General features: G+C 40.4%; 6 protein-coding genes across 17 annotated transcripts; 2 read left to right on the forward strand and 4 right to left on the reverse strand.

Annotated features, from left to right (window-relative positions):
- The first annotated feature begins 10,995 nt into the window (after positions 1 to 10,995).
- Positions 10,996 to 12,416, forward strand: LOC113158770 (cytochrome c oxidase subunit 5B, mitochondrial). The gene is made up of 4 exons (XM_026354976.1): positions 10,996 to 11,150; positions 11,840 to 11,910; positions 11,990 to 12,089; positions 12,171 to 12,416. Exons 1-4 carry the CDS (start codon positions 11,048 to 11,050, stop codon positions 12,281 to 12,283), a joined length of 387 nt encoding a protein of 128 aa, XP_026210761.1. The 5' UTR covers positions 10,996 to 11,047; the 3' UTR covers positions 12,284 to 12,416.
- A 256-nt stretch (positions 12,417 to 12,672) lies between these two features.
- Positions 12,673 to 23,912, reverse strand: herc4 (HECT and RLD domain containing E3 ubiquitin protein ligase 4). The gene is made up of 24 exons (XM_026354974.1): positions 23,734 to 23,912; positions 22,502 to 22,777; positions 22,263 to 22,422; positions 22,097 to 22,173; positions 21,766 to 21,987; positions 21,593 to 21,684; positions 20,161 to 20,291; positions 19,885 to 20,039; positions 19,711 to 19,784; positions 19,482 to 19,606; positions 19,272 to 19,331; positions 18,653 to 18,764; positions 17,736 to 17,925; positions 17,465 to 17,637; positions 17,248 to 17,367; positions 17,057 to 17,155; positions 16,216 to 16,383; positions 15,551 to 15,694; positions 15,222 to 15,388; positions 15,001 to 15,067; positions 14,844 to 14,926; positions 13,941 to 14,124; positions 13,745 to 13,847; positions 12,673 to 13,617 (listed from the first exon to the last, which is right to left on the reverse strand). Exons 2-24 carry the CDS (start codon positions 22,725 to 22,727, stop codon positions 13,409 to 13,411), a joined length of 3,141 nt encoding a protein of 1,046 aa, XP_026210759.1. The 5' UTR covers positions 22,728 to 22,777; positions 23,734 to 23,912; the 3' UTR covers positions 12,673 to 13,408.
- A 2,861-nt stretch (positions 23,913 to 26,773) lies between these two features.
- On the reverse strand, positions 26,774 to 28,395 carry LOC113158378 (androgen-dependent TFPI-regulating protein). The gene is made up of 6 exons (XM_026354267.1): positions 28,243 to 28,395; positions 28,032 to 28,157; positions 27,853 to 27,954; positions 27,631 to 27,746; positions 27,002 to 27,153; positions 26,774 to 26,862 (listed from the first exon to the last, which is right to left on the reverse strand). The coding sequence occupies exons 1-6, from the start codon at positions 28,393 to 28,395 to the stop codon at positions 26,825 to 26,827; spliced, it is 687 nt and encodes a 228-aa protein (XP_026210052.1). The 3' UTR covers positions 26,774 to 26,824.
- Positions 28,396 to 29,580: 1,185 nt separating this feature from the next.
- fam83ha (family with sequence similarity 83 member Ha) lies at positions 29,581 to 38,079 on the reverse strand. Its single transcript, XM_026354997.1, has 5 exons — positions 37,874 to 38,079; positions 36,250 to 36,710; positions 35,980 to 36,144; positions 34,851 to 34,975; positions 29,581 to 34,662 (listed from the first exon to the last, which is right to left on the reverse strand). The coding sequence occupies exons 2-5, from the start codon at positions 36,700 to 36,702 to the stop codon at positions 30,321 to 30,323; spliced, it is 5,085 nt and encodes a 1,694-aa protein (XP_026210782.1). The 5' UTR covers positions 36,703 to 36,710; positions 37,874 to 38,079; the 3' UTR covers positions 29,581 to 30,320.
- Positions 38,080 to 43,691: 5,612 nt separating this feature from the next.
- Positions 43,692 to 48,959, forward strand: mlh1 (mutL homolog 1, colon cancer, nonpolyposis type 2 (E. coli)). The gene is made up of 19 exons (XM_026353727.1): positions 43,692 to 43,947; positions 44,189 to 44,279; positions 44,385 to 44,483; positions 44,584 to 44,657; positions 44,771 to 44,843; positions 44,930 to 45,021; positions 45,111 to 45,153; positions 45,379 to 45,467; positions 45,574 to 45,686; positions 45,790 to 45,883; positions 46,052 to 46,205; positions 46,354 to 46,691; positions 47,502 to 47,641; positions 47,773 to 47,881; positions 47,964 to 48,027; positions 48,098 to 48,262; positions 48,343 to 48,435; positions 48,528 to 48,638; positions 48,741 to 48,959. Exons 1-19 carry the CDS (start codon positions 43,841 to 43,843, stop codon positions 48,894 to 48,896), a joined length of 2,205 nt encoding a protein of 734 aa, XP_026209512.1. The 5' UTR covers positions 43,692 to 43,840; the 3' UTR covers positions 48,897 to 48,959.
- Positions 48,960 to 49,496: 537 nt separating this feature from the next.
- Positions 49,497 to 68,741, reverse strand: lrrfip2 (leucine rich repeat (in FLII) interacting protein 2). 12 transcript variants are annotated; one of them, XM_026354598.1, is made up of 27 exons: positions 68,569 to 68,741; positions 67,156 to 67,316; positions 61,293 to 61,379; positions 60,886 to 60,945; positions 60,202 to 60,261; positions 60,022 to 60,060; positions 59,733 to 59,804; positions 59,312 to 59,359; positions 59,142 to 59,210; positions 58,844 to 58,933; positions 58,289 to 58,345; positions 57,852 to 57,905; positions 57,664 to 57,720; positions 57,102 to 57,173; positions 56,754 to 56,867; positions 56,271 to 56,312; positions 55,756 to 55,887; positions 55,280 to 55,351; positions 54,336 to 54,506; positions 53,737 to 53,829; positions 53,252 to 53,344; positions 52,480 to 52,581; positions 51,578 to 51,710; positions 50,743 to 50,913; positions 50,580 to 50,659; positions 50,349 to 50,453; positions 49,497 to 50,267 (listed from the first exon to the last, which is right to left on the reverse strand). In XM_026354598.1, exons 2-27 carry the CDS (start codon positions 67,243 to 67,245, stop codon positions 50,157 to 50,159), a joined length of 2,274 nt encoding a protein of 757 aa, XP_026210383.1. In that variant the 5' UTR covers positions 67,246 to 67,316; positions 68,569 to 68,741; the 3' UTR covers positions 49,497 to 50,156. The 12 variants fall into 12 exon arrangements, with proteins under 12 accessions (XP_026210383.1, XP_026210384.1, XP_026210387.1 ...); XM_026354599.1 differs by lacking the exon at positions 60,886 to 60,945; XM_026354602.1 differs by lacking the exon at positions 59,733 to 59,804.
- Between the last annotated feature and the right edge of the window lie 1,264 nt (positions 68,742 to 70,005).

Below are 70,005 nucleotides of genomic sequence, written 5' to 3' on the forward strand. Positions count from 1 at the left end.
GCGGGACCCAGTCTTTTTCCCTCTCTCTACTGACAAACAAACAGCTGCACCACACACACACGCTCAAATGGACCGTTTCCACATCATCCCACACTCGGATTTCTGCTGCTCCACCTGCTTCTTTCTTGCTGCTTGTTGCTCCTACAGCGCCTCCACCTGGAGCACAGCAGCAACGACACCTCTCACTACAACACAACACACGTTTGTCCATGTTTGGCTCCTGATCGAGTGCAAAGTCAACACAAACCATATCCTACACCTGCTGCATTTAACTCCTCACGTAGACAAGAGGTGACCACAATTATTCAGTGTATAATAAGTAGGTTACAACACGATGAACATATCAGAATAAGTGAAGGACGGAAACACTGACTTACAGTGAGATGGTGGTTAATATCTAATGCTTAGTGCATCATTAAATGAACGAAATATCTTAAATAGAGCAGAACCTTTCTAACAAGTAGACACTCAGTATATCTACATACATTAAATGAATGAAGAATAATGTTCCTGAGGTTAAAGAACATATGTGTGAAGGTGAATAAAAAACACATCAGTTTGCCACAAAACACAATATTAACAAGTGACCTACTCTTTTCTAGACTGTATTGTTGGACTGACGTTCACACTGTTCACACTTCCAGTGGAATAGTTAACAAATATTTTTAATATTATGATCCAGGTTCACCTCCTGTTGTAAACTGTCGTAGCTGTGTTGTTGTTGTTGTTGAACATACTTATGTCAGATTTTAGTTACTGTTTGTTGATCCTACAGTACCTATAGTAACTATAAATAAATATTCACCCCCCCAGAAGATTTAAAGATGTATTTATCATTGTATTGTTGTTTTGTATTTTAATGATCTACTTTAATTTCTGATCATTTAGAGCAAGTCATCGTGTTGTTACTGTAACGTGCTGTCATTTATTTTCACCATAAGAGAGGATCAGTGTTTGGATAAGTTGAATATGGACGCTGCGTTTCCACAAGCACAGTAATAATTTATCTGCAAGTTCTGCAAAACTTTACATTTAAGCAACAAAAGGGAAAACTGTCAGTGATGATGAATGTGACAGGACAAGTTTTTATTTGTGGGGTCTTTTTTTTTTCTTTTGTGAAATATAAGGTAAAACTCTGCAACACAAAACATTTCAGTACCAAAGACAATATGTCAGTGGCAATAATGCAGCTCACTCCTCATCAGTGTCACCAATATCAAGTTTGTCTAATACAGACTGTACTTTGCTGTCAATCGGTTCATTCTGGTATCCACAGAAACCTGTTCAACATCTGCAGAAATACAACAAATCAGAGTTGGTTACTTTCAACACACTCAACAGCAGAGATGATACCTAGTCTTGTCCTGGGACACAACCAGAAATCCTCCTGTGAGGAATTCACAATCTGTACTGGGTGGCTGTGGCTTTGGTTATCTACAAGTGTTGGGACGACAGCCATACCTGGTGGAAATGGTGTATTTGCTGCCTCTAACTATCGTAACAAGCTGCTGGCATTTGTGGATGACATTCATACCAATGATCCACTGTTCTGTTCTGGCTACACTATCACAATCCTTTAAAAGCAAGAATCCACAGTTAGGGATTTTCAAGCTCATTGTCCCGACTTCTAGTTCAACATAGCCTCGGTATGGGATTTAAAGACATTTGCAGCAGTGATCCTGAGCCTGTAAGACGTAGTGAGCATAGCATCATCATCATGGTCCAACAAATGCTTCCTGAAAAACTCATCTGTGGCTGTGCCAACTTGACTTCCTGTGTCCAGTAAACAACAAGTCGGCACACTGTTGAGTCTGAGCTCAACAACCGGACATTGACCTACTGTAAGTTCAGGTTTGGTTGAGTCTAACATCTGTCCCTGCATTGCCCGACTCACTGAAACGCGGAGTTCCCGTTTCCTCGAAACACAAGAACCCTCTGCATCTTTACGTGGCTTCTCTGGGCACTGTTTTGCAATGTGAACTTCAGGTTGACATCTGAAACATATTGGTTTCCCATCAGCTGTAAACTCTGGTAGTGTCTTGGTTCTACTAGCTACTGTAGTGCTAGGGTTTTGATTACAAGGAGTCAAATCCTTCACTGCCTTGGTTATTTCAGCAATCATTTTGTCTTGTTCTACAAGATGAAACATCATCAAGTGAGACACTTTACTCAGCTGGGCCTGCAGCACTGACTTTTCCTTGCTCAGCTAGAACCTGCATGGCATCCTCAAGGTAGCCTTGTTTCTCACAAGCAGCGACAACTTGACATTGTGCATCAGTTGTGACATGATTACAAACTTTCACTCTACTCTTTCTATCTTTCCCAGTAAGCACTGGCTCTTCTGATGCCCACAAATTCGCCTCATCACACACATATATCAAAGACGACTCTGGATGAGCTCTGACATATTTGCGTAGCTCTCGCCTCAATGCAGGAGCTCTTACACCTTCCACCAACTGATCCCTTAATGCAACTTTCTCATTGGCAACAGTGTTTGGGTAGTGTTTCAAAACTGAGCTTAGCGCGTGTGTTTATGTGCCGTTCCCTTGGTACATAAACATATGATCTTGTAGATACAGTGTTCAGTGATGATACAGCAGCCTCTTCTTGTTGTTTTCTGTCTTTGTACATGAACTGTTTCGACTTCATCCTCAGAGCCAGTATCTGAGTTATTCCACACACTCTCCTGCTCTCCTGTAACACGACCTTCACCTTGGATTGACATTCTGTTTTCAGCAGTATTTCTGTTACAGTCTAACACAGTACAGTTCTTATCTAATTGCTGATAAATCAGTCTTTATAGTGTAAAAGGATAAACTTGGTGATGTCCACACCAGCCTGCAGTCCTCTTCAACGTGACAGGAACTCCAAACCCTGCCTTCTCCAGACTCAAACACTGATCCTTCCCTACCAGATGGGGATAGGGCAGGTGGAGCTCCTTGGTCCTCTGCATCGTCTGACGCGACAACACTGGGATCTGCAGCCCTATCACTCTTCACCCCTGCCGTATTGTTTGGAGGTACTTTACTGTGCACACCACGCAGATTTGGTCTGGAAAGAAAATACGTCAGTGGCACTGTAGGAAAACAAAATTCACAATATCAGTACAAAGAGTGGTGCTCACTCATACTCAGTAACTCAGGAATACAATATGATTCTTTCCTACCATGCACACAGAGGGACAAGTTCGCATCCACAATCCTAAACCAACAAATAACACAAAACACCAACATGTGATGTTACATCAGCTCACTCCTCACCTATACATTTATATATTTAGATACAATATATATAAATAAAGAAATATTCCCGTTACAAACTCACCATCTATTTGCAAACACAGCCCTCCAGCATGACCTTTTTTCTCCTCTATTTTCAACCTTTGACCCCGAGGACCCCACCACCATCAGAACCAGTCAGACTGTGCCCTCTGCTGTTCAAAGCGTAAATCTCCAGTTAAACTGTCACAGTCACTACATCCTATTTACAGGTTTATTGACAGGATACACTCACATTTATTCCACCTGGTTCACATAAATTTATATTAATGCGACTAATGGCATTAAAAAACTACATACTAATATTTTAATTCAGTATGTAGTAACCTGTTGATATGTCTATGTTCACATAAATCAAAGTGGTTCAGAATTACCAATATATAAATGTGTGTTTGATCAAACTTGATTGTTTTTGGGTAAAACTCTGTTACGAACAGTAAATGAAATATCCCGGGTTTGGAACAGTTCTTGAAGGTGTCATCAGCAGCTCTCCTGTAATCTCTGTGGATTAGACAGGTGTCAATCTTTAGTCTGGACTAATGAGTGATAAATGAACCTACTGAATCTGCTGTGGGCGGGTCTAAGAGAGAAGGAGAAGGACGAGGACAAACTAAGAACTCTAATCCACTTGAGTAAAAAGTAGAAAACTTGTTGGGCTCTAATTACGTGTTGCACCAAACTTGTGAGTGAGTGTGGTTTTGTGTATTTGAGTTAAAGAGCTGTAGCATTTGTAGCTAAGTGAAAGATGTTTAGTGGGAACTGGAAATGTTGTAAAATGAAGAGAAAACCCAGATGAACACATGAAGAATGAGAAGAAATGAAGTATGGATTTATTTCCTGTGGGGAAATGTGGTCAAACAGCAGAGACACGGTGACTTGATGACAAGATGTGGACAGAAAGAGTGAAAGTGAACTTGGAGCAGAGAAGAAGTGAGGACCAGTCAGATCCCAAAATGGAGGACAGAGATTCTGTGGTTGCCATGGTGAATCATGTCCATCAGATCAGCATTTAAAAATCAACACAACCTCAGACGGTCAAGAAAAGTTTTTCCAAGTTTCACTCGACGATTTCTTCCAGATTGTCTCTTGTACTGAGGACTTGTTCCGTCCTAACGACGACTAAAGACTCCCAGTCAGAGAAGAAAGAGCAACATCCGAGTTTCATGATGGAAAATGTGAGATTTGAACCCTTTGAAAGTCTCTGCTGTTTTCTCTGTGTTTGTGAGTTGACTGAGACATGAACAGTGTCCACCCCGGTGCTCACAGCATCCACAAAATCCACTGATCAGGAAATGAGATTTATTTATTGATATTATTATTAAATGAGTGGAAACACACAGACAGGACGCATGTAATAAGTAATAGATAGTGGAGCAGACATTTGAATGAAATGATGGAAAGTGAAGTGAACCAAGTCCATTTGTGTGTCATGAAAATAAATAAACATCAAACATGAAATAACAGCAACATGATCTTTAAAATCAGTGACTTGGTTTAAACTAGATCAGCAGTCTCTGATATTTAATGTAGACACATGCATTTCCATGAATTCAGCTTCAGTTTTTTCTTCCTGTTTTCATCTTCACTTTTATCGTCCATCATTTGAATTTGGTCAAATTGGATGTTTTAGTTGAACAAATTTGTCGTCTCCTGTGTCCATCTGATGGACATTTGTCTCTGGTCACATGTTAACGTGTGGTATTAAGTAGCTAGTTGATGAAAACCTGACGTCCTCTGGTGTGTTTCCATTTTCTAATAAAGCTCCACCAGGCTGCTGCTGCTGCTGCAGCTGTCCAGCGTCCCAGGAAGAGGAAGAGGACCTCAGAGGCTCCAACTGAACAGCCAGAGGAGGACGTGGTGTCCTCTCCTCAGACCTCCACCTCAGCTCTGCTGACTCCTGTCCCGAGGCCTCTGTCCACCATCCCAGATGCCGACCTGCCCGTTGTTTCCAGCGTGGCCCCCAGCCCCCGACCCTCCACTGCTCCACTGCAGGACGACGTCCCCCTGATGATCCACAACTGCTCAGTGGGAGAGTACCAGCAGATCTACCAGCGAGTGGTCGACGACCTGCTGAAGTATGTTCCCGACTCTTTGAATCACATCATTTCCACATTTTTCTGTGTCTCAACTTTTCCACATGTGAGATTTTGTATCAATAAGATTTGGTTTGTGTTTCTTCTGCTCCTCACAGGTACAAGACCGGTCGACCTCGTCCGTACAGTTTGGAGCTGGGACGTCGCATCAAGCAGAGGCTGTGGGAGACGCTGAATCGTCCCCAGATGGAGACGTCAGCCGGTGAGGACGGACGTTTGGACGTGGTGGCGTCGTACGAGGTTGGTGTCTATCCTCCACTTTATGACGTGGATGTTTCAGGAGAACCGAAGCCTCAGAATCCAGAAAGAAAAAGAGCAAAGAAGCAAAAGTAAAGTGACTCTCTGCTTCCTGAAACATCCACCTACACCACCTCCTCCACTGTCATCCTCTGCCATTTACATCCTACAGCACCACCTTCATCCTCCACCTCTACCCTTCCTCTTCTGCTTTTTACATCAAACAGCACCACCTTCAGCCTTCACCCTCCTTCTGCTGCCTTCAACATATTGCAGCACCACCTTCATCCTTTACAACAGCCCCCCTCTGCTGCCTTCAACATCTTGCAGCACCACCTTCTTATTCCACATTCATCCTCCCTTAGCTGCTTACCATCATGCAGCACCACCTTCATCCTTCACATCCAGCCTCCCTCCGCTGCTTTTAACATCCTACAGCACCACCTTCACCCTCCACTTCCAGCTTTCCTCAGCTGCTTACCATCATGCAGCACCACCTTCACCCTCCACTTCCAGCTTCCCTCAGCTGCTTACCATCTTGCAGCACCACCTTCACCCTCCACTTCCAGCCTCTCTCAGCTGCTTACCATCATGCAGCACCACCTTTATCCTCAACTTCTAGCCTCCCTTCGCTGCCTTTAACATCATGCAGCACCACCTTCACCCTCCACTTCCAGCTTCCCTCAGCTGCTTACCATCATGCAGCACCACCTTCACCCTCCACTTCCAGCTTCCCTCAGCTGCTTACCATCATGCAGCACCACCTTCATCCTCCACATCCAGCCTCCCTCCGCTGCCTTCACTATCATGCAGCACCACCTTCATCCTTCACATCCAGCCTCCCTCCGCTGCTTTTAACATCATGCAGCACCACCTTCACCCTCAACTTCCAGCCTCCCTCAGCTGCTTTAACATCATGCAGCACCACCTTCATCCTCCACTTCCAGCCCCTCTCTGCTGCCTTCAACATCTTGCAGCACCACCTTCATCCTTCCTCTTCATCCTGCTTCCGCTGCCTTCAACATTATGCAGCACCACCTTCATCATTCACCCTGCACATGCTGCCTTCAACATTATGCAGCACCACCTTCACCCTCAACTTCCAGCCCCCCTCTGCTGTCTTCAACATCATGCAGCACCACCTTCATCCTCCACTTACATCCACTATCTACAGCCTCTAACATCAACTCAAGTAATAAGTCCACTGTAGAAGAGTCTGAGCTTTTCTTATTGTGTCAGTGTTCAGATATTAATTTTGGAGGAGGAACCTTGTTGATTTGTGTTATTTTCACACAGCACATGTTGTTTGTGGTTTTCTTCAGGTTTTCTTTGGACTTCAACAACATCCACATCTTCCAGGAACTGATCACAGGACATAAGGACAAGTTCTTCTACAGAAGACGTTTTCCTCTTCTTCATCATTCATGTACTAAAACTGAGACAAACTCACACCTCCCCTCGTCTACAACAACCAAGAAGAGTCTTCATCACCTCAGCAACGTGAGTCTGTTTTTATATTTTACAGGTTATTTGTGGATTTATTGATTTATTTTTGTAACTATCTTTTCTTATTCATTTTAATTTCAAGCCGATCAAGAAGCTATATTAGATCACATTAAACTCACCATAGTTGTGTTTCTTCCTCTCTGTCTCTGTGTCTGGATCTTTCTGCAGTGATCCTCAGCTTCGGAGCTGTATTGTTCTGTGTGCAGCTGTGGACCAAACAACCTGTCCAGTGTTTACATCTTACGATGTTATGTGTTTGAATAAAACTGAACTGAAAATGTAATAACCACTGTAAACTGTTCATTTGTATTTTGTGTCATGAAAATAAAAGTGTCAACTTAAAGAATACAGCATCATTTTATTTGCACAGCAACACATGATATAGTGACTGTAGAGTGTGATGTCACTCAGTAATAACACCAGAATATGATGAGATGGAGAAAAATAAAATTAAATCAGAAATGAACTCTCATCATTTGAAAAGTTTACTAATCACTTGCTGCCTCAAATGAATTGATCATGTTTTTTAAAATTAATATTTCAATACTTAAATATAAGTATGTATTAATGGGACTAATGTGGTTCTTCTTCTCTTTCGGCTTTTCCCATCAGGGGTCGCCACAGCGAATCATCCTTCTCCACCTAACTCTATCATGAACATCTTCTACCCTAACACTAGCCAACTTATGTCCTCTGTTAAGACATCCATATATCTCCTCTTGGTCGTCCCTCTTGTCTCTGCCTGGCAGCTCCATCTCCAACATCCTTCTACCAATATACTCACTATCCCTCCTCTGAACATGTCCGAACCATCTCAGTCTGGCCTCTCTGACTTTGTCGCTAACACAGGCAACGTGAGCCGTCCCTCTGACTGTACTCGTTCCTTATTCTGTCTAACCTGGTCACTCCTAAGGAGAACCTCAACATCTTCATCTCTGCTACCTCCATCTCAGCCTCTTGTCTCTTTCTCACTGCTACCGTCTCTAACCCATAGAGCAGAGCTGGTCTCACCACTGTCTTGTAGACCTTTCTTTTGAGTCTTGCTGACACTCTTTTGTCACACAACACTCCTGACACTTTCCTCCACCCGCTCCAACCTGCCTGCACTCGCCTCTTCACCTCTTTTCCACACTCTCCATCACACTGAACTGTTGACCCCAAGTACTTAAACTCCTGCACCTTCTTCACCTCAGCCCCCTGTAACCTAATGCTTCTACCCTGATCCCTCTCGTTCAGACACATGTATTCTGTCTTACTACGACTGACCTTCATGCCTCTTCTTTCCAGAGCAAACCTCCACCTCTCTAGCTGTTCCTCTACCTGCTCTATACTCTCACTGCAAATTACAATGTCATCCACAAACATCATTGTCCAGGGAGATTCCTGTCTGACCTCATCTGTCAGCCTGTCCATCAGCATAGCAAACAAGAAGGGACTCAAAGCTGATCCTTGGTGTAGTCCCACCTCCACCTTGAACTCCTCTGTCTGACCTACAGCACATCTCACCACCGTCATACTTCTCTCATACATGTCCTGAACTACTCTGACGTACTTCTCTGCCACTCCCGACGACCTCATACAGTACCACAGCTCCTCCCTCGGCACCCTGTCATACGCCTTCTCTAAATCTACAAAGACACAATGCAGCTCCTTCTGTCCATCTCTGTACTTTTCCATCAACATTCTCAAAGCAAAAATGGCATCAGTGGTGCTCTTACGGGGCATGAAACCATATAACTACTAACTAACTAATGTGGTTGATAAACTAAAATATTAACATTTTAATTGAGTAGAAATTGAAACATGTATATTACAGTTACAGTGTAACCTCATGGTTCTGATGAGCTCAGTGTTAAAGATGCTTCAACAAACAACGTGACTTTTTCTATTTTCTCTTTGGTTTCACTCGTTTCTCTCGCTCCACTTACTTCACACTATGTGCTGTTGATAGTCAACAATACAAAGATGCAGGAAAACACAGTTTAGACAAAGAGAAAGTTCTGGTGAGATGTTGATCAAAGATTTGTTCACATATGTTCAGCGTGTTTCTGAAATCCTGATAAAGTTCTACTGATTTCAATGTTGATTCACTGGGAGTCATTTTAAAAGAGTCCGTGAAGAATCATGGTTGACTTTGTAAATCTGTTGGAGATGTTGATGTTCTGTGAGTGGATCAGTCCATTTTCCGTGTGTGTCACAGAACAAGTTTCTAAACACACAGACCTTGAATGATCTTGAGTTGTTTTCTGCAGCATCAGTCAAGTGTTGTATTCAAAGCTGCTCTTTACTTTGTACGTGTAGTTTCCATGTTGCTGACTTCAACGACTGAGCAACATTGCAGCTTGACAAACGTTTGTGCAACTGTTCAGCAACTCAACCCAGTTGTTCAACATCTGTCTTGAAATATTTCTCTCGAAGCTGCTGAAAAGAAAAAGACTGAACTGTGACTGATGTGTGGAAGTTGTTCCCACAGCTGCTGCTCCACCCTTCAACCCCGCAGCTCCAGCTGTTGTCGTCACTGGCGTGCTGCCTGATGACGTCACGTGTGTAAACACCAACCCTCTGTGAATGAAGGACTTTCTCGCCGGGTGCGGTGGCGCGCGCCTGTAATCCAAGCTACCGGGAGGCTGAGGCTGGAGGAGCGTTTGAGCTCAGGAGCTCTGAGCTGCAGCGGACTGTGTCGATCGGGTGTCCGCACTAAGCTCGGTATCGATATGGTGCTCCTGGGGGAGCCCGGGACCACCAGGTCGTCTAAGGAGGGGTGCACCGGCCCAGGTCGGACACGGAGCAGGTCAAAGCCCCCGTGCCGCTCAGTAGTGGGATCGCGCCTGTGAATAGACGCTGTAGTGCAGCCTGAGTAAAACAGCGGGACCCAGTCTTTTTCCCTCTCTCTACTGACAAACAAACAGCTGCACCACACACACACGCTCAAATGGACCGTTTCCACATCATCCCACACTCGGATTTCTGCTGCTCCACCTGCTTCTTTCTTGCTGCTTGTTGCTCCTACAGCGCCTCCACCTGGAGCACAGCAGCAACTATCATCGTTCAACATGATGTTCACTTTTAAAGTTGGTAAAAGCAGCAGAACATTCAGATCAAAATCTATTTGTAATATACTGTATCACAGTCGTCAGAGGCCTTTTACACAGAAACCGTGTTAAAAATAAAATGAACGACTGAATGATTTTTTATTCTTTATGATTTCTCTCCCCGTCATCGTGGGACTTAGAAAGTGTTTTTCATTTTACAGTAAGTCAGCAGATGTCATTCACATGTTCACTTGACACAGTGTCAGGGCAGCTGAGGGGAATCCTTCAAGAGGCCATAAAGAACATTTCTGGAAAATAAAAGTTAATATAAGTTGCTAAACCTTCTGAACTGAGGTAAACTTCTGTAGACTACAATTCTGAATGATGTTTTTAACTCTGACCTTTACTTCTGGTTGAAATTTTCACCTTAATCTTTCACCACTTCTTCTCTCTCATAAACACACAGTACGTGATACAGAGCGTGTGTTTATGTTTGTGTTTCAGTGGGGGTGATATTTCTATCAAAGACAGTGAAAATGAAACTAATTTGCATTAAATACTGACATACAAGTTAAACTGCGCAGCAGGGGGAGTCCTTTCTTAAGCTAATATTGATATCTGATATATCTGTATGTAATGTGTGTCTATATCTGAGTAGATTTTATAAATGTAGATATTTTTTGCAGCACTTTAACTTTCAAACTTCTTCCTTTATGTGATTTTAGTCTTATTTACCACCTGTTCCTCGTCCTCCGTCTGTTCAATCTCATTGGTCAGCGCAGACAGGTCTCTGCTCTGATTGGTCCGTCCGCCTGTCAGTCAGCAGGGCGTCGAGGTCACTTCAGTCCAACGGGTTGTCTCCGCCCCGTCGCTTCCTGAACCTGAACGTGAGACAGGAAACATGGCGGGACGTCTTCTGCTCCGGACTTGGACGACAGCAACACTGCGGCTGAGGAGCAATGTGGTGGCCAGACCGCTGCAGCGAGCCATGGCTTCAGGGGGAGGTGAGTTTTTGTTATTTATAATGGAGGAAATGAGGAGTTATGAGAGCGGGGGACGGGCCCACAGACTACGCACCACTGTCACTCGTTGTCAGTGTGGTAGTCGGTATTTTTAGTTTGGTGAGGCTCATCTAACTGCAGACTTTTTATACATACTACTGATAAATAACTCTGCATTGGGACTCGTAGTGTTTGTACGCAGTTACCTAATGTCTGTGTTACTTTCGGCGCCGTGACATTTGACCTTTTCTACCCTCTAAACTCCACTTGCTAATGTTTGTATGAAATAAATAAATGAAGGTCATTTGGATCAGAGCTCGTCGCAGGCCTGTGACAGACCCACCTCCTGTGACAGACCCACCTCCTGTGACAGACCCACCTCCTGTGACAGACCCACCTCCTGTGACAGACCCACCTCCTGTGACAGACCCACCTCCTGTGACAGACCCACCTCCTGTGACAGACCCACCTCCTGTGACAGACCCACCTCCTGTGACACAGTGTTGGTTTTATGCCAACATCCTGGTGGAGGACGTGAAGAGGTTGTCGGAGGTGGCGTCCAACGCCGACGTGCAGCGTTCAACGCACTCAGCCCCGCTGTTAGACGCGTTGAGGACATCCGGACATTTCATGTTAAATTAGCGACTGATCGTTTGTTTTAAGATATCCTCTATATATATATTTGTTTTCAGGAATCCCGACAGATGAAGAACAAGCTACTGGACTGGAGCGACGCGCTCTGCAGGCGCTCAAACAGGGAAAGGTAGGTAACTAAACACAACAGCACTGTTTACCGTGCTTTATCCTAACAGCTACTAAGTTTAGTTAAATTAACTTTACAGGATCCCTACAGTATGCTGAAGCCCAAGTCGTATGCTGGTACCAAGGAAGACCCGCATATTGTGCCTTGCATTGGCACCAAGCGGATGGTGGGCTGTCTTTGTAAGTGATGTTCATTAAAGGTCTGTTGCTGTTTTAATTTAATGGTATACTACAAACCTTGTTAACCATGACTTCCCACAGGCGAGGAAGACAACACTGCCATTGTGTGGTTCTGGCTTCATGAGGGAGATGCCCAACGCTGCCCGTCCTGTGGTTCTCACTATAAGCTGGTCCACCATGAGCTGCCCCATTGAGCCTAATATACCAAATGTTCTGTACGAAGGGGACAACACAGACCTACACATTTGCCTCCTTCTTGGCCATGTACCGCAGTGTGTGTGCATATCATTTAACATGTACAGTGTGTCATTAAAATGTAAACCTGAACTACACTGTATAGAGAGAAATCTGTTCATGTTTACAGGAGCAGATCAACATGTATTCTTCGTCCATAGAGAAGCAAAACCATGACTGATGACTCGGCCTATCATGTGAAGGTCATCATTTTAAGTTGTAGAGTTACAAGGCATCTAAAAATATTTCAGGTAAAAGTACTTTTAACAATAAATGATCATACGGTATATAACCAACATCGATCAATCAACGATCTGGAAGATGGTACATAAACACCTCAACCACAGGATGGTATTTAATCTCTAACGTAACTTACATTTATTTCAGTGGCTGTACTTAGTTTATATTTGTGGATTGCTTGATGCTAACAGCCAGGAAAATCCTCTCGGGATATAAAGAAAATGCTTCACCGCTCTCAAAATGTCACAACAGAACTTAGTTTAGTTTACATTGTCTGCGTTTGAACATTTAATTCACAGGGGGTGGAGACATCATTAGCTCAAGTAAAATACAGTGCGAGTCACTGCAGTAGCCATGCTGCAACGTTCACCTTACTGGAGCTTAAAATGTAAATCTAGTTGCTTCACTTTTTCTGGTAAATTTATTCCAGAGCGTAAACATTACAGAAACATCTCACTAGTACATCATAAGCTCCAGAAAAGTAGTGCTGCTGCATTTAATTCATTTCACAAGCATAATGTTGCTGTATTTGTGCCCTATGATGTATGTAGTTTGCTTCATCATACTGGTAATATCCAAACATGAGTAAAAGCATATCTACAAGAGCAATATCAAATGTGAATCGACTTGTAATAGGGCATCAAATATTGTGATGGCATGGAGAAAAAAAAAAAAGCTGGAAAATCAAAGTTAAGATGAACTTGAAAGTCTTGACATCCAACTTGTCATTTCTAGTGGCCATGTGACCATCTCTTTCCAACCAGTTTCTACAGCAGATTTCAGACTGAGGACGTGGCTGCCATTAATAGTCTGGATATGAAGTTCTAGGCATTTCTGTGTAGCATTCAGGCAAGATTGAAGCCTTGATTGTGATCTATGGCGTGGAGAAGCTTCTCTCTGAGCGTTTCTTTACTTGTGTACTTGGGCAAGTCCAGCAAGTTGAAGCAGGTGTGGGCGACAGGTAAGTAATGTTCTCCTCCACCAGTGGGCTGGATCACCAGTTTCAGGCTTTTCATGCCCAAGATGGGTATACGGTCACTTCCGGTGAGAAACACTGGAGAGACGAGACATTGTTTTACTTTTCCAACTGAACACAAGCATTGTGTAAATTCCCATTAACATCACAAACTGTTTCTCTCATGTTTTACAACAAGTCATAGATGGTATAGTGTAGCACTTACAGAGAAACTGTTTTTTCTTCTCTAAAGGAAGCTCGTGGAACACCTTCCAGAAGAGCCTGATGGTGGGGTGGTCATTCCAGTACTCCCCTTTGTATTCAGTACTCTGAAAGTGGAGAAAAAAATTATTTGTACCATTTTGGACAAAATGAGTTTAATGAGATGTCATATTTTTCGTCTTCCATATTGGAAACCAGACCTTTTCCAGCTCAGTCCAGTCATAGTTGGTATTGCCAATGACCATGGCTTGAAGTTCGTTTGGCTGGAACAGCTCCAGAACTTTTCCACCGCACACTTTGTGGAAGCCTGCATAGAAGCACTCAAACAGGGGAGCCACTGACGTGTTGAAAACGTAGTCTACGTAGGCATTGACAAACTCCTGCCTACAGAAAGAAGAGAACAACGAGAATGAATAGGAAATATAAGGCAAGTGTTGTAAACACGCACTTGCAAGTGGAAGATGCGTCTTCAGGCGTAAAGATTTGAGCAGAATAAGGTCTTAAAGGGATAGTTCAACATTTCAATTCTGTTTAACTGCACAGAATGTTTTAATCAGTGAGCTTCAGAGGTGCTGGTAAATGGATTTTGATACCATTAGACAGGACCAGGTTTGATCTTCCCCTATTTCTGGTTTTTATGTGAAGCTAACAAGCTATTGACTAGAGCTACATTTGTAATATACAGGCATTAGGGTCATCCAGCTCTCAGCAGACAATTAATATTTAGGACACAGGCTCTGTGTGGATGCTTTGACACACATATTTGTAAACTAATTGTAATAAACTTTTGGTTGGTTATTAAACTCAACAGGGGACTTAAATTAAATATTACTTCTGTGTCCCTACATCTCAATCTCTTAAATCTGCTGAACATGTGGAATATGGGTCTAGATTATTTTCCTGAAACTGACACCTACGTATTTTTGTATGCTCTAGTAGTCATTGTCCTTGTCAAAATAAAAGGTAAGAAGACATTTGTTGTTTACATAAAATGTCATGAACTTTAAAAACGTCACAATATGCATTTGTCAACACATAAAAAAAAAAAAAATCAAACAACTTTTTTGGACAACACCTGCCATGTGAGAAGCAAGATAATTTACCTATTTGATTTAGTGACATTGATGTATTCGCCGTTAGGTACTAATTCCAAAACCTCTGTAGCTCCATAGTTTTCCTCTGTGATCTGAAAATACAGAGTGTTTAGATTCTTTTATATGTGCTACTTTATGCAGCGTAGACTGTTGTTTGTCTCCTTACAGTGAAGTTTAAGCAGAAGGTTTCCTCTAGGTCATCTTCTGTGTAGTCCAGTAACTGCTGCAAACTCCTAGTTCAAGAACAGACAGAAATAGACATTTAAGAACACCTACTAAATAATTTAGGTTAAACAATGTGTATAAATGCAAAATTTAATTTTATCTGCAACTGGTGTTCACAAACATGTTAAATGGCAACCTCAGATTACTGTCCCTTGATCTGACCTTCCCACATCTGGCATTAGCTCTTTCAAGTCGTCTAGTGTCGGTTTCCTCTTCAGAAGCTTCTTGTAAAGGGCCACAGGAAAGTTGAGTTCCACTATAGTGAGATTGTAAATAGCCAGACCACAGATGACCCCAATGAGGTTGAACAAATCAATGTCCTCAAAGGTCTGCAAGGGACAGTCATTGATTGTCAGATTTTATTGGAGGGCAGTTTCTCACATATATTTCCACATATTTCCACCACATCAGTGTTTTTAGAGAGTATTTACAACATAGCTAGTAATATTTCAGCAGTATAAGCATACAAAGGCAAATTATGAGGTAAGTACCTTGTTTGAAAACCAGATGAGTCTCGACTCCTCATAGTAACGGAACATCCCGTATTTGGGATCCAGCAGCTCTTTCATGATCAGGAGGAAGAACTCCTTTCTCACACCTCCTGCATCAACCGCCTCTTCTCCCACAAAAATCACCTGCAATAGATGTTGCAAAAGTTAGCACAATGGCAGTAGCTTTGATATCAGAATCTAAACAGCATCAGATTTGTAAATACACAGTATGTATGCAGAACAGTTAGTAGCTACAGTGCATCCAGAAAGTATTTACAGCGCTTAACATTTTGCCATGTTACACCCTTATTCCAAAATGGCTTAAATTCATTATTTCTCTCCAAATTCTACAAACAATACCGCATATTATAATGAATTTTAATCCATTTTGGAATAAGGCTGTAACATAACAGAATGTGGAAAAGGTAAAGCGACAGTATTTTCTAGATGCACTTATATAATATTTGACAACCATCTATTCAGAAATTATTTACTGACATAGACGTTGTAATTTGACAAGATTTGTGTAATTATTAAAATGTTTGAAAGTAAAAGTAAGTGCTAACAATGCTCTGCAGTGTCATGGAGTGACAGTGTGTCACTATGAGCAGCACCCTACGATAATCTTCTGCTAATATGTAGTTAATGATTGCAGCAGCTCTTACCTTGAGTGGTTTCTTGTAGTCAACATTCTTGGACTTCCTGAGGACTTCCATGGTGTCTCCCACAATATTTTCTCTTCGGACAATGAGGATGAGGCACGGGTTAACAGACTCAACTGCAGGTAGGAACATAGAGCTGAAGTTTTGCATCTGTGCCTGGTCCACTGCCATCTGTCAAGATATATGTAACAAGGGTATAATGACAATTTTAAACATTTACCCTACAGTCAATTAGTATGACACACTGCATGCCTGAAGTTTGCCAAAGACCACATTGACACTCTACAGCAGTATATGGTTGTTCTTAATAAAGACATGAAAGATCAGAATTGTTTTTGTGTTATTATTTTAGAAACATTATATTTGTTAATAATCAGATCACATTTTATGACAAATTATTGCAGAAAACCATGACATTCCAAAAGTTTCACAGACTTTTTCTTGTGACTGTATTTGTGGTAAATCTGTTTTAACAAAGTGAAACTCACTGTAATAAACATTTGGTTGGTTATAAAGCTCAATAGGGGACTGACCCAAAATATTACTTCAGTGTTGATATCTTGGCCTAGATTTTTGATAGCCCTCTTAGTGGCTACATTGTTGTTCTTGATTTTGTTAAACAGCACACAGGTGCCTGGTTATAGACACGTGAGGCATCACGTGTAAACAATTTCAGTGAAGGTACTATCATTCATTATTGATTTTTGCCTATGAGGATTTAGTTGTCCACTTATGCAAATTAGGCTGAAAACGTATGTTTGAAAGGTACAGTAATCCACTTGGTATGGTTTAAAATCATCAATTGAGAAAGAAACCTCATTTGAGTGAAGTGACTGTATATTACCTGCATCTGTATGACCGCATCCGTTTGAAGCAGAGTGGTTTTTGCTTGGGCATCAAATACAAATGGATACCTACACAGAGTCACCACACCATCATGACCCTGAGGACAGAGGCATGACACGGTTGATACTGATGCCTAAACTCAGACAAATGTAATGAAATGAAATGTAGAACTGATGTCAACAGACTCACCAGTGGATACATCTGCCTCTGAATCCATGTGACATAATCATTTCGAATGTCTATCAGATCATCCAGTTCATGGATGTAGAATTTATCATACTGGATGATGTGACCTGCTCGCTCACTGACCTGAAGCAACAGCAGCATGGATATTATTAACAGAATGAATTTGACATGTGACAAATCTAACACAAATTCTTTATTATTCTCTCCCCTCATTTCCCACCGTGTGCAGGATCTCCAGAAGTCGGAGGCACGTGTCCAGGAAGCAGTTGAAAATCCTCTGCTCTACTGACGGTATTCCCACCTTGTGCATCTGGAGCAAATACACGACCACCTCTTTGTACAACTCAACCAGCCGCTGAAATGCCGGCGGCTCAAATGTAGACCACCAGTTTCCTGATGCACATAGAAATAGAAGAGCAGTGGCAAAAACTGTCAGACAAAAAAAAACAGTACAGAACTGCAAAAACCAGAAAATGCATTCTTCATCTTACCCAGCACTTTCAGTGGAGCTTCTTTCAGGCTGATGAGCGATTTGGCAAACGGGATAGCAATTGTTACAAAATTATTTCGGTCACTGAAGAGAGGGCATTCTGGAAGAGTGAGGTAGAGTCTCAGTGCTTCAATGTCTGGAGGAGAGCTGCTCAGTCTGGGAATTAGGTTCTTCTCCAGACTGCCAGCAATCTGAGGAAGAGAGAGTAAAGTTAGGATTAATGCAATTCCCGGCGCTTGTTGCATAAATACTGTATTGAGATGCTTGTGGGGCAAAGTGCAATGGTGACACGATAACAGTTATTAGAGGAGTAGTAAAACAAAGTCACCATCTCCTTTTTATTGCCACAGTGACCCATGAAGCTACTAAAGCCATCAATGTTAGTACTGTGGTTGAATTGAGAACCTGGCCAGCTTGCAGTGATTGGGGTGAAGATGAATTCCCAAGTGTATCAAAACAATTCTTCAGGATAATGCGAGAATGTCTGTACATCAGCTGAAACTCTGTAGAACTCAAAGGATGCAACAGGACACGAGGATTTATAAGTTAGTTAGGATTTGCTTTTGTAATACCAAATTGGGAAAAATCCTATTTTATATACTTCCTACCATCAGAGCTAAGACAAGAAGTTTCTGTAATGTAGACCACAAAGTCACAGCAATGTGCAGATATGGCAAAATATGTTGAAATATGAATTATTTATGTTTTAGAAACTAGTTTTATCTGCCTGTACGTACAATAAAAGTATGATACATGCTGCCACTGCAAGAGAAATGTGTGAAAGGACATATTCACAGAAAATACATGCAATACGAAGCTGTATTAGTAGAAATCTATTTAAGTTTCCAAATGGGAAAATAGCAATGCATTATGTGAAATGTAGTGCAATGATAATGGTTTGTTTTTATGATCACAGACCTGCTGAGTGATGTCAGGGTGATCTTTTTGGATCACTCTGTGAAACAAGATGCGAGCCATGTTCATATCCACTCCTGAACATTTTCCGCTGGTACTGTAGTGGTCTGGATTACTGTGTAAAAGAAAAAGGACAGTATGAGACTATACAGGTAGCATTTCAATAATTCTAGCCACCACTTAAACGATCCCCCTTGTACACAAGAAGAACCTGAAAATAAGAAACACAAAGGTGCTACAGGCCAGTCTCAAAAACTAAACATTACAAGTTTTACGAAATCCTAAAGCATTGCAGAGTTTGTGTACCTGATTGCATCATATTGTACATGTGTATCTAATAAAATGGTAAGCCAGTGTGGCTCTAATAGATTTGCTTGGCAGCAACCATCTTCTAGCTGGCACAAATTCAATACACACCGACTGTGACAAACTATCCATCTGTGGTCTTGTATTGGCCAAATTTATGTTGATAAAACATCCTTTAAACAATAAAACTGATGACCGACTGAAAAATGACATGAAATAAAGTTGCTGACCAACAGCACTAAATAATGAGTCAATAAAAAACAATTATTAGCATTGACTGTATGTGAAACTGGACTGTTATCTAAACTGCGATTACCTCATTGACAGAAAAGATCCATTGAGGCAGCTTGCTGAGGAGAACACAAGGTTGATCTCACTGAGGGGATCACAAAAGGAAAGCAATAAGTGTGGCTGCAAATCTCAGAAACATGTCTACCACTATAAAAATATGAATAAAGTAAAAGTGGCAATAACACCATACACAATAACATGTAGTCAGACAAAGTTACTGTGAAGGGAAATTTACTTGGAGATTTCTACTGGGAGTCTTCCTGGTGTGTGGTTCAACCATCTTTGTATGACGTCCTCAGTCAAGGAGCAAATCTTTCTGTGGGATTCTTCAAACTTGACGTCATCTATGCTGTGGGAGTTCTAGCAAAAGTTGGATGTATGTTATTCGTAAAATGTGCAAACATCACTAACCTCAGTGACTGAGGCCTTGAAATGTGAGAGGATCGTGATTACTGAAAACTTACATTGGCAGTGCAGTAGTGAGCAAAGCTCTGATCTCCTCCAGCATAAATCCTCTTGACGTAACAACCCTCCTGGTCTGCAATTTAATGAAAGCATGAGAGCATAAGATTTGTTGTTTCTTCTTGCACCCCAGGTCTCAGAAATCACTTGAAGCAGCTTAATTTACTGGCCCCCACCTGTATCTGTTGAAGCGTTACAGGGTACCCAGGGGCCTTTAACAGGGGCGGGGCTTTTTCTGTTGGAAGTGGAGCGTGTACCGAGCTGCCCGTTACCACCAAGCCCAAATGAGTCCATCTTTCCAGAGGAGGGTGTGAAAGCCAGCGTGTGCTGCCTTTAATCACAGTAAAAAAAACATGTTACGCTGCCTGACCTTTAACATTGACTGTGTAAAATAATGTTATTGTACATTTATGTTTGAGATCAACTGTGTAAAAACACACAACAAATTGTACCTTCCACATACAATCTGCGTGACTACATTTCCCATGAGCTCAAACACTTTCCTTGGATTGATTTCATGGTTTGTAGAGTTATGTCCCAGTTGTCCGTATCCTCCCGCTCCAAATGTAAACACACCTCCCTCCTGTAAAAAGAGCAACAACCGTTATTTGGACCCTTCCAAAGACAACAAATGTTAATAGGCACCTGAGTATAAAGAGCTGGGAGGAAGCAATCACATCAGTTATTAATTTAAAAAACAGCCATCAGTAAATAATATAACCAAGTCAAAGGAATTATTTTATTCTGCAAGCTTTAAAACAGGGATCCTCCTAAAACTTGAGTGCATTACTGAAATACTGTGCTCTGGGTAGCTGGATATATAAGATTAGCATTTTTATCTAGCAATGCAGATAATACTTCACAAGCCAAACACTGTTTCAGTTGGTAGAAGATTATGGCTGTTTATCTCCCTATAGCCAAAGTGTAGAGCAGAATAAGGCTTTAATGTCCCTGAGGGGCAATTTGGCTTTCAAACTGTCAGTGTGTCCACCACTCATTATTTTCTCCAGCAGTATTTACCAGAAACAAACACAAGACTAAGGTGGCTTTAATGATGATTACCTCAAAGACTTAAAGTATTTGCTTACAGTTACATGTTCACTATATTAAAATACCAAGTCTGAGCTTTAATTTGAGTAGGTGTACATAAACAGACAAACAACTGTGTGGGAGATATAATCTGTTTAACACATCATATTCCAATTCTACCTGAGATTTTAAAATTCACTGACTGCACATGAAGTGACATAAAATCTTTATATTTCAAATTATGTAGAAATTTCTCTGCAGTCACTAATCCTCTGCAGTCTTAGAACCCCCCCATCCCATTTTTTGCTTTGTTTTTTGTGATAGAAGCCAATCTTCTGATCTTTGTGCCATCTGTGCACAGACCTTTGTCTACCACCAATTTTTTTTGCATGTTTTTGTGAACTTTGATTTGGCCTTTATGTTTTTAAAGCTGACCAGTGAATCCACTGAGGTTATTGGTTAGGGAGGTTTTTTTGACTGCTGACAAGGATAATATATTATTATAATGTAGTACACATCTTTTTACAACAAAAATAAATTAATAAAATAATGGAGCAGAGAGCACTGAACTGCATCAATCTTAACTAAAATCAATGGCTTAGATTTTGTAATGAAACTCTGATAACTCATTGATCAGCTATGTTAATTTGAGTCTTTGTGACCCTACAACCTCTGCTATTATGCTGCCACATAAAATATAATTAGAACAATGAGGAATTCAAAGTCATTATAAAAAAACCCAGGCTGTTAATTAAATCACAAACCACTTTGGTCCAAATAACTGCAGATCCAAATCAAAGTGTCCGACAAAATATACTGAAGATTCATGAAATAACCAAAATGTATATAACTTAACTTGGTCAGTGCTGCTGTGTGATCTTCTCCACAGGAGATGTAAATCACTCTCTGCGATCTAAGAGACTTCAGCAGAGTGGGGAAATGCCGATCTGAAAAAGACCTTCTGACAATAAGTCATAAGAGTTTAGGTCTCAACTGCTGACAAGTAGTTTGAGGTTTTGCCCACCCACCATTGGTGTCATTGAGACCCAGTTGACCAAACTTGTTGCGCCCCCAACCAAACACCGCTCCTGAGACAGTGAGTGCAAAGCTGTGAGCACCACCAGCTGATATCTGAGCAAAAGGAATGCCCTGAAGAGACTGTATGATTTGAGGTGTAGCAATGCTCTGTCCACTTGTTCCAAGCCCAAGTTGTCCATATCGATTCTGGCCCCAGGAATAGACTTGGCCTCCTATGTTAAAAACACACAAAGAGAACACAGGATGTCTTCATATCTGGAAAATATAATGACCTAAATTAATAAATATATAGTATGTTAAACATGAATAAACTATCCTCACCTCTTGAAAGTGCATGGGAGTGCCAATACCCGCAGGCTACCTGAGCGATTTGTACATCTGACAAACTCTTTATGTTTCTAGCATTTAAAGGGCGAGATGATGTGTTAGACAAAGAAAACACAAAGGCTTCTTGAAAAGTAGTAATTACGAAACCTCAGTAATTTACCTAGGCACACGAATGCACTCTTCAAAGTTATTTAGGCCTAGCTGCCCATCTGAGCCCAGACCCCAAGAAAAAACCTGTCCTTTGTCATTCAGGGCAAGGGTGTGGGACTCTCCACATGACACAGCCACTATGATCTGTGCATCCAGGGCCACAACCTGTTCTAATAGAACACACAGAAATATTTATATGATTCAAGATTTGCGTTACCCTGAACCAATTAAAAACCAAAAAACACCAACCTGGTTTCTTTCTGGACTTCTCATGTCCTAGCTGTCCTAGGTCATTGCAGCCACAGGTGTACACCGTCCCATCCTCCAGCAGGAAAGCGGTGTTTTTGCGGCCACACCCCACATCGCGCACTTGCTTGCCGTGAAAGAATTCACATTTTCGTGGCTCAACCACTATCTCTTCATCAATCCCACCCAAGCCCAGCTGTCCGTAGGAAGCATTTCCCCAGCAGAGCATCGTAAGTTAGCTCTCCCTTTTGGCTATACACGCCAGCAGGATCCCAGTCTCTGTGAAAGAGAAAGAGACACCCCGGCTAACACGCAGCTCATTCACATACCCATAGTTTAAGTTGCAAGACACACTCCAGCAGGTACCACCTAGCAAGCCAAATAACATAATGGCAAAATAACACCTAGCTGCGTGAGAGTCACGTACGTGTGGTTAGCTGAATCTAAGACGAACGGATTGCATGGTAACGTTACATATAACTCTGCTGCGATTAACTCCTAGCTGTCCTTTAACATGTAAACAGATTAGCCAAGTAAGCTGCAGTTATGTAGCCATGGTAGAGGAGTTAAATTAGCTAAAAGCATCCAACATCACGACTTCCGATTTGGGCGTCTTGTATTCCAAATTAAAACACACTCATTCATGTGGTAAAAAAAATGACATCTCCAGTGTTTGTACTTAATCTACGCTATGACAAGCATTACAATACCCACCCCGTGTCTAATGGTAGTCCTTTTTATTTTTGTAATATTCACAACGGAAGTGCTTGTGCTGTAACTAGTGGACGGCGGATAAAGACAGCTAGCTTGATTTTAACAGTGAATCCATGCGAGGCAGATTGGTCGTGACTGATGCAACTTTACCAAGTTAATTTGGCATTACTTAACGCTGTAGTATTACAGCTGACATTGATGTAAACGATTCACGTAAACACACGCCAGTAATAGGAGTTACACACGTGGTGATATTTGCTATAACTACCACAGGTTTCCTTTAATAGTGCCGTAATGTTAGCAGCTAATATTAGCCAAAGCATAACGTAACGTTAGAGTTAGTTGGTGTAAGAGTTAATTTACTAAGGTGACTGCATAGCTAAGTAACGTGACTTACTGATGTGTTATTCATTTACGTTTTGCTAATGCAGAAAGCATGAGGTTAAATTAAGATCAGCTAAGTTAGCTTTAAGTCATCTAGCAACGTTAACTTAACGGTACATACAAACAGCAGATCTTACCAAACCCGCCAAAACGTACAGTGCTACTGTTTTCCAGTGTTGGTGCTCCTGTCAAAAATGCACATACCAGCACATGTACAGTGCTTCATGTCAAAAGACAACTACAGCCCAGTTGTAAAGAAAATCCTTCTCAGTCCTACACTCCAGCCCTCTGTCAACAACTGCTGTACGGTGCTGTTGAAGACACCGTCAACCCGCTGCGCTACACTCTGCATGTCCGGTTTTCCTTTTAGAAATAAAACTTTTGTAGCAGCGTCGCGGTAAAAACAAAACGAAATACAACCATAATATTCAATATTTAACAAATTTGAAAGGGTGGCTATCTGAGCCGCTTAATTAAAACATGTAGTGTGAATGTAGTCTAGCTTCAACGCACCTTGGAGACCTTTAATTTGAAGGAAGATGCATTTACCGGAAGTGCTCATCCTTTTACATTTCCTTTACTTTACGCAGGTGCAGAAGTGTCGCGAAGCGTCCAAAATGTTCTAGACAAGGCGCATGCGCGCTGCGTCTGCAGCTACAAATGTACATATCAGGTGATAACAACTCAAACTCAGTCTAATTCAATATATAAAACATGAATACCCCCAAACACTAAGTACAACATAAGAAAACACGGGCTCTTTACTCCAAAATATCCCATATAGTAGCCACAAATATTGACATATAGTATAGTAAAATATAGTAACCTATTTATTTTAATTCATTAAATTTTTAAGCTATTTGTATTTTGTTTATGCAATTATAGGTGTAGTGGAATTATCTAGAACTTACTAACAGGATCTTATCTGCCCTCTTCCAAACATATTAGTCATCTTGAAGAGACAAATTGAGTAATATATTTGAAACGTCTGGCTCCCTCTGGTGGATTTCACACGGAAATAAAGTCATTCCCATTTCATTTCACAAGACTAAACACACCTTTTTAATTAGAAATACACTCACATCTCAGGTCCATCTATGCAAACCAACTTGAGCACTAAAGAATATAAGAGTAGTGGTCATTTTATAGGAGCACAATAAAATCAAAAAGTTACTGTAGAAGAAGTAGAATACACATAAAATACAGGTATCTCAAAAACATGCATGAGTATGTTAAAGTTAGCGAGATAAGGTTCATCGCATGCATTAACATTTGCGTGAGCAGCCAGGTTATACTTTATACTGCAGTGATATTGAGTAACCTTTTATTGTCTGGTTAAAGTTTTTAAAAAATCTAAAAGGTTTATAATTATACTAAGTTTTAGGTAAAATATACTTAGTCTTAAAAAAAAACATCCCTGCATTTTCTTTGGTGATGCACCATGTATTTTAATCACAACAATGTACTTACTTTCAAAGTAAGAATAATGGCATTACACTGTGTCTCTATAAACCAGATTGTTTAAATGACAAAATATGTTTTCAAAGGGTTGTTGCTGCATTAAGGCAGCTCTTTTCTGTTATTGTTAAAGCCTCAGCCCATTTTACGCACGGATTTGCGTAAGAGCCCAATTGTCTCAATGAGCAGCATCTTTCAGCTGTATGATTAGGCTCATCTTGAAAATGCGGTGTGTCCTGTTGTGCTTGTTTTTCATAGGTGTTTTTCCCTCATGACTTACACACGGTGGTGTGATATGTCAGAACTCATTCAGGTCACAAGAAGCCACATATCAGCACATAAGCAGGACAGAGCCAGGAGAAATCAACATGTTGTACTTGCTGGGAGTAAGTAAGAACGTCTTTATGCATTATGAAAATGTCTTGAATCTTTCTGTAAGTGTCAGTGTTGTTGTCTATGAAGACTGTGACCTGTGTGTGTGTTTATACAGATCATTGCTGGCCTTCTATTTGTCATAATATTCTTTTCAAAAGACCTCAAAATGGTGAGTAAACTTTTACAATATTTCTGTTGTTCATGAATGAAGGTTTTTTGCCACTTTAACTTACACTAACAACTTTACATTTTTTAAATGTAAAGTGGTTGAAAATCAGATATAAATCAAACAAAAAAAAAATTCCCTGCATTCCTTTGAGGAAGTGTCCAGTAGAAAGATTTCTAAAATCACTGTTATATTTGCCAGGGAAACAAAAAATCACAGCTGCTCGAATCATCTGCCAACAACAAAAAGGTAAATAAATGTCCAAAATGAAAAACTGTAATTATTTCTAATAATTGAGATAAAATATTTTACGATTATCTCTGTAACAGATGGATCTGAGTGAGCAGGACGTGCATTTACTGGCTAAGATCCTGTCAGTTGGATTGGTGGATGCAGATCCAGACTATCTCCACCATCTTAAAGGCTACAGAGACTTGCATGGTACATGATGGACTTTGTATCATTGGTGGATTATAGTAACAAGTGGACACAAAAACACAGCTGTTGCTGGAGCTCTCAATTGATTTGTCATGACATCATATCAGCACTGGACACTGCTGTGTGTTGGATTACCACAAGACTTTTCTTGCAACCTCTCCAGATGTTCCGCAATTAACAGAGAAGGTCAAACATGATATTGGTAATCAATTATGAATTGCCTCCTGTTTGCATCAAGGAGAACTCTGTGATGCTTTATGTTAAAGTGATCACTTTGATGCTAGGTCTCGGCTGCTTCATTTATTGTTCCAGTGTATCATTTATATTTATATATTAATTTGTGTATATATTATATTAGACAACAGACCATCTGTGTATGTAATGTATCCAATATAAATATGGACACAGGGAGATAACTTGTGTGGTTGTGATTAAAATATGTTTTAATAGGCATTACAGAGAATTTTTATTTAATTTGGCATTATTGTTTAAAAACTGTAATACTGTCATCAAAAGAGCTCTTGTAAGCAGTTCCACTTTCAACATTAAGCTAAAAGAGTAAAATCTCACAGTAGCAGTCATGTGTGTTCTGAAGCAATATTTACTGTACCCATGATTTGTTATCTGTCACCGCCATAAAATTCTCGCTCTGGGTCATGCTAGACCAGCAAATGCCAGGAAAACAAACTGCCTCAGTGCAATAGATGGAACAATGTAAGAAGAGGTACATGTTAATTATCCTTTTAAATGTTAATTAAAATTACTATTCACGATATGGCAGAAAATATGAGTCACTCAGAGTTTGTTGTCATTTTGTGCATATCCTTACCTAGATAAAGGAGACAGCAGAAGAGAAGAGACAGACAATAAATAAATAAATAAATAAATAAAAGGAAAAAGAGAGAGAGAGATAAGGTGCGAGTTGAGTCAAATTCATTTGTCTGTTTCCAGAGGTAAACGTCACTTACTCCACACATGTCTGTTGAGCATGTCTCCTAGTAGGTAGAGTAAAGTCACCACAGACATGTTTAAGATGAAGAACCCCACCAGACCAGCTGTGCTGAAGTGCCCCAGGAGGGGATAGACCCAAATCCCAGCTGAGATATACACCCATATAATCCTGCACAACATGTTCAGAGGAGGAACAAGAACAGCAATCATCAGAATCACTGTGCCTGACAGATTATCTTGTACTGTCATGTCTCAAAGAACTTGAATGCAAATATGCATTGGCTCAGTTTCCACCCAGTGATACTGATTATACTGATTGTTAGAGCAGCAAAACACTTGTCCACAACACATGGTACAGTGTGCTTTTGAGTTGACACACATCAGACACATACAAGTATGTAGGCAGCATTGTGTGCATGTGAATGTGAGTCAACACTTGAAGGTCCAAAAGAAGCTGACTTCAAACTGTTTGCATTGTGAACTGATCCTGCACAAGACTAGTCTAGACTCGTAATAGGAGCATTGCTGTGGCTTTACCCACATTCAGATTTCTGAAACATTCAGTCATCTTCAATAATAGATATTAAATCAACAAGGATTTTAATGTTTGCGGTGATTCGATAGTATATGCTGACTTGCCACTTACCAAGATAAGTAAGCAAAACCCACAAGTCCTAATACAGCCAGTGCATGTTTAGCCTGTGGGTAGACATGAGGCTGCACCAGAACTTCTCCAAATAAAAAAGGAAGGACAAACGTATGCTGAAAAAGTAGGAATACTTTGTTACGGGTGAGGGTTTAGATTCATGAAAAGCAGAATGATTGAAATTTGCACGTGAAGTTGTTGAGAAATTGCAGATTTACCAACCATAGCATGGTTCATCCAGGGAGGGAAGAAGGTGTCAATAGTAGCTGGGTAGACCAATTCCCTGTCATAGGCAAAGATCGTCCAGAAAAATAGAACAACAAACTAAACAACATGCAGAGAACAGAGTTAACGTAAAGCATACTAATAATAAACAATCCAGATTGTAGGATGTTTCTCACCGTGCCGACTGGGAAGGCAAAGACAGCGAAGAGGAGGTCTTTACATCTGTTCAGGGTACTCTCCGACTTTCTCCCCAGTTGTAGATCATTTACTGCAGCCACTCCAAAGAATGACATTTGCAATAACTGGAATGAAAGCAACACGGTTGTTTTTTATTCTTCTTTATCATATTTAAAACTCTATTGGATGTAGTTAGTCTTATGTACTCACCACATTTAAAAAGGTGAGGTACTTCCATGGTCCTCCATAAACAAAGATTCCTGGTGGAAGCTCCTCTCCAGCCTTTGCAGCAAGGCTCTTCACAACAAACATGTACCAGCTGAATGCCGTGATGTGGTACACTCTCATCCGTAATGTAGTCATTTTCATGAGTGAAAGAATAAATTAAACAGTGTACAAAGCTACTCTTCAAAGTGTGAGTTTCCCTTCACATGTGAGGTAATTTAGCCAGTGAGCGTTCTTAAAGATTAGTGTAGTTCAGCGTGACCTTCTCAAGACATTTGCAACGGTGGCGACAGAGCGAGGCTTTAATAAGGCATAAGAGGCCCACTGTTCTATATGAAGTGCAGGGCTCCTTCTTTCACAACCAATGTGACATAACATGCGTTTGGTGCCAGTTCCATTCATAGTAAGAGCTTAAACAGTATTTGAGTGTTTTGCAAGAGAACTAAGAAAAAGGTAAATCAGTTCTTAGATGATGAATGTGGCAAGCTTGCAAAAGTTTTAGAAGCTCTTCATCTATACACCTCAAATTTGGATTTGGAGATACATACCTCACATAATTTAATTTTTTATTATCCTGCTCAATCTAATTATTATAACATTAGTATTAGTATTATTGGCTGAGAGTGGCAAAATATGTTGTAACCAAACATCTTGTCCACTGATGATCATAAAAGAGTTTGGCCTGAGTGTGGCGCTAGAGGACACACATGAGATGTTGAGATTTCATTATTGTGCAATTTTGGGAATCACCAGGAAATAAGTTGTTACTATGAAACCATATTCCCATAATGTAATCGACATACAGATGTTTCTATGTTTTTCAATCAGCTATATTTCCTGATCTGGGTATGACATCCTTCACACAGGAGACATAAAAACACATTTTTTAAAAGAAGTTTTATTTACATATGGCAAGTGTTGGTCAAGGTAAGTGTCACACATCTATTATAAACAACATTTTTAATAACACAACTCTTTATATCTGTATATTGTTGTGTGGTTTCTCTGCAGTTTCAGAGTTTTCTGTTTCCCTTTACAGGAACTTAATTTAAAAATGACAGGGCTGGACAAACGGTGGGTTGCAGCAATACAGGCTTCCCATAGCCAAAAATGACAAGAGTAGCAACTCACTCGTGTGTTTAACAAATCATAAAGTAATATGGTTGAACCGACACATTAAGGCAACCAGAAGCAGTTTGAAACATTAATGTTCAACCTCAGTTGGTCGTACAAGACAATTCAACAGAAAGAAAAAGAGAAAACATACTATATTGTATGCAACGATTTAGACATTAGACAGAGTACTTTAACATAATGCTTATGGTACTCGGCTTCAATCTCAGGTTTGTTCTTTTTTTTTTTTTTTTTTCTCCAATCATGTTTCATTAGAAAGAAAAAGTTGCAGTTTATTTACACCAGCATAGCAACTTGCTACAGCCCAAATGTCATTTTCAACCGGTTTGTTTAACACTATTGTAAAACACTACATTTCTAACTACAGCCACTGTTTTACAAAGTCACACTACTTGCTATTATCATCATCACATTTTATCTTAAAACCAGCTGACTTTGACGTAGACCGTCAGTGCTGTAAAAAAAAAAAGGCAGCACTGGCCTCGTCACAGACCCCACCTCTTGCACACATTGCACTTTACCCACGCAGTCAGGAAATTATATATTTGGTCAAACACATACAGTCTCAGTCCACGTAATATTCATGCTGGTAGAAATTCTGTCTTTCACCCACAGTAAGTAGCCCTTTGTTGATCTTAATATCTTTTACAGTTTGTCTCCGATCAGTGTTTTTCTCATTTCAACTTTGTAGCTCCACCATCTGTCTACACATATTGTATTTCTACACATACTGTAGGCACTGTAGGCATACTTATTTCTATATTATTATTATATAGAAAGAGAAATCTATAACATAATACTTAATTTACTTTCTTTGGATCCCAGTTATGGTGCCATCTGTGGAAGTAGCACAGACACAAACTGATTTACCACTGAGATAAACATGTACCTGAAAAAGGTAAATGACACTAACAACCTCATTGCTGGATTCAGAGCTCAAATCGACTGTAAACTTTTCTCTCCTTCCTCATACTCTGGATCCTCTCCAGCATTTTCTCACGCTCCTGTGTTGACTTAGGCTGCTCTCTGCCAGAAATCTTGATCCGTCTTTCTTTTTCTCTTTTGGCATTTTTGTCAGCTTCATCTTCTTTTTCATCATCAGTTACAGGAGGCTCTTTGCTAGCCTCATTTCTGCTCTGGCTATTAGCAGAAATCTGCTCAAGAAGCAGCTTTGTATCATCTCTGAGGTTGCTGCTGGAGAGCACGTTGGCTGTTGATGAGTGGTAGCGAGACTGGCTTGGCTTTGGCTGCTTGGACTTGGGTGACAGAGAAACGACCTCCTCTGTTGTGATCTCTGCTGGTTCAGAGCATTTGTTTTGCTTTTCTTGGCCATTTGCTTTTTCACTATTGATGAATTCCTGGGTAATAATTGTATTGATCTTATTTGTTGCCTCTGTATCCTCAGCATTTTTCTCATCAGGATCAGACAATTCAGTTTTTTTGCTTGCTTCACTCTGGTTGTCTACATTACTATTTTCAGCAGGAGAGACTGAAGTCTGGCTTTCAGGAGTGACAGATTCAGGTGTTTCGCATGGCATATCTGGCTCTGTTGAGACTCTTGATGTAAGCTCAGGTGGGCTACAGGTTTCTGTTGATGGGAGCACTGGAGTTTCATCTGAGTCTTTTGTAATCTGCTTGAGAAGGGTGTTTGTATCTGAGGGGCTTTGCATTGCAGAGATGTTGATTTCTCTGTTTTCAAACTCAGGTGATAGAACTGATACAGTTGACTCAATTAGGGGAGAAGAACACGATACAGTATCAGCAAGAGCTGGATTGTCAGATCCTATTAGGTTAAGTTCAGTAGGGGGAGTTGCTTGAGTTAGTGCATCTTGCAAAGATGCAGTTGCTTCTGATTGGGAAGCATTGGGTATCATGTCTGGATTAGACAGGACAGATATATTTGGTATATTTATTTCAGATGCAGAATGCACATCTGGAAAGTCTGGTTGGTTGGATGGAGAAGTAATAACCTCATTTTTATCAAGTATAGAAGTAGAACCCCCCAAATCAGAAACGCCAGGTAAACATGGCTCAGGCAATGAAGGGCTAAGGCTAGGTGGTATGCTATCAGCATTAACATTCTCTGATGACCGAGGAACCTGAGGTTCCTCTACAACAGCCATCTCTAGAGAGCTATTTTCTGATACAATAACATCTTTTTCCGACGGTATAAGAGCACCAGATTCTCCAGAGTTCGTCTTTGTAGTGGACTCTAATGAGGATGTTTTTGCCTCAGCATCAGCAGCATGTGCGTCATTACAAACAGCAGATTCCACATGTGCAGGTTGAACTTCTTTTGTCTCAGAGGATTTCAGTCTACAAACAGGTTCTAGATGGACTTGAGTCGCCTCAGATTCTGTAGATTTTTGTGAAGTCTCCTCATCTGATTTGTTGGTTTCTTGTAGTGAGGAGCTGTCAGGTTCCTGTGGTTTTGTAATATCAGAATTTAAAGGCAATATGACAGAAGTCAACGTTGAACTGGATTCTTCAGGGGTAACATCAGAAGATATGGTCTCTGCAGGAGTGATAAGAGAAGCAAACCTAGAGACTTGGACTAGCTGGCTTGGACTAATCTGCGAACCAGAATCTGGCAGAATGTGATCAGAGGATGAACCTTGTACTGATGGTTTAGTGTGCTGTTCAGACGGCAGCGGAGTAGAGGAGATGACACTCTCTGACAGGACCGATTCAGGACTTTGGGTTTTAGAATCCACTGCAGCAGATGTAGAAGATGGTGATACATCCATTGAACTGGGAGTGAATGAAGTGAAATCCTTTGAGGTAGAATCAGGGGTCGGGCTTACACTTTCATCAGTACCTTGTACAACAGAAGAAACATTAGCAGCGGTGGAATTTATAGGTGTAGGAGCATGACTGGGGCTACTCTCTTTTACAACAGGTTTTGACACCACTGGTTCTTCAGGAGGTTTGACTGGTGGAGATTCTACTTCTGCAGAAGCAGGCAGAGATGTTGTTGATTGGCTGTTCTTTGACTCAATTGAATTTTGGGTTTCTTTCTCTTCACACCTTTGGGAGGGAATGTGTTCATTTCCGAAAAGGCTGCTTGTCTTAATGCTGACGGAGTCACCTGCTTCTGTGGATACTGTTTCCACGGGATCCTTTTCAGCATTTGTGTCTAACAAACCCTCATATGATGAAGGTTTAGCTATCTTTTCTGAGGCGTCTTTTAGCTCAGGTTCCTCCAGTTTAACAGGAGCACTGTTTTCTAGGTCAACTAGTGGTTTCAGCAGAGCCTTGTCTTCAATCTTTACAGCTCCTACATTCTTAGATTCAGCCATCTTTTCTGAGGTTCCTTTTGGTTCAGGCTCCTTCCCTTTAACACTGGAGCTTTCTTTTAGATCAGTTGATGGTTTCACTGGAGACTTGTCTTTGGTCTTTTCAGCTTCTGCTGCCTTAGCAGCTTTCCGTTTTGCTGCCAACTCTTTGAAAAACATGAGCCTATTATCGGGATCATTCATATCTAAATACGATGGCGTACTAAACAAAGATGTGAGTGGTTGCACTGGTTGATTAATTTTGGGCACCTCCACTTCAGAAGGCTTGGATTGGGGCACTGAAGGTGAAGAACTAGTTTGCTGTACATCTGAGAGTGTTAATGACTCCTGTACGTCGCCTTTTTCTGAGAGCTTGCTTAAATGTTCTTCATTTGATGGGTTATCGTCTGCTTTACTATTTCCATCATCTAATTTGGATGTTTCTGTTGCCACGTTATCAGAAGTGGCTGATTTCATGTAACGTCTCCATTCGTTAGGTTCTCTTGTGGCAGGTTTCCTTTGTCCCAGTATCTGTGAAACAAAGGATAGTTTTGTCTGTTCTCCCTCATTTTTATCACTTTCCTCATCTTGTTGCCCTGGAGCAGTTTTGCTCTCTTGAGAATGCTGCTGGTCAAGAGAGCTGAATATCAGTGAGGATCTTAACCTGGAGCTCCTTGGTGTTGCAGGATTGTATTTTCTACGGAACGAGTCCTCCCTTCGAAGAACAGATGTTTTTGGTTCTTTTGGTTCCTTTGGTTCTTTTTGTTCTGCCTCCTCTGACTTTTCCCCTTCAGTTGTGGAGGATGACTCTGAGGGCGTTGGTGTTGTTCTTGATTCCGTTACCACTGCAGGAGGTTCAACAGGCATTTTCTTTGGCTGCTCTCGTGCAGTAGTTTTAGCATAACTTGGCATCTGACTTGCTCTGGGTACTGTATGAACCTTAAACTCTCTAACATTAGGGATTTTAGGAAATGATAAATCTATGGCTGGTACTGTTTGTTGTATGGGGTAAGAGGGCTCTTCAACAGGGTCTGGTGCCTGAGGTGGTGCTGACAGCAGGCCTTCCTCTTCTGGACTGTCATATGCACTGAGGTATGAAGTAATCCTCCAGTTTCTTAGCCCTCGTTTCACCCTAGGATCCTTGCGGTCTATGTTAGGTTCATGGAAAAACTGCTTTTCCATTGGATTTGACTGTGTGGGAGATTTCTGACAGGCATATGGCTGCCCTAAACTCAGTCTTTTAGGATTAGATGAACTTAAATCTGCTGCAGGCAGTAATTTATCTGAGCTTGAGTCAAAGTCGACATTTCTGGTAGATGATAAATAGTTAAGCACATTGTCAAAGTTGTGAGGTGGTTGCATCTCTTGGGGTTCGGTGTACTGATCTACTGAATGATAGTCTTGGCTCCAGAACTTGTCAGTGCTGTAATCAGCCTCTGGTCCTGGTCCAGGCCCTGTATAGAGCTGCTGTCCCCTAAGAAACTGCCTCCTCTGGTTGTCGGGTTCAGGCATTTCCTGCTGCTGCAGGAATGGGTAAGAGAATCTACCATGACCACCTTCGGCATAACTGTGACGTTTGAAGACAGGATTTTCCATCATGGGATTTCTGGGGGGGACCTGCTCAAAGGATGGATTCATGTGTGGTTGCTGGGAGGGAAACCTACTGTATATGTCTGAAGGGCCGTGCAAGGATTCTTGCTTCATTCTCCAATCTGCATCCATTCGTTCATCATAGGAATGTCTCGCCCATTCCTCTGGATGACCAGGGTCCTGTGAAAGAAAGTTCCTGGACTCTCTGTATAGTGATGCTCTTTCATTTGGGTACTGTCTCGTTTGTGAGAGGTTAACTTCTTCTGTTGGAGGGAGCACATTTTCAATGATCAGTGGTTGGGACTGAGCAAACAGAATCCGAAACTCTTCATCGAAGGTTGATACAAGCTGCCCAAGGAAAAGATGTGCCATGCAGCGGTGTAACTTCTCAAAAGACCACATGAAGCTGGACAAAGACACAACATTAAGTGGGTGTAAGTAGAGGCACTAAATTCATTACATAGTATTATTTTCTTTAAAGGTAGACTTTGAATTTATTCATAAAAATCTTAATAGAAATACATCATTCACACCTTGAGTTTTCAAATGTGGAGGCACATAAGAGCTTTATGTGTCAGTTATATATGACCTCACCTGTAGTTTCCACTAAGCACAGCCCTGCAGTCTGTTAACAAGAAGCGATCCATCATCCGACCCTTGAAGGATTTCCCTGAGCGGCAGTGATATGTGATGCCAGACACTGTTCTCACACGTAAAAACTGCAAGACACACAAAAAAAAATCTGTGTCTAAACGTAATGACCATTGGACTGAAGTAGAAGTGGAAAAATACTTTTAATCACAATTCAAGCTAGGTGGCAGCATTGGATAAGCACCACCACTTTCTCAGAAGGAAGACAGAAAATGGCTGCTTTTCTAGTTCCCTTTTACACTAACGTGCTTACTGTGATTTCTACCAACGAGACGAAAGTTTTGTGTCTATATTTACCATATATCCTGTATATGTACCAGTAACTAACTAACATGAATGTGATGTATATGTGTCAAATGTCATCTGAGCAGAACAAACCAAATGTAATTCTTATCTTACTGTAAACAAACACCAACAACAACCACGTTACACAATAGTATTTTATACTGTTACTCAATCACGACACATTGTTGCCACAGGGAATATTTATGACAGTGTATATGGGACTGGCTCAAAATAAACAAAGTAAACATATCAACCACTGCCATAGTTGGTGGAGCTCTATTGTATAGATCAATGATTTATAGCAGGCTTTAGATACATGAGCAGCCATTGTTAGTATGATGTTTATTAGTGGTTTGGATATTTAATACAATTTCTTGACAATATGAAAATCATAAAATATGACTAGACTTATTCTGTGAGTACTTAGCTGTAACTACAATAGTGCAATGTCATTATGTTGTTATTTTATATTTTTCAGTGGTCAAACTGAATATAAAATTGTTAGTTACTGTAAATCTTCACTAGTTTTGTACATTTAACAATTTCCAAAAATGTATTCTATACTTTATATATATTAAATATACTTCTACTTCTACTAGTTAATAGTCAAAAACATCATGTGTGAACTGATTTATTTGATTGAAAATTAAGAATTATAGTGAAATTTCATGTATAAGAAAGTTTTCTTATACATAATAAGTATTATCAGTCTTTGCTATTTTCTTTATTGTATACCTCTATGGCCTCTCCAAAAATGCAGTTCTCTTTTAAAGGAATATATAGTCACCTGAATGCTCTGTAGATTGACCCTGCAGTTGGACACCATGTTGACAAAGTGATGTGCATTCTGCTCATCTAGAAGGATGTAGACGGCAACATTTCTCATGGCAGCATTGATAATATCTAAAAAAATGTCAACATCTGTAAATACGTCCATCACTATAGCAATAACCTGAGGAGATTAAAAAAAAACACACACAAACAATTAGTGTGAACGTGTCAGGATCATGAGTCAAGACTTTGTCACTTTACAAAGAAAGTGAAAGATATACAGTACCTGCTGAGCATTCTTGATAAGTCGTCGGGCCTGATCCTTGATACTGGGCATGTCAGGTTCAGGAGGGTTGACCAGAGTGGTGACTTCTGTGGGCCCAATAAAGTGGTGCAGCTGAGGCCAGCCAAGGTCCAAACCTGGGACCTCCAGGTCAGAATGAATGGGCCAGTAAGTGTCTGAGGAGCCATCTCCCCCAGTATCCAGAAAATGTTGTTCTGGGTATTCAGGGTGAAAACTGTGTTGAGGAATCTGAACAGAGCTCAGAATGTACTGTATCTCAGATGTGGATAAGAAGTCCACCACATCTGCTTTTTGGAGGAACTGATAATATCCCTCCAAATCCTCCTCAACCAGTGCATCAATAGCCAAACGGTACTCTTCACGATAATGAGGAGGGAGGTAGTTGGGGTCCAGGGGGTTATCCCCAGCAGAGGAGCACTGAGAGCGACGTGCCATGCTACTGTCTAGAAAGGAAGACGTCAAAAGAAGAAGATAAATTACATGTGGCATTAATAATTTACATTCCACACATCTTGTTCACCAAGAGAGCGCTTAATGATAATTCAGTTGGTGAAAATAAAAACAGTAAAATTATGAATAAAAAATTAATCTGCAACAAGTTTGATAATCTGGTAACTGCATTTGAAGCTAAAAGGCAAACACTCTGTTGGCCCCAGTTACTCACATGCAAATATTTGCAGTTTTTTTTCTGTATGACAAGACACTAAGTTCAATATCTTTGTGTTTTCAGCAGTTTGTCTAACAAAATTATCCACTCAGACTGTTTCTACACTGCTTCTCACTCACCCACTCCTGCACACAGTCACACACTTTGAGGACATTGTACTGAGCTCAGTGACAGCAGCTTTTTTTTTTTTTTTTTTATATTTCCTGACATTTAGCCTGATCAATGGAGAAACTAAAGACGCAGATGCAGTCCTACGTTCATGAACACGGTTAATTGTCAGAGGAATTATGAATAATATTCATATAACATACTGTTACTCTAACACGAACGACCCCAAGCTAATACAAAAATAAATAAACAAGTGACCGGTCAGCTGAGGTGCACTTGATTATATAAAAATTGAGGTTTGAAAATCAGTTTGACTAGGTCTTATGCTATTTTGCATACTGATATATACATGTGTATCAGTGTATACTATATCCTTATAATCTATGATTTGAATACTACACTAGCAGAGGCTCACACAATGAATGAGGGAAGCAGGAGTCTAAGCACAGGGTACAGGACTCTGGGTGTGGCTCCTCCCTCTGGTCAACAACACACATTCTCCATTTGCAAGTTCACGTAAAGTTACATATAAGAGAAGAGGAAGACAAATACTTCACACAAAACACACACACACACAAAAAACACATACAACGTCTTACAAGTAAAATAAAGTAGCCACAAAGCGGCTGTTGATTGTTATTTAACTGTCGTGAGTCTTTTACACAAATTAACTTTTTGTGACCCAGATGTCAGAAAACTTGTCAACATTGTAGCATGAATGTGTGAACACTGTAACACACGCCGTGTGCTGGCTAGCCGTATGTTAAACTTAATATTCCCAAACTTCACAGCCTCCACCTCACAGGCCTGACGTCTGCCGACTAAACTCACCCCGCTGTCGAGTTCTCGTCAAGGTTTTCGTCGGTTCGACTTCGACACAGTCATCTCGTCTTGACACTGATGTGCGGCGCCTCCACTCCAGGTGGGACTCGTCGAAAGTTTTCTGTTACATTGCCTTTTCCCCCCCCTTCACCCAGCTAAACCAGTTTACTGTCATGCTTGAGGCATGTTGGCGAGAGCGTCTGAGACTGAACACACACACAGATAGAGAGATAGAGAGAGAGAGAGAGACGAGCAGCTCGCCCCGCCTCGACCGCAGCTCCACACATTGTTCGCTCGAGCAGCGGTTTGTCCGTGCTTGTCCAGAAGCACCTGAACTCCGCACATGTGTAATCGGCCTGTCGGAGCTCCAGCTGACTGACTGACTGACTGACTGACTGATTGACTGACTGACTGACTGACTGACTGACTGACTGACTGATTGACTGACTGACTGACTACACTATCAGTTAATGTTAGATCATGTTTGCCTTTGCTGATATAACCATAAACTCACCACTCACGTTCATTAAGGTTTAAAGCAGTAGTCGTTGCTCTTTATGGCTGTATAATTCATCTTTAAACTCCAGCACCCTCACTCCTGTCAATGCATAACCAGCCTAAGGGTGGTGCAACTTAAAAATCATAAATCTAAACAAACATGAATCTATAGATAGATATAAATGTAGAGCTACTGTGATATAAGTGATCAAACTGATAAGGATCAGGCAACCTATAAAGCATCTAGAAAAACTGTAAGGAATTGCTTTGATAATAGTCAATCAATAATTGACTTGTGCTTGTGAGATCAGACACACATGGGTTGCCAGGTTATGAACAACCCAAAGCAGGTACTGAACTCCTACACTAATCTTAGCTCCTCCTGTACACATAGTGTCCTGACACTGAACTCCAGTTACTCCACATGATTAGACCAGCACCTTGTATGGTAGGTTTCTTTGTGAGTAAAAAAAAAAGTATTATGTTTTGACTCTGGACCACTCTTTCTTATTTAATAAATAGCCACTAAGGACATCTATGATTGCAAGGGGATGTGATGGCCAAAAATAAATGTGCCTAGGTAATAGATCGGCACTTACAACAGACATTAGACAGCCAACCTCCACTCCACAGTGCACTGTGACTCCCTATTTGTGTGGCATTAAGGATTAAATGTCTCAATGGCAGCAAAGAAAACTACTTTATGTCTTAACCTCTTAATGTGATGAGGATGCCAAAAATCAATAGAGACTATGGGTGTGGATGATGTTTATAAACTACCCTGACTACCTTGCCATGAAGGCGCAGGCGTCACAGAAACAATAGTGTGGCTCATCACAGCGTGGCCGGGACAAAACTTTAAAGCCTGCGGGAAAGACGGGTTTGATCTGCCATCATTTGTTCTTTTGTGTCTTTTCACAATTCATTAACTAATTTCTTTGCACCAATTACAGTAATTTCCACAGAGTGAATAGATACCTCACCAGACAGGCTTTGAGGTATCTTTATTTTGTGGTTTATTAAGAGTCATTATGCAGAAATCTAGTTTAAGTTGGAAGAGGGCCAGAGTAGGACCTCGTAGCACATGTTTTGTTAAGCCCAGAAAGGAGAGGATTGGTGGGACTAAATGCCGTGACTTTCTTTCAAGAGCTCCACACTCAACCCTAAAATAACCTTGTTGGGATCAATTCTGATGTAACTAAAGCAGAGGAAGTGATGCAATGTAGTTGCTAAAGTGAAGACTTGAAGACAATCCCTCATTGTTCCCTTTAGGCACCACCCAAAGCACACAGAGGAGCAGTGGGAATAGAAGCAATTCAAATTATGTTATATATACATTATGTTCACTCAGGTTCACAGACAGTTGCTACACCACGCACCAGTCACAACTGCAACCTTTCAACCCTGTCAGAAAAACATACATTTGTTGTCCTGCCTCTCTGTTAAGTGATTGACAGCCTTGATTATGAAACATGAACTTGGTCCAACAATAAATCAGAGCTGGAGCCCTCCCCCTTCATGAAACATCTCCAGAGTGTTGCTGATATGCGATGTGATAAGACAATGTCAGTGTCAAACAAAGACTCAGTATCTGCTGTGGTAAATAAACAGCATGCGATAGAACTGATAGCTCTGTCTACACGGAGACCTCGAAGAATAAGAAGGGTTTGCTCAAAGTGTTACAGTGTTCAAACTGTGCACTGTTACTCTGATGCATGTGTTGTCTAATTCATGACATTTTACTGTGGTTATGGGTGAAAATGGGAATTTTATTGTAAACCTTTGGTTTCAGTAAATGAACAATGACACTGGGGAAGAAATCAAGATTTACAGAGCAGAAAAATGAAACAAGTCAATAAACCACATGACTTCAAGGTTGTAGGTGACCACACAGCTGCAGAATGCTTCATTAGTGAATTTAAAAGCACAACATCAATCAGCAGGGTGGGGCTGGACAGGTGTTGGCAGGTCTCTTTTAATGTGGGTGCTCACATGCCTTAACCAGTGGCAAAAAGGGTGGTTGTCAGCTACACTTTTACACTTTTACATTTACATTAGGTTTGGTTTGTTTTTTAACTGAGAATAAAGTATCTTGGCAATTACTGGATATCTTGCAAAAGAAAATGTGTACATATATTCAAAGTTTCCAGAGGATGACTCTTGCCTGATCTGGTGATTCCCTGAGCTAAAGGTGTTGACAGATTTTCAGTGTAATTCTGCTTTCTTGTGTTCATATTTTGTTTATGTCTTGTCTTGGTGATAATGGTAGTGGAGGAAGCGACTCAGAAAATAAAGGGAAATGGAAGAAGAACAGCTGCAGAATCCATTTCTGGATGCATCATTTGATGGTGAGGCAGTCTTAACAGTTCCGAGGTCGTGGTGAGATCATGCTTGCCTACAGATATGACAAAAGTGGAATTAACAGGATGGTGAATTGGCACAATTCCAAAGGGAATTGTGATAGGTACCCCTTATTATTAGAGGAAAGACTGGCTGCTCTACATTTATCACTTGAAGAGGCCATGACACATTTCATAGATGACTGTTTTCCCATGTTGTGTGGTTCTAACAGACGCTGTACACATTATAGCCCCTCTGTGACTGTGATCATAAAAACACAGGTGAGACAAATCCACAGCAGTAAAAACAGCCGTAGATTCTCGGTGTGAAGTGCTTAGACTCTGCAGTGTAAAAGGGGTAGAGTGCTTCCAAGTGTTTGGTGCCTCCGTAGTAACTTATTCTGGATTTGAATGCCGTGATGGGTGGGTGTATACAATGCTTCAGCTACAAACTGACAATAGGTGTATTACTCAGCAGCAGATGGACATTTGTATGTGATTTGACTGTCATTTTGCTTGCTGACACTACTATACTTTGTTTGTACTTGCTCAGTATGGCTCGTATTACTACGAAAGATTTGTACTGAATCTCCTGAATCCTCTTTTGACACATAGGGGTTTTCTGTTCTGTGTGCATATTTGCATGTTTGTGTTCACCTGCAAGTGTGTGTGCAATTACATTAGCATGCATGCTTGTGGGTACCTGTCACTGCATGTGGCAGGTCGCTGCAGGAGTGGCAGCTCTTTGGAACAGAATCAGAGTTTCAGGGACTCTGTTAGCAGCACTGGAAAAAGCAAAGAGTTGTTTAAGTGACCAGAGAGATAGACAACCAGTTCTGACTCCACCCAGACTCTTGTTGACTGAAGCATTGGATAAGACAATACTCTTAGCTTCATCCTTTCAGAGAGTAAATTTACACAGACTACAATTGCTGTCCACAATGATGTCATAATTGCTGCCTGACATTGGAAAAATTGAACACAGAGCAGCAATTGTGCTTTCCTTTTACACTGTTGTCTTGTTTACATCGACTTTCTTTTAACTTGCCTGATCTGTGCCCACTCTATTGTATTGTATCCTGTAGGACATCCTGCATCTGCAGAACATTTTGGAATGTCCTGCACACGTCCCAGGATAGGCGTCACATCCCCCCAGTATATCTTAGATGCAAAGACATAACAATGACTCTTCCCTTGCATCATAAGGTGAGTGGGTGTAACTTAAACTAAAGCATGATATATGGCATAGGGAGGTATAGCACACATGTGGAATCAGTAATAGAAAATTCATATAGGAAAATGATATATCATAGAAATGTCACGGCACTATCTCTGGGTGAACTGGTTTATCTTCAAAAAGAGCCTCCAGGTGAACCAATAGAGAATGACAGCAAGATTTAATTATGCAGGTCACTGATTGTGACAATCAGTCACTAGTTTGTCAGTGCCAAGCTGACTTCCTTTCATACTTCCAGTGACCATTCAGGTTGTGCTGTTTACTTTTGTGGCCTTTCTTTGTCTGCAGTCAGCTGGTATGTGGTGCTGAAGTCATGTTGGCAAAGGCTCAATAACCAGCACAACAGTCTCTTGAACTACTAAGCTGTGCTATACGTGCTATACTTGTGCTTTTGTATAAACGCCTGTGGATCATAAGGAAAGAGCCAATTTTATAGCTGAGCGCTGTGGTGGGATAAGGATAACAAGTCAAAGCGTGTTGTCACAACACGTTTTCTTTTTATCTTTGCAATCTCTATCCTTACAAATCTACTCACGTGTAAAAAAGAACTGTGGAACCAAATCAAATCAGAAAGATCAAATATCCATGATAAAATGTCTCTATTCTAAATGCAGTTTTACAGACTAGTAGAAGCTGCAGTAGACAGTTCAAGTTGGACTGCAATAAAACGCTCTGCTCACGATATCCAAACAGCGCCACTCCCCGGACAACCTACTGACAGCATTTTATTCTACTGACATCACCTTGCCTGAGGCTAAAGGTTAGTGTCATAGAAACATAAATTTAGCTATTTTAACTGTGACAACCACTGAGAATAACAGTAGTTATTTTTCAGGGTAAAAAACACATCCTCATAAAATCTTTTTGAGAACATTTGATTTTGGACCATGACAGATCTGTTGATTAGAAGTTCCCTCAGAAGCCATGTGGCTCTGTGAAGTAAGCAGACACAGATTTGCTTTGGTCAACTATGTGCACAGTTGAGGATTACAGTGAATCCCTTGTAAGTGAATGTGCTGAAAAAAGAAATTCATGTTTTGTCCATTGTTTTTTAAACATGGACAAAATGTTAAATGTAGAAATATAGAATTTCATAACTTTTATAACTCCATAACTTTTCTAATACTCTAGATATAATTTAATGGGAGAATTTAACCTTGTTAAAGTATATATTAAAATACTATACTATATATTATTTGGACTTCATTTGCATTAATGCTATATGCTGAAACCTTCAATAGTTCCGACAGGAACATAATTTTCCTACCTACTGTTAGGACAAGTACTGTTGTATAATTAATTCTAATCTGCTCTCTGACCTCTTTGCAGAACAAACTACAGATACCTTCCCTAATGGAACAATTCACTTTACCACTCTTTATGACAGTAGTAGTCCCATTTACATTCCAGGGTTGAAAAACCTAGAGACAATGAACACAAAGGAAAACAATGCTGCCATTAAATTACACTGATTAGAAGTGATAACAAATTGATGTTTAATGTTCCACAACAGGAATTACAAGATCCTTATTTTATAAGATGACATTGTTTATATAGACAGATAAGTCCCACACAAACAACATATATTATTCTTCTCTTTGCCCCCTGGCAAAAGTACGTTTTTACAGAAACCATCGTGTAGAGGCGCTGTGAACATTTCAAAGCGACAATGTTACAAATTATTGACCAACGAAGAAGACGACCAGCGTATGACAGGTGACGTACTCCTACTGCACGTCGTAAGCCACGCCCCTCACGCTTTCTCCCCGCGTTTCTTGTGCAAAGTTGTGCAGCTACGAGTCTTTGAGTATAAATATACACATTTCCATCCGTTTGCGTGTGTATTCACATATATTGCTCGCTGTTGAAATATTCGGAAAGTAAATCAGCAGCCTTGTGAACATGGCGGGAGTTATCCGGAGGCTGGACGAGACTGTTGTCAACCGGATTGCTGCAGGAGAAGTTATCCAGCGTCCTGCCAACGCCGTCAAAGAGATGATAGAAAACTGGTAACTTCATTAAACTACACTTAATTCTCATAGTTGAATATGTGCAAATCGACTGGTAGCAAAAATAACCTGTAGTTTAACCAATAAAGGAGACAACATGTGTCAGTAAGCATCAATATTTACATCACACGTGCAGCCAATCCCACTTCAGCTGTATCATAGTAACAGTATCATGACCGGATACTAATCGTTAAATAATGTCACTGTACAATAACTCCCGTTTTTATTTTAAATGTTATAGTTTGGATGCAAAGTCCAGCAACATTCAGGTGACAGTAAAAGACGGAGGACTGAAGCTCCTGCAGATTCAGGATAACGGCTCTGGTATAAGGGTGGGTGACAGTGTCCACATTCAAACCTCTTACCTTGTCTGCTTGAATACACTAAAACTGAATGACTCTGTTGTTTCCTCATCAAACCTTATTTCACCAACACAGAAAGAGGATATGGAAATCGTTTGCGAGCGTTTTACCACCAGCAAACTTCAGACCTTTGAGGACCTCTCGGCTATTTCCACCTATGGATTCAGAGGAGAGGTGAGCAGTTCTGCTCCCTGTGACCCCCGGAGCAGTATCAGTCCGGGTATAATATGTTGACATACAATTTGATGGATATCACATTTGTTGTTGTTTGCAGGCCCTTGCCAGTATAAGCCATGTTGCTCATGTGACCATCACAACCAAGACAGCTGATGCCAAGTGTGCCTACAGGTATCATAACATGATCAGTGATGGCACACTCATCCTGTGTGTCTCTGCATTTTAATAGATATAAATTTACTGTGGTGTCACAGCTCTTGAGTTTTGTGTTGTATTTTGCACAGAGCCAGCTACAGCGATGGCAAACTAAAAGGCCCTCCCAAACCATGTGCTGGCAACCAGGGAACACAGATTCTTGTGAGTTCACGGAGGACACCACCCGTTACAATATGAAATTTACGGATGCAGAGAAACCTACAATGATTTACTCTCCCTATTTGCAGGTTGAGGACCTTTTCTATAATGTGTCCACCAGGAGGAAAGCTTTGAAGAGCCCCAGCGATGAGTACTCGAGGATTGTAGAAGTGGTCAGCAGGTCTGTCATCTCACTCACGTCTCATTGTGTATCATTTCATTCATATGATGTCTTTTCTGTACTCATGTGTCAACTTGTTGTTTTGAAAGGTACGCCATACACAATTCAGGAAAAGGTTTCTCTGTCAAAAAGGTGAGATGTGTGCTGTTTTTGTAACAAGTCTAACTCAGCCATGAAGCTGTTAACGGAGTTTAAGAAAGAAAGTCAACCCTAATTGGTTCATTAACACGTTTTAATATTGGCTGTCGGAAAAGCAACCCTGACACAGTGTACTGAAAATCAAAAGATAACACTAAAGATAATTTATTTACTGTGTTTATACTTTACGATTCTTATGACTCCTCTTTCCTTTCCCAGCAAGGAGAGACCGTAGCAGATGTGAGGACACTACCCAATGCATCTGTAGTGGATAATATTCGAGGAGTTTTTGGCAACGCAGTGAGCAGGTATTAATTTTATTATGCTTTCCCTGCTCTGCTCTCTGCAGTTATGTAACCTTTTCCCACCTCAGTGCTGACTGACTGCATGACTGGCTCTGTGGTATGTTCTTAGGGAGCTGATTGAAGTTGGCTGTGAGGATCAGAAGCTTGCTTACAAGATGAAAGGCTACATCTCAAACGCAAACTACTCAGTCAAGAAGTGCATTTTGATCCTCTTCATCAACCGTACGTATCGTGGAAAAGCTACGGTAAATGTAGCACACTGATGAGGTTAATTTAATCCCGTTTGCATGTTGTTAATTTGAAAATGTTGGCTGTGATGTGTCAGATCGTCTGGTAGAGTCGAGTGCTTTGAAGAAGGCAATTGAGACAGTTTATGCTGCATACCTGCCCAAGAACACACACCCTTTTCTGTACCTCAGGTAACTTATTTATTCATTCATACTGCTCATGTCAGTGCACAGCCCCGACATAAGGCGTGATCCATCTATGACTCATTATGAACTCCATCTGTAGACAGTAGACAGAAATGGATTATTTCATGGCTTCATTCTTTTTATATATTCACTGGTGCTTTGTGATCGCCTCAGCCTGGAGATCGCCCCACAGAATATAGATGTAAATGTTCATCCCACAAAACATGAGGTGCATTTCTTGCATGAAGACAGCATCATCGAAAGTGTTCAGAAGCACATCGAGAGCAAACTCCTGGGCTCCAACTCCTCACGCACATACTTCACTCAGGTATGACTCTGTCAATTTGCTGTCAGTGTCACACCAGTAAAATTGATTAGATCCCTGTTTGATTATGGCAACATGGTTTTACTAACTAACCACGCCTCCCAGAGACCATCTAAATCTGAAGTGTAAGCATACGCAATGTTTTAAACAGACGCTGTTACCAGGGCTGTCAGTCTCTGGAGGCAGCGAGGTCAAGTCCTCCAGTGCCACAGCAGATTCTACTGAGAGAGTCTACGCACATCAGATGGTGAGGACCGACTGTCGCGCCCAGAAGCTGGATGCCTTCCTCCAGCCACAAGTGAAGCCACCTTCTGACCCAGAAGCAGCTGGTCCCAGCACCAAGAGCACTGTAACCCGAATTGCTCAGCTTGACAGCGTAGAGATGGACGAGGCAGAAGATGCAGACATGCTCGATGCTCTGGCTGAGCAGGAGGCAGAGGTGCCAAAAGGCGAGGAGGAAAGCAGCGTTGGCACTCATGACGTTCAAAGGTGATTCACTTCTTGTCAAAAGACAAATCATGCCACAGTAGCTTGGGTGGGTCAGTGTGTGCGTTCAGCAGAGGATGAAGCACCCAGTCAGTGTGATTATTAGTAATCCAGACATGATTTTTACAAGTCAGATCAGGGCCGGTGAGGATCAGAGGTGAGCATTGACCAACGGCAAATTAGACTGAACAAGAGAGAAGAACATTCCCTCGCGAATGACGTCATGCCCCTCGGGCCAGTCAATTAATTTGTCATAGTAGCTCAACTTCACAGCTGAAAACATTTTGATTGCATAGTGTGTAGATCTATGCTTTGACACAGTAAGCAGGTTTTGATAAAGAACACCACTGGTTCAGATACAGCAGAGAGACAAAGATGAATATCACTGGTGGAAGAAAAGTGAAACATCCCAAATATTTCAGTCAATACTTAGTAGAAACCAAAAACAGCCAAATAAAGGTTTGATTACAGTTAGTAACGTTCATCAGATGCAAAAGACATGTCTCCAAATTAATGTTGCTGTGTAGTATTTCTTATTAGGACATAACTGCAGTAACTATATTATTCTAATTAAAAATAATGAATGGGCAGTGGTGTACTGTCAAAATTATGGATTTCTTCTGCCCCCCTGTGGCCAAACAAATACTAAAAAAGTTGAATTAAGGACATGTTGCATTCGTATAGACCAATCATTTCATTTCACTCAATGAGTGCAATGAAATGTAAAAACACTTTCACAGTTCTTTAGTGTCTACACTTTAAGCTTGGGTGAGTTATTGTCCGTAAACATGCAAAGTGTGCCTTGTGTGTCAGGAAGCGTCCAAGGAAGGAGCAGCAGCAGCAGGAGGAAGAAGAAGAGGAGCTGACATCTGCAGCCACGGCTAAGAGACGAGTCATAAAACTGACCAGTGTCAAAGAGCTGAGAACAGAGATCACTGAGAACACACACAAAGGTAAACACAACATGTATCCCAGTCTACTCCAGCTTAAATTGGTTCCTAGTTGTGTGACCACAGTCTGCTACTCAGATATTTTACATGACAACACAGTTTTCCTCTGCTGAGTATATACAGATTTTCTCCAGGTCTTCAAGAAATGCTGCAGAACCACTCGTTTGTGGGCTGTGTGAATCCTCAGTGGACTCTGATCCAGCATCACACCAAACTGTACCTGCTCAACACCACCAAACTCAGGTCAGTTAAACACTTGGATTACTTCAAGTGATTGAGCCCGCTGCTTTATCTCTCAGTACACTTTCATTTTGTCCTCTTGCAGCCAGGAGCTTTTCTTCCAAATACTGATCTACGACTTTGGGAACTTCGGCGTACTAAGATTGTCTGTAAGTAAAGGCTAGACTGTTGTCGATACTGCAGTGGTTATGATTTTCATGGCTGCTGATTTGCATTCAGACACCAGCTCCACTTTATGACCTGGCCATGTTGGCTCTGGACTCTGAGGAGAGCGGCTGGACAGAAGAGGACGGACCCAAAGAAGGCCTGGCTCAGTACATAGTGGACTTCCTAAAGAATAAAGCAGAGATGCTGGAGGACTACTTCTCCATGGAGATAGACCAGGTTGGTTGGGATGGGATACATGGTCAGAAATATTCGTTAGAGGGTTGAAGGTTCATTTCTGCACCAACCCTGTATTGTAGGAAGGAAACCTAACAGGCCTGCCACTGCTGCTCGACAAATACACCCCTATCATGGAAGGTCTCCCCATGTTCATCCTGCGCCTGGCCACTGAGGTGACGTTTTTTTTTTTGCTAGTGTCTCCTCATTTATGACTTCTGGAAACACAAACTGTATGTGAAGGCTCTTGATTGATGGTGTTGTGCAGGTGAACTGGGACAATGAAAAGGACTGCTTCCGAGACTTCAGTAAGGAGTGCAGTATGTTCTACTCCATCAGGAAACCATACATCCTGGAGGCCGGTCCAGGAGAAGAGCAGGTATGAAGAAACGCCAAGTTTACGGTGCTAAAGTGCATGTTAAGTTTGACTTTTTTTTAGCCTACTCTACCATTACACATTAATAACAATTTGAAATTTTAGGATACTGATGTGAATTCGTGGCGTTGGAAAGTTGAGCACGTCATCTTCAAAGCTGTCCGAACCCTTTTCAGTCCACCAAAGAACTTCAGTGAGGATGGCACCGTACTGCAGATTGCCAATTTACCTGATCTCTATAAAGTCTTTGAGAGGTGCTGAATGTGATCATTAAATTGAATTGAAAATAAACTCTAATGCTGCTGTCTTATACCTGGTGTAACATTTGTGTTGTAAATAAATATTTTGTATCAAACAAGTCTTCAGATATTTGTCTTTTGAGTAAAATAAAGCTAATTTTATCACGTATAAAAGAGCCTTCTGTTGCAGGAAACCATTGGCCTGAATGGCCTACTTAAAAGTGCAAAGCCTTCACATGGTTTTCTAAAAGTAAGTCTTTGGACATGCAGCCAGGAAAAATAAAATTGGGTCACGAGTCCCATAACGAGATCTCAAATGTGCCAGCAAGAGCTCAACTTTTATTACTTCTACATTTCCCCTGTCAGTCTAAGATTATGTGTGTGAGGGATCAGAGTTCAGTGTGAAGGAAATTAACACCTTCACATCCAAATATCCAGATTATTTTGTAAGTGTTTTTACAGGCCTGAAATATCTCTGAATATTGTAAAACTTTACCTACTTCTATATAGATGCAATATGTTCATAAGAAAATGCTACAAATGAACCATATTCACACTTTGATAGTAAAAACTGCTATTGCTACGTGAAAAGCCAATGAAAACATTCCGCTTATATGCGCAGTTCTGTAAATTACACATTTATTTTCAAGAAATCTTAAATATCTGAAAAAAATTCAATGCAGCAGACACGGTTGGTTCTGTAGAGTTTCAAATAATAACTGCACCTTTTTTTTTTTTTAAATACATCATTCTGTACCTGTTAAAACAATTATTGTTTCATTGAGTAGTGCAGACCCCCAGTCTCCTAGTGTGAAAAGGCACTTCACTGTGTGAGGGGAAGCTGGGAAGGTGCAGGGCTGAAGCAGCTGTGAGAGCTGAATAGTTTAAAAGCATCATTATACTCATTCATGCAACTTATCAAAAAACAAAACAAAAAGAACAACCAAGCACCCAACCAGAGAGAAATCAAATCTCGTGGATAACATGTAGTACAAAGCTCTGAAAAATTAGGTACTGACTAGAGAAATTTCCTCAGATGTATCTCCCAGCAACATTATAGTTTTATTAGTTAAGTTTGAGTCATTCCTCTCTGGCAGCTTGCCAGACAAAACCATCAGACAGTTCAGTTTCTTTTGCCTGTGCTACAATTTTTTTAAGTGTTTTTGGTTAGCTACAAATCTTAAAGTGTTACAACTGGAAATGGAAATGTGCTCCAGATGCAATATGGCAGTCAGAGGTCAGAGGTGCGAGTTTAAGGGCTTCTGTGGTGATGCTGCCTGCCTCACTGCTGTGATAGAAGGGCGTTCCTGTTGGCCTTCATCTTCTCGAGGCGCTTTACTAGGTGGTTGTTGGTCATCTCCATTTCTTCTATCTTATCTAGAGCTGTGCGCAGCTGTGGGGAGAAAAAGGAGAAACATGTAATTAGTTTGGTTTAGTTTCCTGCTGTAAAATCTAAGTGTTTCTGTGTCTTTACCTCTCTTTGCAGTTTCCGCTTATCTGCTTTAAGTTCATCTTCTGTTTTCTCTGCATTATCTGCTGCTGCTTTGTACCTGGACACTTGCCCTTCAAGTCTGTTAATCTGAAAACCAGATAATAAATTTGTGACTTGAACCACCTAAAACATTTTCAACTTTTCATGTGTATCATGTATTGATATATTAATGTGAACTCGTTTATGTGGAAAATAAATGTCTTTTTCACTTACATTTTGTTCCATTGTACCAATTTCCTGTTCTGCCTTAGAAAGCTTGAATTTGTATTCACTAATCTGCCTGTTGGCATCTCCTGGAGGGAAAACAGCAACAAATCAGTATTAAGGTAAAGTAAAAATAATTATTGGAAGAGATTATGTAAGAAAGCCAACTTACTCTGCATCTCAATAATGTGTAGGTCTGTACCATTTTCCATCCTCTCCCCATCCGTGAACGCAGTGTCCACCTTTGAGTGTTTCTGTCTCTCCTCCTCCAGCTGATTCTTCAGCTTCCTGATCTGAGCCAGTAGTTCATCCTTCTCCTCAGCCAACTTCCGTAGCCTGACATCTACACAGCAGGAGGAAAATACATTTAATTTAATGTGAATCACAGTGACAAGCAGACACGTTTAGCGTTCCAACTGCAGGAGAAAAACAGTATCCACTGCTGCATTTGCTGCTTGGATCAATAGAAACATGTGCAGGATATACAGAGGCAAGAACAAGTATGTGAGACTTTTGGAATTTTAGAGTTTTCTGCATTAATTCCTCATAGAATGTGATCTAATCTTCATCAAAGTATTAGTATTAACAAATATTATGTTCCTAAAGTAGCAACACAAAAAAACTCTACAGCATTATTGCCAAAATGTTTTATAAACTCATGAAACTAAGATTGAACTATTTGAAAAGAACACACAGCACTACATCTGGCATAAAAAGGTCACTGCATATCACCATGAAAACATCATCCCAAAGTAACATCTACATGATTGCCTGAACAAAGTTTTCCAGCAGCATTGCATTGCCTGCACTTGCTTGCTTTCTTCCAATAGTGAATCCTGGTACCATCTCTGCTCTACATAGATAACACACACATACCCAACCTTCTTCTATTGTTCCATAATGTCCGTTTTAATGTTGTAGGTGTATGGTGTACAGACTTCTTGAGATCAGTATATTTTGCATTCATGTAAAGATTTTCTTTGGAGAAGAATTTCATATTGACTCACCCAGTGGACCCTCTCCTGCAGACTCCAGCACCTGAGCGGCCTCTTGAGAGACCACAGTGATCCCTGAGGACAAAGGCTCATGGTTGACATCTCCATTTGGTGTGCCGTCTGGGATGATGACCAGTCCGTGTTTCTGTGGTGAGAGAACACAGGTTATTGAGGATAAGGTTCAATCTACACAGTTTACATTTTATGTTTACATTTATGCTATACACAATATAAGGGAGAATGTACCCAAAAGACACCACCACCTTACTACCACCTGACCAAGCAAACCAACAGCTAGCTCAACAACCTGAACTTTGAAAGTGTTGCTTTATTTATTTATTTTTATCTAAGTAAAGGCCATTCAGACAATGACCCGTCTGTCAGTGGCAGGCGTCGTAGGCCTATGGATGTTGTAATATATGCAAAGAAAAAAGAAGAAAAATCTAAATCACACACTTGAAACAGTGTACATGTGCAGGATGTAGTTTCATACTGGGGACCTGAGCAGGGTGTGTCTGGATTTGCACTGATATGATCAAAATAGCGGCTGTGTTCAGACAAGTTTGCAAACATTCTTGCATTATATTACCTTTCATTTTTAGTAAATCATGTGCTATGATTTTGAAACAAGATCTGTTTCTGAATTTACTGTATGGTCTATTGCAGAACCACCTGTGAACAACATATTCACATTTAGGAATGTACCATATATTTTATAAAAAAAGCATGTAGTAAAAATAAAATGTAACAAGAAAATAAAATGGAAAAAACATGATAGACTTAAAACATCATAGCATGTTAGACAGCATCAACTGGCTTCCAACTAAAAGAAAAAAATAATAAGTTGTTTTTTTAAATCAAGCACCTCAATTCTCTTTATTTCTTCTTCTTCTTCTCGGACTTGGTAGACCTACCTCTCCTGCTTTGGCTTTCCCCTTGATGTCAGCAAGCTCATCTCTGAGCTCATCTCTTTCTTTCCTAATGCAATCAAAGTACTCTTTTTGCCTCTCAAGGGCCTGGCCACACAGGGGAGAGAAGACAAGAGAGAGGAGAAGAGGGAGAGAAGTTGGATAGACTTTGGACAGACATGGCAACATAACATGCTACTGCAAGACATGTCCATGCACAGACATGCACAGTGCATCTTAAGCCAACAAGAGGGATGTGGAAAACAAACAGAAGAGGAAAAGGTGACATGCTCACAGAAAATGTTTCTGGGTAAATTGAAGGAGAGACCGACAACACAGGCTGGTGAGACTGTAAAAAGGGGAGATCATTTCTTCTGATTTTTATACAAGAACTACATATAAGTACTTGTACACTTTTCTCTGGAGGAGTCAGACTTCTTGAACTAATAAACTAATTCACAGTTGAAACATGCATGTCATGCTATATGGGATGCAGGGCTTTTTACACAACAATGCTTAACAAAAATGTTTTTATTTTACAGGCTGGCCACTGCAGGCTTTAACACATTCTGCACTGTAGGTTTTGGGATCCAAACTGAAAATCCTGGTGTTATGACATGCAAAAATCCAAATGTGAATGTAGATGGGTCCAGGCATGTGCTACTGCCTAAGGGTCTCCATCATGCAGAGACAGTATGAGTTGCAAACAAGCTGTTGAAAAGTACAGCCATCTATTGCCTCTCAAACACTGTCAGAGCACCCACATGAGACCTCCTACCCCAATTTTTTTGTCCTTCCAGTTTATCGTTTCCTGCAGGTCAAACACCTCTCTGGTGAGGGCATCTAACTTAGTCTGCATTCGCTGGCTTTCCTGGAGTGGTGTTGAACAGTAACAAGATGACACAGCACAGGATGAGAATAGAATAGGGAAAACTTAATGAAACCAAGACAAAAGAAGTGAAAATACATAAATGCACTGATACAAAAATGAGAAGTACAAAAGAGTGGGACAGGGTGAGAAGAGACAAATCTGAGGAGATAATGCAGAGACGGGAATGAATAAGAGCTGCATGTCAGACGAGACTGAATGACTGGAAGAGGACGAAGAGATAGGCCAGGGCCAATCAATCCTTTTCCTACAGAACAGTGTATCCTCTTCAGCTTGCACAGAGGCTTCAGCATCTTGTAAGGTGTTGGTGGGATAACAACCTGTTGTGGTCAGACTAAAAGAAAACTTTTTTTCGAATGCAAGAGCAGCCCTACCTCTATAAGCTCATCTCTCTGGCGGATTCCCTCTTTCAGTTCTTCTTGTTTATGCTGCAAGACTGTACAGGTGTGCTTTTGTCTTTCTAGTTCCTGAAAACATAAGCAGAACATTTTACACTTCCAATATATATAAAGCTCTGCAAAAAAATAACACAACTGCAAAATTATCAGTTTCTCAGGTTTTATACTTTATAGGTGCATGTATTGCTGAAATGAACTATTTTGTTTTATTTTTTGTTAACTGCTGAAAATATTTCTCTTAAATTCCGAATTAGGCTATAGCTATTTAGAACTACAACTTTAATGCATTTTGACTGTTGTCCACCAGTTTTAACATTGCTGTTGGGTAACCGCAAACCACTACTTCTGTATAAAATCAAACAGGATTAAGGTGATCACCTAATTAGTACCTCATGAAGCAGAATAGGATGCGTTAGTCTACGACACTGGTATGGAATGAATGCCATTCTCATATGGATGGTATTTTATGAAGAAATTGCAGTGGTCTCTTATTTTTTCAAGAGTTGTAGTTTATAATTTTAACTTGAAATTGATTTGTGTTAGGCAAAATAACATTAATCGTTTCTTTATTTCACCTTTGACTTATCTTCCAGCTCCCTCCTCATCTCTGACATCTGCTCCTCCATTTCTTCTATGACGTCCTTTAGTGTGTCCACTTGATAGATGAGGTTGCCTTTCTCATTGTCCAGCTGTGCATTCGAAACCATGGCTTTCTTATACTTCTCCTCTACCTCTGAAAGTGACTCCTAATAAGGGTGGAAGCAAGTTAATAAACAGAGTAAACTTACTTTGATCACAGCTTACCTACATGCATCAGGTGAGCTCTGGCATAAAACAAATTTGCTTTTTTAAGAGATTCAACACAGCAAACATACTACACACTTCCTTTATTATTTCTAAATATAAGATTAAGTCAAGACATAATTCTCTACCAAATGTTGTGGTATTTATTTTAAACACATAAATAGTGGTTCTGTGATGTGCAAAAACCAGAATGTGTTTCATGAACAAACAAGGCAACTGTGTATAAAGGGGATCTGAAAGAGAGAACTACAAGAAAACCAGGAAACAAGATGAAGAAATGTAATCTAGGGTTTGTTAGTAAACTACTCATGCTAATAAAACATACTGTATAATGTTCTTTGTAAGAGAACAGGAGGCCAAATAAGAAGCCATTCTACACAGTAGCAAATAAAACCTTGGTGGAAGAGGAGCCTCAAAATAGGAAGCGCTACTATTATCTGTCAGCAGGTGGAGCTTATTACTCTTCCAGCTGAATTGTGGGAGTGTCCTCATTTCAGGTCACAACCAGCGAGTTGGATCAAAACAGGAAGTGAGGGAAGACCATGCAAAAGAAAGGGTCAATATGCAATTTGCACTGGGAGCACACAAAGACACAGCAAATGGTGTTAGGATCTACTGGAGGGGGCACAGAGGAGTGGGGAGGCAGGGGGGTTAGTGACACCATTCTGCTCCCAGAGGACAAGAGAAGGCATGCTGTGAGCTCAAGCCCCTCTACCTTCAGCTCTTTAAGCCCTTGCATGTACCGCCCTTCTACATCCTGAATCTGGTCCTTTAGTTCATAGATATCCTGTAGAGCAGAAGGAGTGGTTGGGGTGAACTGGGGCATTAGAGAGGGTGGGAAGTATCAAGGACAGATAACAAAGCACCCGTGCTGACATCTCAAATACAGTCCAGCTGGCATACACCCCACCCAGATATAAGGAATAGCTAAACATGACACACGTCATATCCAGTTTTTCCGGACATACAGAAAGAAAAACAGTAAAAGCAGACACTTAGAAGAACAGGGGACAACAGAGGCAACGCTGTGGGAGGTTCATACGCAGAAGGAACCAATGTTTCTATAAAAGAACATAGAACATGTGGCACTATGAAAATATGTTGATGAAGCAACAAATACATGTAAATTTCTAATATCTTTATTCAGCCTCAAGTATAGAAATATGATACTGTGTGTAATGTGCCTTTTACCCTAAGTTCACTCAGACTGGTGTCGGGGTCATGGACGCTACCGGTGTCTGTGCTGCCCCGTCGTGAGGAGGTCCCACCCAGTGATGCCAGGGTGGCTGCTGAGAGGCCTGGGGTGGCACAGCGGGAAGGTGGCTAAGAATACAAAGTGCCAGAGAAATGCAGTCAGGGAAATAAAAAACAAACACATAAACCACAAAGCAGCACAATTGGTATGTCATTCAAATGTCATGTGACACTGCAGGGCTCTTAAGTGATCCGTTGCATTGCTGAAGTAGATTCTATAAACTTGACAAACATGCTTTTCTGTTTATGTGTTGCTTTAGTTACACTGTTGCTACAAAAGGGTTTTAACTAACGAGTTCTAATGTCAGACAAATCACTACTGAGCATGTCACATCTCCATTTTCTTATTTTCTTTTTGACAGAGTGCCTAAAACAAAAGACAAAAAATAGAAAACGTGCTTGGGGATGATTTTGAATAAGCAAAGCAAAATACAAAATAATAGTACACTTACCCGACTATAATCTGAATACTGCTTGTCACATTTTTCATCCAGCTGAAAGAAAAAGAAAAAAATAGTTTAAAATGAGATACAGACCATTGTTATGACACAGATCCATGACCTGTGATCATGCCTGGAGCCGTTTCCTTAACTATAAATCACATAGTTAGTGGAGAAGTTTATAAGTGCTGCATGTTCACAGATCACACAGAGCTGACAACAAAACGAGCCACAGAGTGAATCACACTCCTCCGTTAAAGAAATTATAGCATGAAGTCTTTTTTAAACTCATGCTGCTACACATCGCAGAAGGGCCATCACATCCACATCATCTTCCCTTATTTCAAATCAACTCATTTATAAAGGTTCTTAATAAAATTCACAAGCTGTGGGTTAAGTTTTGAAAACCAAGTTATTTTGAATCATGCTTGTTATTGAATATCCATCCATCACTGATGCTGCACTGCATCATCCTGCTTAGTTTAGGTCACTTACAGTGTCCAGATCTGGAATGCTCAAATCATCAAGGTCAGACACAATACTGCCCCTTCGGTTGGAGCGGCTGAAATAATCAGCAGCCGACTCACTAATGTCCGAAAAGTCAGATGACTGTTAACAATACAGAAAAGGTAGAGAACAAAGACAGAGGCAGAACAACAATGGCCAAAGAGGAAAAGGACAGAAGAAAAAACAAAACAAAAAAACAACAGTATTCAGCAAATTACTAAGGGCATTTAAAATTTATCAAAGGTATCTGATACTCCGACACAGAACAGTACAATAAAAAAAGATGTCCAAGTGTGACAGAGCAGTGGCAGATTTTGTCAAGTCCCTACAGCTCACCACACTGTCCCTGCGGCCTCTGTTGAAGTGTTCCTGGGACACACTGCTGACTGTGTCATCATCTGAGGAAGTCTGAGAAAAGTACACATGTACACACACACAAATGTTGAAGACCCACAGTAATGGCTGATGCCCAAGGCTTCCTCTCACACACACACTTCAAACATCAATCTGTCACCATCTAATAACAGGCGCTGCATGAAACACAATATTAAATGACTCTAAATACTAGAATCCATAAGTAATGCCAATTCATGCAAATTTTGTCAAACGCATAAACTGGAGCAGAATCAGACAAGACAAACTTTCTAGAACATTTTACCCTGCACAGCACTGCACAATAAATTCTTAGCTCACACAATTTAATGCCAATAAATTTAATCAATGATGCTGTTCTTTAAAGCAAGCTCTAGCCTTTTCAGTCTAAGTGATCAACTTTATAACTGGGAAGAGGGAGGTCTGGTGCCGAGAGGGGGTGAAGGTGGGCTTTTTAGCAGTGGTTGTCTGTGTGTGTGGTGTTAGCTGACATCATGCAAAGTGGCAGTGGTTACAAGGTGCTCACCACAGGGCTGCTGCGGGTGGAACTGGCTCCAGAGGAGTACCAGCTGTATTCAGAGGGCTGTGGATGTGTGGAAGAGGACAGAACAGAGGAGGAACATGAAGACAGACGTCACACCACAGGCGCAACAGTATGCTGCTGTGGTGGCAACATTGCTGAAACACTGTTTGACAAGCATTTAGAAGACTTACGGCTCTTGAACTGGAGCCTGAGCCATAAAGACCGGTGTCATCACAAATAGAGGCCTGAGGGCACACGTGGGAGACAATGCAGGGCTCAGCAAAAACGAGAGGGAGCATAAATCTTTGACGCAATTAGTAAAGTAGGCTGAATACAGTCACTTTCTCTGGGCCATGTCATAAACGGAAACACTGTGTTTCCAAAATGAAGAAGGCAATTCGTTTCAGTGTTCTACAACAAAACCCTGGTTTTACACAAACTCCTGCCCTATCTAACTGAAGCACAGATCTCTGGCCAAACACCAAGTGCTCAGTGACCAGGAGCTAAATATAAGTGGTCCTAGACAGCCTGTGAAACTAAACAAATGTATGTGGCCAAAAGAAAGGCACACAGTCTGCTTCTGACGGTATCTAGAGGCATGCAGGCCACACGGTAGACAGAAACTGACCATGCTGTAGCTGCGAGACAGCCCTGTGCCAGTGGTGTAGGATGAGGAAGTGGTGGCCTGTTGGAGAGGAGGGGAGCAGGAAAAGGTCAGTTTAAAAAAATAGAGGAAAGATGCAGTGAGAATGTGAAGTGGAGTGAGACAAAAGAGCTGCAGTAAGTGGAAACAGGATGAATGTTTTTGCCAACTGTGTAAAATTTGGGGATCTCAGTTTTAAGCGTTGAGTGATAAAGTCAGGTGAGGTCACAACATCGTATGTCGACATGTGTCCATCAGTAAGTAATTTGCATAAATTCAAATAAGAACCATTTACAAGTGAACAGAGATGCCTAAATATGGCATGCTAGGAAATGTTAGCTACACTACCTACATGTTTCTCTCTTTGATGTTTTATGACACATAAATTATATCCAAATGCAGATAACTATGCTATATAAAATTAACCATGTAGATAGCGGTATGCTGCTTCAACTGACTGTTAGTTTTATTGATTGTCCTTTAAACACATTAGCCTTTGTGTAACAGGGCTAGTTGCAAAGCACTCAGACAAGAACCGACCCGAGGCTGATAGGTTGAAGTCAAGGGTGGAGGTGGTGGCTTGGTCTTCGCTAGGCTGGTGTAGTTCCTTTGATCATGGTACAGTCCAGTCTGGAAGTTTAGCAACATAATAAGACCTCACACAAACACTGACACAATAACTTGTCTAATATCTATTTTTAGACACTGCTTGGTCGAAAACTAGGCAACACTTTATGAGACAGTAAATAGTAAATCTTATCGGGGTAAAGTCAAACAGTGAACCGCCCCCATGCTTGAGGCTGCAGCAAAGGCACCAACATCAAGAGAGTACACTAACCAGCAGGTCCTTCTTCGAGGAACTGGATGAAGACTTTTTATGGCCATGCAGGTCATTGTACACAGAACTCTGTTCAGACCAGAAAAAAGTACCAAAAAAGCTAAAATGAGATAAAGAGATTGCAGAGAAGCGTAGCAGCAGTGCCAGGCTATGAACACACAGTTACATACAGTGGAGCGAGAACTCTTGAGGACGGAGCTAGTGGAGAACCCATCAGACTGAAAAGAGAACAAGAGCCACAATAATTAGATAATAATAAGACGAAAAACCAAACATCTAAAAAGCTGTTGGGTTACACAGTCTTCTGTCTCACTGACAGTTAAGGTTAAGTCGTCCAACATAACAACAGACAAAGCAAGTCATTTGTTTTTCTACACTCCTGCAGTGCCACATATTTGTCATTTTCACTGCCCATTACAACAGTTGGTTGATACTGAGCACATCCTTTGGAATATATGTTAGTTGTGCCTAACACTATAAAGTAAGCCAGACCTAGGCTCTAGTTCGTGCTAAGAATTCAGGTATTCAGCGTGTTGTCAAAGTCCACACAAATATAAATGATGCTCTCACACACATGCACAGAGAACGCACCAAGGCATCCTTCCTACGGGAGCTGGATCGACTTTTACTAGACCCCACATCACGTATTGCTGATGAGGTTGACTTCAAAGTAAAAACAGACAAAGGGAAACATTAAGATAAAAGTTCTAATGGGTTCCCAAGCATGTATGTAAGCATACCAAAAAATGCATTTCACCTGAACATATAAATTTAACAAGTGTTGACAAGAACAATGGCTTTCAAAAAAAGAAAGAAAAACAGAGTGTCCCTATGAGAGCACAGTCTTAATAAAACTGGCAGGGATATGTTACGTACGCACCCTATAACTGCGGACTGACATGACATCATCATCCAGTCCCTGTTAATGTGGAAACATACAGTCAGAGCAGAAAAGTAGACAGAGCAACATGGGTGAAGACAGAATAACTGCAGGATTACAAGTGAAAGAAGAAAGGAAATACAAGCAGACAAAGAGGAAGTGTGCGAGAGAGATACAGACCCGGTGATGACGGCTACTGGATCTACTACTACTAGAGGCTCTGGCTTTTTCTGTGTCAGCCTAGAGTCAGGAAGGAAAGTTGGTAAGAATTATACAGTGAAAGTAAAGAGGCCCAATCACAGAGCTGGATGTGGTCACTGCAATGCACAACAGTTGCTATGCTAAGTCTAAACCATGCAAAACAACTTCAGTCATGATGTTTATAACGGAATGGATGTTATAAACATTTGTAAATGTTATCCGCTTAAAGCATGGTAGCAGGATTAATGATATACAAAAACAGCTAATGTGCTGCACATTTGAAAAGTCAATTTAACAATAAAAGCTCCAAACTCTCTTTACGGTTTCATAACGCCAACATGCATACAGATACATTTAATGCAAAAGTTATTCATAAACATTCAAAAACCATATTTTCTGAAGGTCCAAGCCACGACCCTACATGCAGACTCACCTACCCAAAATAAAGTCAAAGGCCAAAGCCTGCTCTACAAATACACTCAGTCACAGATTACAGTGTCTCCAAAGCAAATACACTGTTGAGGCATATTTCCACAGTGAGGTACAGTGTAGTCTGTAAGTCAAGTGCAGCCAAACGGTCAGGGTTGACTGGGGATCAAACCCACACAACAGGCTGTGTTAGTGGAGTGAGAGGCTGCAATGCTCCCTCTCACTCGTGCCTACCATCCACTGGTGGATTTGACCCCATTTTCTGTTGCTACTGCTAGATGAGTGGTAAGAAAGCTGGATAGAGGGAGGAAATGCCAGGGAAAACATACAATCATATTTCACTCAAAACTGCTGAAATGTAAAAACTGGGTGACATTTAGTACAAGAATAGACATTTTGGTTTTATCTGTGGACATTCAGTAGTCTCATTTTTGTTTTTGTGGGTATTTTTTTTTCTTTTGTGAGATTTTTGTGTATGAAAGTACGGATTAATCTAAAAATTCCTTTAAAGACAAATCAAAACAGTGTCTATGGATCTATATCTATATATCTATGTTATGGGTCATTTCACCTGATTTTTTATGCTTTGTATAATGGTGACAGTGCATCTTTGCCTGTCAGGTTTATTTAGTGTTATATACCTCTTTCTGTTGTCGTTCCAGCTCCCTCATTCGAATATCCCTGGCCTCTGCCCGAGCTGCCCTTTTCGCTGCCAGCCTTGCCTCTGCCTGTGAATAGACATGGACACACACTTGTTAACACAAAGAGGGGGACAGCTTCAATTAAAAACAACAACAACAACAACAACAACAACAACAACAAAACAACAAAACAACAACAACAACAACAACAAACAAACAAACAACCAAAAAACCCAAAACAAAACAAAACACAAGCACACAGAATATAATATAATAGATAGAATTTGAATATCTGGGCACTGAAGTAATCTTCCGGTAACAGAAAGGAGAAATTGGAACATGTACACATACAGTTCATTTTTTTCACAGCTGTCAAGCCCTAAGGGCATGCAACTTCTTTCCAAGCTGGAACCAAATTAACCAACCCTTTGATGACAAGGTTTGTGGCTGTGCTATGCATATTAAAAAATTGCAATACTGTGATTTATTCTTTAGACATAAAAAGTAAACTGAATGATGCAAAAAGAGCTGCTTTGTTCTTATCAGATTTACAAACAGGACCAATGTGCAGCATCAGACTAATGTGTCAAGCCTATAAAGACACTTACTAGCATTGCTGCATGTTTTGCATAGGTAAGAAGATACTTTAGTAAAATAATGCTATAGATATACACCCAAGTACAAAGTAATGCAATAAATCCTATGTTTGCAATTGTTTTTGTTAAAATGTCACACGACGTGGTCGGAAAATGAGACCATGACCATTTGTGTTTTATTAGCTCAAAAATATTGTATTTGTTGTTATTTGTGACTTTGGTGAAGATCTGATCACATTTAAAACCAGGCAATAAAACAATACTTTTTCTTTTCTCTATGAATTAACATCTGAATAAATAAACATCTGTCCACACTGGCAAAAAAAAAGTTTTGCAACATCAAGAGATTTCCTTATTTTTACACTGAAATGTAAAAAACAAAACACAAAACAATCTTCGTAAATGAAAATTTAATCAGCAGGTAAAACATCTAAAACTGCAAAGATTTTTTAAAGACCTTTTACAAAACAACTACTATTTGCTACTTAATCAGTGTAAAAAGGCTCTGCAACTATCTTTTTTGTCCAGAAATTCCGGTTTGGATGGTTTTAAATTTATTATGCATGACCTCCCAGGTGCCAAAATAGTTAAAATAATTGAATAAAATATAAATAAAACTATATTATAATTCTATTTGGTTTATTTTTCAGTGTAAATTAGAATTAGAAACAGCCAAACAAAAAGCTTTCCTTAGAAACTCGTCAGTCTCTACTTAAGTACAAACGTTATTCCCTATAAGATAAAACAAAGAAATAAAGATTTCTTTAAAGCTCCTCAATTGGTTGCATCGTTGATTACAACAAAAGAGAACCCAGTGTAAACAGACACTGTGTGTAGGATGCTTAGGTCAGCTGGCCTTATGAGTTGCCAAGAAAAAAAAAATCCTACTAAGGATGTCAAATCAGAAAAGGAGGTTGCAGTGGGCCAAGATGGCTTGAACCAAGTCTTTTGGATTTGGATAAGTCCAAGTTTGAGATCTCAGCTCAGACAAAGATCCCTGCCTAACACATGCATGCAGGTGTAAAAATGTGCAAGGTCTCCTCAATTAGCGTGGATAACACTCCATAGTGAGGAGGCATGCCATTCCCTCTGGGCAACAACTTACTGAGAAAAACTTTATTTTCTGCAAAGCAATTACCCTGAGCTTTCTTCCTGGTTTTGCAGGAATTATTTGTAGAAGACAGTAGCTGCTAGAATACTCTTTGTAATGGCTTGGCCAGATCTGAACCCCACTGAACTGAGGTGGGAGAAGCTGGACTAAAGAGTTAAGCAACACTGCCCAACCAGTAGAGCAGTGAGAAGTGTAGCGGGAGACCTAGGAGTCGATCCCATCTGAATATCTGCAAAAAACGATTTGTCAGTTTCAGTTTATACTGATACTGTTGTTTTGTTTTTTTTGTTTAGGAAAGTAAAGTTTAACATGCTAATTTGAATTGACCAATATTCTGTCCTAAAATATGCTTTTTAATTTCTTGTTATTCACCAGACAGCATTGTGCTTTGTTTGTTCTACTATGTACATATACTGTATCTACTTACAGCTTTTCATAAACAAGGTAAGAGCTCCTATACCATACTTTAAAATAATATATGTATATATAGTTAGTGTTTGGTCTATAGTCATTTTATTTAGTATGCCCAAACTGACAAGCTTCTGCTGTGAACTCTGGGGTCATGTCCAGTGTGAGTGCTTGGAATGCCTCATCACCAACAGCATGTGCTAACCATCAGTTTCAGGAGGGCTAATTTTAAGTCTTTGTGGGGGAGATACCAACACTGCACAAACAAAAGGACAACAAGTACCATATCAGGAGAAAACAAAGTGAGTCATAGTGGAGTGGTTCTCATCAGTCAGCAAACATGGAAGCAATTTCACAATGTCTAACTAGCTGAACATTATGAATCACAAACAAGTATAAGTCAAATCTAAATTAAACCCTATAAACTCTCCTAAGGGGTACAGTGAAGAAAGTCATCGCACAATTGGCCCCCAGCTGAGCCACAATATGAACAGGAGTACCAAAGCAGAGGGAGTAATTTAAGCCATCCTACAGCCCTGTGGAAGCACACAGGTGACAATGCAGCATATCCTTCCATTACGTCCATATTAAAGTTTACATACCACACATGCTCTGAAACTAAACATCTCACCAACAAAGAATAGCACACTTGCTCATGGAGCCCAACCCTTTATCTCTAACTAAAAGACAGTCCATAAATACTGATCATGCTGTGTACAGTATCTCACTGCATTCCAGCAACTTATTATTTGCACAGTCAGAACAGAAGGGCCTGTATAAGCTATTCCTGTTTAAATGATAGCCTTAAATTGAGCACTATTGTATAGTAATGCCGAGTAAATTTAAATGTTAGCTTTTGTTTCCAAAGCTGCATTAAAAAACTAATCAAAACAAACACTTATGGTCAAAGACCATAAGACCCACTTGGGAGCTTTCGCTTTTATATTATTATAATATATTATACTACAAAAGAATGTTTTGTCAAAAAAGCTAAATGAAACCAAACATAATTCAATAAAAAAGCTTCCAACAGGGGTGAATACTTTTTATAGGCATTGTACATGTCATGTGGGTAATTTCAGTTAATAATTTCCTATTGTTGCTCTAAGTGATTTTGGATACTAATTGGTGATACAATAGAACACAGCTTAGAAAAACAAACTTGAGGAAGTAAAGTCGTAAGTGGGTGAGAAGGAAAAGAGAGCTGGCCCTGTCCTCTGCACCTGTTGAGCTGTCTGACAGTATGACCTGCACAGCAGCACAGCTGAGCTCTCTGTCTCTGTCCTATCTATAGCCTGGCCCATCCAGCCCCGGCTCTTCGACAGTCCCTTCATGGGGCTCGGGGCTAACCGAACCCCGGCAGAAATTCACCATTCCGCACACTTCCAGCACTCTGGGTTAGTGTCCAGATTACCTGGGTCACTGGGAAAATAGATAAATGCCAAAAAAAAAAAAGCTAATGCCAAATGAAACGTAGAGTTTCTACTTTAAAACAACAATTAATCAATACAAAAAATTATCACGCTATTATACTCTAATATCCTAAATTATAACACATAATTAAATAAATTAAAAAAACAACTAGTAACTGTTTTCAATCTCTATTCTACTGTAATTAACTGTAATTAATATTGCTGAATTTATCATCTCAATCCAATGCAATTAATTTAGAAATACAAAAAATAACTTACATTAAATGATAGGTCCTGATAACGCTGTAAAATGCTGTTGTAGAATGAATGTTAACATACTGCAAATTGATCAATGTGTAAATGCAGAATTTTATTTAGCAAGAATCTTTAGCAAATACCTATAAAACAGCTACTGACATTGGCTCTTTAGACATTCCTTGTCCATCAGTTGTCAACAGGCACTGTAACGTGTTTTGTTCTTCTAAAAAGAAAGTGTGACTTGTTGATATCACAATTGAAATTATATGAACTATGAACTGTAGCTTCACACAAATACACTCCCTCTGTAAACTGAGGAAAGTCAATGATTGCCTTGTTCAAGCAGACATTAGCTACCTCAGATTAAAATCTGAGGGACAACAGGTATGAGATGATCGTCTAATTCTAACACTTGGCCACTGTTAAATTTGAAAAGAAGCTGGTGGTATTCAAAAGGACTGACTGCCCGGTAATGTAAGAGGCTGGTGACGGTGCAGGCTCAAATTCACAGTCATTCTCAGCAGTGATCAGTGCCAAGCACATGCAGAAAAGCTGTAACTTTTCTTAAGAAGGCACAACCAACACATGGCAAAGCCACAATGTTTTGAAGATTTGTTTGTCAGAGTGATGATGTGCAGCAAGTTGGACAGTGACCCCTGCACATTTTATCTAATCTCTGATTTGCTCCACAAAGAGATTCAGATTTAGGACCTGACTGGGAGGTTCAGATGACTCATGTTTCTATGATTGGCCTGCATGACTATAAAGAGCAAATGGAGCCTTGCACTTAGTGCCCAAGAATGAGGCACTGCAAAGCTTTCAAACAGCACAGATGAAGCATTCTTAAAATGGGCCAAAGCAAATAGTTATGAAAGGCTGATTTTATCCTGTGTTACATACCTGTAAAGGCAAGACATTTTTGACTTTATCAGAAACCTTCACACAAAATATGATGACAATGTGACCATTTTATCTATTACATATAAAAAGCCTTTAAACTCTTTGCATTTCATGTTTTTAGCCATTCCATTCTCAAAAAGGCAAAAGAATGGCAGCCCTACTGTGGAACAAAATGTAATAATCCCAGGGCATGTCGTTACAGGCCAGGCAGCTTTTCTCCCCTGCCCATATTTTTCATCCCCAAACGAAAACACTACAAGTCAAGTCAATCTCTCTGTAGCACAAAGCAGCTGTTTCCATTTGCTTGAGCTAAAACACAAACTGACAAGCAAACTAGCAAAACCTGAATATCCACATATAAGTATATGCTTCACAGTCCCATTTGCTAACAAATATGAGCACTGCACTTCGAATCAATGTAACTGGTTGCATAACAGAGTTGCATTAAAATCTAAATCTAGAACTAATACTGACTGAGAAATCAATTGCTGCTGGAGTTTTTGTCAAAGCAACATATCTCTAATCCTAAATGCGCGAAATATATGATGATAGCCAGATTATCATCAAAACTACTAAACTGTACTTCATCTGAGACCTACATTTCTTAGTATGTGCAATAGATATAATATATTGTTATATAGGAATGCTGAAACATCTTCAAAATGTATGTGCCATTTGAATGATAGTAGGAGAATAATATACATGATTATTACAGTAAATGCTTAAACAACCAACTGTTTGTAACTGAAACTAATGGCTCATACATACATTTTTGATAAGTTTTCTTGAGTACCTTCACACAATTGAAACAGTTGAAAGAGGATCAAAGTCATTTATTTGGTCTGACTAATGACAATAATATGAGCGATAGTCTCTCTTTCAGCCATTGTCAGACAATCATAAGAGCTGATAATGGTTTCAATGATCTACTCATGTTTCTTTGATTTTAAAATGTGATGGTTACTGCTGGAGTAAGTAACAACAAATATGAGTTTAACAATCAATCATCTACCTACCCTTGGATAGCCCATCTACTGGATGAGAATAAACAATGCAATTTGAGCTGGATAAAATATTATTAACATTGATTATGCAATACATGATGGGTTATTGCAAGTAGAATATAGCGCATCCCAATATGTTCCAAAATGGCTACATGTAATGGTGTTTGGACTTACCTCCCTAGCAATGCTACTCAAGGCCTCATCCTCTGCTGAGAACCGGTCTTTCAGAGGGGCACGTTTTCTACCAGAGCCTTGTGTCCCCATATTGCCTCTGGAACTGTAGCCCCACCAATGATGTTTAAGGCCAGAAAATACACAGGACTGTGTGTAGGTACCTAGAAGAAAAAGGAGAAGGCTAAGTAACCTTATTTCAACAGGTCTCTAAACAAAGCCAGGTGCTAGAATATTTTGACCTAAGCTTTAGGTCTGCCTAATGCACTTTTATTGTGTATGGTTTTATTGTGTATGGTTTTATTGTGTAGGGTTTTATGCACTGTAATCTCTCCAACAACCATGCTTATCTTCTATTCTTGAAAAAACAGTCACTCATGTATGCCACCTACAAGAGCTTTGGATATAGAGCTGTGGCTGACATGAACCAGCTTTACTGTGACAAGCAGGACCACTGAAACTTTACAAATCAGTATTTGAACATTACATCGCCATAAAGAACAAAGACTGTCTACAGAGTGATGATGATCATGGTTTATACTTTTGAAACGTTTCTAAAGTTAAGATCGTTTACACAGGAGGTTCGCTGGTTTAGCGGTATTCCTAATGAGCACAACACGGTGATGTGTATACAGACAAAAGACCTCTGCAGATGGCTGGTACAGACAGGGGGAAAACGCCTAGTTTAGGACCGGGCTGAGTCAGAGGACCCATGAGCACCCCTTGAAACTATGATGATCCGTGAGTCGAAAATTTAAAATGACTACTCTGGCCACCTGAGAAACGCTGACTGGCAAACGAATGAACTCGGGTAATCCCTTATTAAATGACATCAGGATGACAGCGTTACGTTATTATTAGTTAGATGACGTGAATCAACCAATTACGTTATAACTAAGGATAAGCGCAACGTTTAATCAGTCAGGTCAGTTTCCCACATAGTAACAAAGCTAATGTTACGATACATATACCACGTCCATTAAAGAGAAGAGATAGTAACAACCTTAGTTTAGTTACAGCTAAAGTTACCCTACTATGCTAACAACGGCTAGCTAGTTATACCAACGTTAACGTTGACTAAGGTTAGCCAGCTCACTGGTAAGCTAACTATGAGTGCTAACTAGCGTCCTCCCGAAATTCTCATTAAAAGTTAACGTTAGCCATTTATGTTCTCACTATGCGTCCGCTGAATCTAGCGCTTTATGAAAACAAGAACTCTCCAGATATATCATTCATACCACAACGTTCCTCAGCACCAAAAACCACCCCTGGGAGCCACGACTAGCTGACCAGTTTAGCCGAGTAGTTAGTTAGCTTGGATAGCCAGCGGGGCTAACCTCGACACTCCTGAAGTAGACAGGGCAAACTGGCACTCATCCTCCCGTCATTTTTTCCACCCCAAAAATATAACGTTACCTTCACGACACGTTCAAATAGCCCACAGTGCTGCCTATGTGTTGTCCCTTTTCTCCTGGATGTTTAGGGGACGGCCATTCGGCTTGTCTTCAGAGACTGATAGTGTTTTTGTCCACACTGACAGCTGTCATCAGTCCGCTCTCCACCGTCCTGGTTAGCTCCAAAGGTCCCGGATGTTGGGAAAAATTAGGGTGTGATGCTGCCTTCACGAACCGTCAGACACCGAATTCACAAACTCTGGAGTGACTGAGTGGTTTTTTTTTTACCCAGCTAAAACGAATAGCTGTAGCACTATCGATTACGTAAGAGTTCAATATCCAACTTTTAAGGGCTGCCAGCATGGACAATGTTTAAACAGGTAATTGATTGTATTGTCATTCGATTAAATATCCTACTACAATGTACATCATATTGCTTCTATCGGTCTGGTCACGTCTGCCCCCATTCAACTTCTAAATCTTCTAACCCGACTCCATACGTCCAACAATCCATCCATTCATTATGATAAACTTTGTTTTTGTTAAGATTTCCACACAGGGAATTTTGAGTTAAATAGTTTCAATTATTCCAGGTTTTCAAGTATTATTCCCATATAAATAAATATTGTAGACCGTTCTAGCTATTCACACATTGTAACGCATTTTAGAATAGGTGCTTATCTTTTTACATCAGTAAACCTGGTATAATTATAATGATTTTATAGCAAATTACTTTATTTATTTTTTCTCTGCACCATGGAGCGCTCCTCATTTCTGTGTGTATTTGAACTGGCTGCAACTTAATCCGAAAGGTGCTGTGGTGTTCCCTAATTATCCACAAGAGGGCACCAGCACATAATAATTCTAGTTGGGTTGAAATTAAATCCTGACGGTAACTACACTGTGTGTGTGTATATATATATATATATATATATATATATATATATATATATATATATATATATATATATATATATATATATATATATATATATATATATATATAAACATTTTAAGTAATGTGTGGTGAAGATCATGAAGACACATTAAGAAATGAGTCCTGCATACCATAGCTAAAGACACTGAAAGGATACAAATCTATATTATTTTTATTTAAATATAAACAGCAAAACAGCAGAAGAACATCTATTGACAATTTTTAACTCTGCAACCATTACAAGGACTATGCCTGATGTCATAGCACAGTTTGTTTTCAGATGGCAGAGCAACTGTAAGATCTACAGGACCTGCATGGGAATCTCCTGACACACACACACACACACACACATACACACACACACACACGCACACACACACACACACACACACCGCTGCTGTATTAATTCACATTCATTATAGGAAGCTAATGACTGTTTTGCCTCTGATCACCCCTTTCTTTTCGCTACCGTGCAGACAGGGTTTACTGGAGTCTTAACCTAAAGACACCATCAGCCCTACA

This window comes from Anabas testudineus, chromosome 15 (genome assembly GCF_900324465.2).
Source record: "Anabas testudineus chromosome 15, fAnaTes1.2, whole genome shotgun sequence".
Taxonomy (NCBI): Eukaryota; Metazoa; Chordata; class Actinopteri; order Anabantiformes; family Anabantidae; genus Anabas; species Anabas testudineus.

Excerpts from the sequence above, each read along its gene's own strand:
- LOC113158770 (XM_026354976.1), top strand. The coding sequence starts at position 11,048 with ATGGCGGGACGTCTTCTGCTCCGGACTTGGACGACAGCAACACTGCGG. Across the intron at positions 11,911-11,989 it reads AGGCGCTCAAACAGGGAAAG|GATCCCTACAGTATGCTGAA; the intron begins GTAGGTAACTAA and ends TTAACTTTACAG. Across the intron at positions 12,090-12,170 it reads GCGGATGGTGGGCTGTCTTT|GCGAGGAAGACAACACTGCC; the intron begins GTAAGTGATGTT and ends GACTTCCCACAG.
- herc4 (XM_026354974.1), bottom strand. The coding sequence starts at position 22,727 with ATGCTCTGCTGGGGAAATGCTTCCTACGGACAGCTGGGCTTGGGTGGG. Across the intron at positions 21,685-21,765 it reads GGGTCTCAATGACACCAATG|ATCGGCATTTCCCCACTCTG; the intron begins GTGGGTGGGCAA and ends GGTCTTTTTCAG. Across the intron at positions 18,765-19,271 it reads GGATCTTTTCTGTCAATGAG|TAATCCAGACCACTACAGTA; the intron begins GTAATCGCAGTT and ends TCTTTTACACAG.
- LOC113158378 (XM_026354267.1), bottom strand. The coding sequence starts at position 28,395 with ATGACTACATTACGGATGAGAGTGTACCACATCACGGCATTCAGCTGG. Across the intron at positions 27,747-27,852 it reads CCTGGATGAACCATGCTATG|CATACGTTTGTCCTTCCTTT; the intron begins GTTGGTAAATCT and ends CTACTTTTTCAG. Across the intron at positions 27,154-27,630 it reads GGTTTTGCTTACTTATCTTG|GATTATATGGGTGTATATCT; the intron begins GTAAGTGGCAAG and ends CATGTTGTGCAG.
- fam83ha (XM_026354997.1), bottom strand. The coding sequence starts at position 36,702 with ATGGCACGTCGCTCTCAGTGCTCCTCTGCTGGGGATAACCCCCTGGAC. Across the intron at positions 34,976-35,979 it reads TCAATCTACAGAGCATTCAG|TTTTTACGTGTGAGAACAGT; the intron begins GTGACTATATAT and ends TGTGTCTTGCAG. Across the intron at positions 34,663-34,850 it reads GTGCTTAGTGGAAACTACAG|CTTCATGTGGTCTTTTGAGA; the intron begins GTGAGGTCATAT and ends GTCTTTGTCCAG.
- mlh1 (XM_026353727.1), top strand. The coding sequence starts at position 43,841 with ATGGCGGGAGTTATCCGGAGGCTGGACGAGACTGTTGTCAACCGGATT. Across the intron at positions 45,154-45,378 it reads AAGGTTTCTCTGTCAAAAAG|CAAGGAGAGACCGTAGCAGA; the intron begins GTGAGATGTGTG and ends TTCCTTTCCCAG. Across the intron at positions 47,642-47,772 it reads CACTGAGAACACACACAAAG|GTCTTCAAGAAATGCTGCAG; the intron begins GTAAACACAACA and ends GATTTTCTCCAG.
- lrrfip2 (XM_026354598.1), bottom strand. The coding sequence starts at position 67,245 with ATGGGGACACAAGGCTCTGGTAGAAAACGTGCCCCTCTGAAAGACCGG. Across the intron at positions 59,360-59,732 it reads CCCGTAGGAAGGATGCCTTG|TCTGATGGGTTCTCCACTAG; the intron begins GTGCGTTCTCTG and ends TTCTCTTTTCAG. Across the intron at positions 50,454-50,579 it reads TTGGTACAATGGAACAAAAT|ATTAACAGACTTGAAGGGCA; the intron begins GTAAGTGAAAAA and ends TCTGGTTTTCAG.